The following is a 72,089-nucleotide window of genomic DNA, read 5'->3' on the forward strand; positions in this document are numbered from 1 at the left end:
TCATTCAAATTGAAGAAAATTCACCCAAAGTAATTAAAGAAAATGAGTTTGAGGGTGATATTTATAGGTGTCGCAAGGGATTTTGCGGTCGCCTGGACGATCACTCACCGAAGTGGGAAAGAATGAGGAGTCGCCACCTTAGTTTTGAGGGTAACTAAAGAAAACCCTTTGTGAAGATGAATTGAAATAAAACCACTTTCAAAACAGAGATTCTAGGTTCGGGGTCCGTAAACGGGTGGGGAAGGTGTTAGGCACCCCACCTCGTCCCTTAATAAGGGTAAGTAGATTTAACTTTGCATTAGTTAGAAGGGCTTGAATGGACATGTTGATCCTTTTGACTAAAGGAGCATTTGATTTTTCACTAAATTTGGATCACCCAGATACATAAGTAAATGAGACAACCTTAGTGAGTTACTGTTGCAGGTTAATCTTATCTAAAAGAACTATTTTATTAAAATTTAATTTAAGAGTTGTATAAGAACTCTTCTCCGAACTCTTTAATATTTATTAAAATTTTGAGTTGAGATCGAATAAGAACTCTCCTCCGATCTCTATTAAATCATTAAAAATTTTGAGTTGAGACCGGATAAGAACTCTCCTCCGATCTCTATTTAATGCTTATTAAAATTTTGAGTTGAGACCGGATAAGGACTCTCTTCCGATCTCTATTAAATATTTATTAAAATTTTGATTTGAGACCGGATAAGAACTCTCCTCCGATCTCTATTAAGTATTTATTTAAAATTTTGATTTGAGACCGGATAAGAACTCTCCTCCGATCTCTATTAAGTATTTATTTAAAATTTTGATTTGAGACCGGATAAGAACTCTCCTCCGATCTCTATTAAGTTAACAGGAACCTGAATGGGATCTTTCCGATTTCCCGAATTTTAATTTCAGCTACATGTCATAAGGTCCTAAAGCTAAGGATTCTGGCGTTCTAAGGTGCCGGGGATAAGGCTTCTTTTAACTAATTGATATTTTGTGACTAAATAAGAGAAGCTGGACTGAATTTTGCTGACTTCCCCTAAGGTCACTTTACCAGTACCTATTAATGTCCGATCTATTCTGTTTTGTTTACTTTGGTTTTATTCCACTTTATGGCATCTTGCCGAATTGCCGTTTACGTCAGCCCAATATTGTGGCTATTTTCCTGACGTGTTATTCAGGCTCTCTCTCTTAAAAGAGACCCTTAAGTTGCAGCTACCTACGTTTTACCCAACCACTTACACGTTACTAGGAGATAGAAAACTTGCATTCAGAAATGACGAAGGTTAATGAAATGATGGACTGATCGCTAAAGAAATAAACTCGAGAGTAACATTCTTTAAGGTTCTTTGGCACTAAATAAACTTGGAGAAAATCACATGCATAAAAAAAAGCAAAGAAAATGCGAAAAGTAAACGTAAACACTTGACAAAACGGCAATATGAGCTCTTACCTGTAAGGAGCCAAATCTATTGAAATAACTATGGGGTGACAAATAGTAATAAGACAGCGGACTGATTAGCTTGAGGGCTGATGTTCGTTGTGAAATGAAGGGTACTTAGCTAAAATGCAATCAAATTAAGATAAAAACCGAGTGAAATGAAGTTGAGCTTGGATAATGGGAATGAAGACAGAGATGATAAAGGGCTGAAAGTGAGAGTGTGACCAGATAATGAACAAACTGAAAATGTAGAGTTCCAGTATTCAGAATCCTTTTCAAGAAAACACTTCAGAAAACTAGTTTCAAAAGTCTTTTTAATCAAAACTTCAAAGTAGCAGAGTAACAAACTGAATCAAGTTTCAGAGTTCTTCCGCTATAATAACTACCTCTCTTTTTGCCCGTCCCTTGAATAGTTTTTCATGCAGGTATTTATAGGAATCGGGCGCTCCCCATGAAGGGTCAGGATTTATTTTGAGGGAGATGGAGGGTCAAGATTTCGAAGGACATGATCGGATGTTCAGGAATTAAAGAGAATCAAAATGAATGGCTGAGATCACTCTTCAGAATATTTGTCCTTTTCTTCTTTCAATCTGACGGTCCCAAATCTTCTCGTCCGGAACGATCTGAGGGCTAAGAGCGAAAGACGCTGGTATTGTCATCTTCTCTCTTGATCCAAGGGTTCCGGGTTTGTCCTTACCAGTGAGATCAACGGTGGGGATTGGGATGTACAGGACTGTCATGACATACCCTGGCACCTGTCAGCATTGCGGGCGATTCTTAGGCGTGCGGTGGAGATCTCGTCTGCAACGCTTTAACTACCTCGGCTCTGATTCTGATGACGGTTATAGGGATTTGTCTTATTCTTTTTGCCTTCCGATCTTCCCTCTTTCTGATCTCTTTTACATGCTCTTTTCCGATCTTTCATGCTGGTCTCCCATCTTCCGATCTATTATTCCGATCTTTCCCTTTCTCAGGTCCGATCTGGTCAAAGCATTAATTTTCCCTCGATTCCTGAAGCGTTCGCTTCATTTTCTGCTCAGCAATAAATGCCCGTTTTCCCCTATATATACCCCTGACGATAGAGACATTTCCTTCATTTGATTATTCTCTCTTCCTTCTTTCTTTTCCAGTTCTAGCTGCTTCGGCGGTCGTTCCGGCCATGATTGTGGTTTTTAATCCCTCTCCGATGGACTTCCTTATTCCTCGACTGAAAATTTATGACCCCGGTGATCGCATAACCTTGTCTGATGATGGTGAGAGGACTGGGTTTAATTGACCGATCTGGATTGCGGATCTCGACCGTGCCGATCCCGAGTTGTTCAACTGGCATGATTGACAAACTGATTTTGGCCGAGCAAATTGCTGATGCTCCGCTGACCCTTGGTGGTTGCTTCCTCAAGTTCATTCGGCTTCTCACCACATTGAGTGTTCCGACAGCGGTTTCCTTCCACAATGGGTGTTCCGACAGCGGATTAAGCTCCGGTCGGCGACACCCTTGGGATCAGTTATAAACCTGGGACTCTTTAGATAGGATGTTCCACCGGTCTCTAGAGATCGCCCAAATGATGTAATCCTTCAATGTAATCAGATCTCTAGAGATCGCCCAAATGATGTAGTTAGACCTTCATTGTAATCCGATCCCTAGAGATCGCCCAAATGATGTAATCCGATCTTTTGGAAATAAAAATCTTGTTTCTCCAATTATTATCTTATTGATTATTTTCTGATCTGATATATTTGTCCGATCTGGTTCCTAACAAAACGACTCTTAACTAATCCTTCATTCAAAATATTCAACTTATTATGCCGACCTCCATTTAACCGATCTCCTTGGAATGTTCGAGAGACGTGTCGAGCAGTGGCGAATCTCGTTAACCGATGCCTTTGCACGGAACCTCGTGAGCAATAAATGCACGGACTAGTATAAATAGGGGTGGGGAGTTAGCGATTGTTCTCTCATTCCATTTTGATCTCCTGCTCACAACTTCAAGTTCTCTCGTTTTCTCAAGTTCTTCCGCCCGATCAGACTCCGGTAAGGGCTTTGATCTTCTTTTTAGTTTAAGTTCTTTATTTCTTTTGAAAATGAGCGGTGCCGAAGGTCAAAGAGCGGCGAGTCCTCCTTCCATTCAGTTCTCGTGGTCGTCTGACGAAGAAGAGGTGGTCGGGCCAAGCGCGCAAACAGAACCTCCTAGGGCCTCTGTTCCAGGTCGGGGGCGGGTCGGACCATCAAGGCACGTACCTTCTTCAGGGAGGGAGAATCTCCCTATGGATGAGCTGCCATCGATCTTGCAAGAGTCCGATCTGCAGTCGTTCAGCCAGGAGTACAATATTCGTCCTGATTCGTACGAACTTATCCGGTGTCACAGCGATCACCGAGCCGATCACTTCTTTGAAGAGAATGACCTGGTTATGGTATACGAGGAACAGTTAAAGGCCGGTCTTCGGTTCCCTCTCGATGACTTCTTCAAGGAGGTCCTAAAACTTCATCGGGTGTGCATTGCTCAAGTTCACCCTAACTCGTGGAAGATCTTAGTAGCCTTCTGAGGTCTATGCCGAGCTAAGGGAATCAGACCTACGGCTAAGGTGTTCGCCGAACTGCACAGGCTAACTCGCCGAAAGGACGACGAGCACTGGTTCTTTCAGGCGAAGCCTCATTGCGGGCTCTTCACCGATCTGCCCTCCTCCCTTAAAAATTGGAAGAACTGCTTCTTCATTCTGAGGAGCAAAAATCCGACCTGCTTTGAGGACTTCCCCCGCAGCTGGTGGCACCAGGGGCCCTCGTCAAGCGCATTAACTGAACGGGAGGAAAGCTTAATAGTGATGGATCTGAGGAATCAGGCTGCCACTCAAAAGTATTCCTGTTTAGATGCAGTGACCGCCGAGCTACACCATTGGACCATACAGCTGCTCACCGGCCAAGATCCCGAACTTCCGCTCTCTGACCTCGGCACTGGTATTTTCTACATCTCAGATCTCAGGACCTTAGCGATCTCACTGACCTCTTCTTTGTGCAGGTATGGCGGGTGATGGGGGTTCTAGGAAGCGGAAGAAAGAAAGAGAGATCTCCCGGAAAGTAAAGGAGATGAAGCGTTCGGAAATGCTTCGAACTCCCGGCCATGAACCAGGGGAGACACAAGGAGGCCCATCCCGACCTTCGGGGCCACCGATCACTGAAGCTGTCCGATCTCCTCCTCAACAGGAAGAGCCGGCTCCACCCCCTCCAGTTGCTCCAAGCACAGAAAGGGGTCCTTCTCGATCTTCTGTGAGATCCTCTTCTCGTAGCGCTCAAACGTTGATCGAGTCCCTGAAGAATAACCGGACTATTCGGGAGAACCCCGGTTTTGCCAAAGTCTTAGGGTCTTCCATCTGCCTTCGGGAGGATCAGGACAGGCTATCCCCGGACAGCCTTGACGATATCTTGACTCGCTCCATGAGCCTGAACGTGGAGTGCACAGTGAACCGGACCATAGTTCGGAAAAGGCTCATCACCAGGCAAGGAGGTCGAGAAGAAGAATCAGAAATGGCTTCCTCCGATCCCAACTCGCATCCGCTCGAGGATTACATATCTCAAGTTGAGGCGGCGAAGTTCTATGAAGATAGAGTGGCGAACAGAATCATGTTACGGCCGAAAGGATTGTGCTCTCGGGAAGTCCAGCGCTCAGGCCATGAAGCTTCTCGGTCGCTCAACTTATCGAGGAGCTTAAGGCGAAGACGAAGAAATGGTGACAGGATAGCTGGTGCCTATGTGAATGCTCACAAGGACCTCTTGGCGAACTCGAGCGTTATCCGTAAGAGGACTTCTCTTGGATGGCGACTGCTCCGAGGCGAGGTGAGGATAGTGAAGAGGAAGGAGAGGATGAGCAAAATGTAGACCCCCAGCCGAATAACTTGTACAAATTTTGCAATGAAATGAAATATAATGCCTTTTTGTTTGATGAATGGTTGTGATCGAAAAATTTCTAAACACTTGATTGTCTGAGTATATTGAAACAACAAAAAACTATTATTATCCTAAGTGTGAGAGATCGGAAAATACAACATGCATGAGATTGCTAAACGGAACTTAATTGAAAATTTTGGCTTGAACAGCTAAGATCGGGACCTTCATTAAACCGGATTAGAACCTTGGCTTGGTTATTTCTAAACTTTTAAAAGAGAGGTCGATTATAAATATTGGCAGCAAGGTTCTGGTGTTAATTCAATCTTGTCTGACAAGAGAGATCGGGAATACAGTTAACTGGTCAGGATATTTGACAATTGGCTTGAGAGATCGGTGAATGATTTGAGAGACCGGTAAGGCTTTAACGGATACGAGAGCTTAGCATTGACTCAACTCTCTGTGAAGAGAGATCGGAACTGTGATTAGATGGCAAGAAGAGACTTAGTGCTAGGGATCGGTTTCGAAGTTTATTGATTCTGGGGATCGGCCAAAATATGGTGTCGACAGCTGCCCCTTTTTACATAATTTTTATCAAAGGGAAAAGAATTTCCCGTGTAAGAATTATGTAAAGATTCAGACCCATATTTTGGACGATTAAGTACTCGAAGTTAGGGAACTAAAGCATACCTAAACCAGTGACCTTAGAGATAGGCAACAGAAGTTAAAAAGACTAGAAAATTAAAATCAAATTGGATCAAGGAACCAGAAGTTAATAACAGGAAATTTAAATGCAGGAAATTAAAATCAACTTAGATCAAGGAACCAGAGGTTGATAACGGAAAATTTGAATTGCAGGAAAATTAAAATCAACTTAGATCAAGGAACCAGAGGTTGATAACGGAAAATTTAAATTGCAGGAAATTAAAATCAAGGAACCAGAGGTTGATAGCAGGAAATTTAAATTGCTGGAAATTAAAATCAACTTAGATCAAGAAACCAGAGGTTGATAGCAGGAAATTTAAATTGCTGGAAATTAAAATCAACTTAGATCAAGGAACCAGAGGTTGATAGCAGGAAATTTAAATTGCAGGAAATTAAAATCAACTTAGATCAAGGAACCAGAGGTTGATAGCAGGAAATTTAAATTGCAGGAAATTAAAATCAAATTAGATCAAGGAACCAGAGGTTGATAGCAAGAAATGTAAATTAGCAAGAAATGTAAATTGCAGGAAATTAAAATCAACTTAGATCAAGGAACCAGAGGTTGATAGCAAGAAATGTAAATTGCTGGAAATTAAAATCAACTTAGATCAAGGAACCAGAGGTTGATAGCAGGAAATGTAAATTGCTGGAAATTAAAATCAACTTAGATCAAGGAACCAGAGGTTGATAGCAGGAAATTTAAATTGCAGGAAATTAAAATCAACTTAGATCAAGGAACCAAAGGTTGATAGCAGGAAATTTAAATTGCAGGAAATTAAACTCAACTTAGATCAAGGAACCAGAGGTTGATAACAGGAAATTTAAATTGCAGGAAATTAAAATCAACTTAGATCAAGGAACCAGAGGTTGATAGCAGGAAATTTAAATTGCAGGAAATTAAAATCAGGAGGAAATTTAAATTGCACTCACAAAGCAAGCCTGATCCGGACACAAGAAGTTCTTTCCCAATGAAGTGTACTTAACAGAATCCCAAAGACCAATGACGAATGGAGGATGAGTTGCAAGACTTGACCTATGGCCTTGTTTCTTCAAATGCCCCATTTCTGTTTTTCAGATTTTCTCCCCAAAAAGCACCCTCGCGGGTTTTTACTTCCCCTTCGTCTATATGACCAGAAGCGCCTTTCCAGGTTTTCACCTCTAGTTTTTTTTTTTTTTTTTTTTTTTTACATTCCCTGCAAATCTCATAGTAAAGTACGTGAGGTTATCAATTGTCAAATCTTAATCTTATGGCAAAAATTTTAACTGATTTAAATAGCGCATTAAATAACGAGATTGCAGAAAGATAAATATAAGGGAAAGATAGAAACATGGGGAATGAAGTGTGATTTTATTACGGTTTAATATAAACAAGGAAGAAGTTTCAAAGAAGAAGGGTATAAGGATAGATCTCACGTATTCCCTGTGGCTGATTCTGAAATCCCTTAACTGCCATTATTTCAAGTTCTCTGAAGTCTCATGTCACGACGGTTTATTTCCTTTCTCGATCTTATGCTTCTTTCCTTATTTCTCCCTTCTGGTTCTTGGGATGCCCTTTCAGGTTTTCACCCCTAGATTTTTTTCTTTTTTTTTTTAACTCACTTTTTCAGGATGCCCTTCCGGGTTTTCATCCTTCACTCATTTTGCAGAAGGCGCCCTCTCGGGTTTTCACCCTCTTTCCCACATTTTGCTAGGAGCGCCCTTTCGGGTTTTCACTCCTACTTTTTCTCTTTTTTTTTTTTTTTTTTTTTTTTAGGCATAGTATCTCTTGACGGTGTCAGCGTTCACAGGCCTTGGAAACTCTTCACCGTCCATGTGGGTCAAGATCAAGGCTCCTCCAGAAAATGTCTTCTTAACCACATAGGGTCCCTCGTAGGTTGGTGACCATTTGCCCCGGGGATCATTTTGATTCGGCAGTATTTTCTTCAGAACTAGGTCCCCGGGTTAGAATTCGCGGGGGCGAACGCTTTTGTCAAATGCCTTAGCCATTCTCCTCTGGTATAACTGCCCATGACATGCCGCTGTTAATCTTTTCTCATCCAGCAAGTTTAACTGATCCAACCTCGATCGGATCCATTCTGACTCATCAATCCCTAATTCCTTCAGGATCCTTAGGGAAGGAATTTCAACTTCTACAAGTAATACTGCTTCCATCCCGTAAACCAGTGAGTATGGAGTTGCCCCGGTTGAGGTTCTTACAGAGGTCCGGTATGCGTGGAGAGCGTAAGGAAGCATATCATGCCAATCCCTATACGTGACCGTCATTTTCCGGATTATCCTCTTGAGGTTTTTGTTTGCAGCTTCCACCGCTCCATTCATCTGGGGACGATATGGGGAGGAATTGAGGTGTCGGATTTTGTATTGATCACACAATTTCTGAATCCTTGGACCGTTCAGATTCTTAGCGTTATCGGTGACGATTTCATTAGGGAGGCCATGCCGGCAGATAATATTGCTTTTGAAAAATCTGAGAAACGTATTCTGTGTGATATGCGCATAGGATGTCGCCTCGACCCACTTGGAGAAATAGTCGATGGCCACAAGGATGAACTTGTGCCCATTGGATGCCTTGGGATTTACGGGACCAATCACATCGATGCCCCACATTGCGAAAGGCCATGGTGAGACGAGGTTGAACAACTTGTGAGGTGGCACATTTATCGGATCGGCATAGATTTGACACTTATGGCATTTTCGGAAATACTCGATGCAATCTTTTTCCATTGTGATCCAAAAATACCCCTGTCGCATGATTTGCTTAGCCATCATGTGCCCATTGGCATGGGTTGCACAATTTCCCTCATGAGTCTCAAAAAGGATTTTCTTCGCCTCTTTTGCATCCACACATCTCAACAGTTCACCGTTGGACCCTCTCTTGTATAGGGTTTCACCACTGGGGAAGTATCCCAATGCTAATCTTCGAATCATTTTCTTTTCATTCTTGCTTGCCCCCAAAGGGAATTCTGCAGTTCTCTGATGAGCCGTGATGTCATGATACCAAGGCTTTCTATCGGGCTCTTCTTCAATCATGAAGCAATATGCTGGCTCACTTCTTGCTTTAATCTTCAATGTCTGAGCCATCTGACCCTCTTCGATTTGAGCCATAACAGCTAGAGTAGCTAAGGCATCAGCAAATTGATTCTTGTCCCTACTAAGGTGAGTGAAAGAGATTTCTTCAAATTTCTTGATCAGCTCCAATAGGTACTTCTGATACGGGATTAGCTTGGGATCCTTGGTTTGCCATTCTCCCTTGACTTGATAAATAATCAGGGCTGAGTCTCCGTATACCTCCAGCTTCCTGATTTTCATTTCGATGGCGGCCTGTAGACCCATCACACAAGCTTCATATTCCGCGATGTTGTTGGTGCAGTCAAATCTCAACTTAACGGCTATCGGGAAGTGCTTTCCATCTGGGGATATCAATACAGCTCCAATTCCATTCCCGGACAAATTGACAGCTCCGTCGAAGTACATTTCCCATACATCGGCTGGCCCCTCTTCTTCGCAGTCCACTTCATTAATATGCTCATCAGGGAACTCAAAATCCAGAGCTTCATAATCCTGGATAGGATTTTCCGCTAGGAGATCAGCAATCACGCTACCTTTCACCACTTTCCGGGTCATATAGGCTATGTCATATTGGGAGAGTATAACTTGCCACTTGGCTATCCTACCTGGCACGAATGGGCTTTCGAATACATATTTGATAGGATCCATCCTGGAGATGAGCCATGTCTGGTGATTCAACATGTAGTGCTTGAGGCGATTTGTTGTTCAGGCTAACGCGCAGCACGTCTTTTCTAAGAAAGAGTACCTTGACTCAAAATCATTGAACTTCTTACTTAGGTAATAAATAGCCCTCTCCTTTCGCCCGGTATCATCATATTGTCCCAAAACACATCCTATCGAGTTCTGCTGGATTGCCATATACAAGATAAGAGGCCTCCCTGCCACGGGTGGGACCAATACTGGTGGTCTTGACAAGTATTGCTTGATCTTCTCAAAAGCCTCTTGGCAAACTGAATCCCATTGGGTAGAGTTGTTCTTCCGGAGTAGCCTGAAAATTGGCTCAGCTTTGGCAGTGAGATTGGAAATAAATCTCGAAATGTAGTTCAACTTTCCCAGAAAACTGCGCACCTCCTTTACATTCTTGGGGATGGCATCTCTTGAATAGCTCGAACCTTGTCTGGATCAACCTCTATTCCCCTCTCACTTACTATGAATCCCAACAACTTTCCCGATCTAGCTCCGAATATGCATTTGGCAGGGTTCAGTTTCAACTGGTACTTCCTGAGTCTCTCGAATACTTTCCTCAGTACCTGCACATGACTTTCTTCTCCCCGGGATTTGATGATCATATCATCCACATACACTTCCACCTCTTTATCATATCGTGGAATATTGTGACCATTGCACGCTGGTAGGTAGCACCAGCATTCTTCAACCCAAAAGGCATGACCCGATAGCAAAATACTCCCCATTGAGTGATGAAAGCAGTTTTATCCTTATCTTCCTCGTCCATCGGGATCTGATTATACCCTGATGCCCCATCAATACACGAACAATTGCCCAATCCCGCAGCATTGTCAACTAACACATCAATGTGAGGGAGAGGGAAATCGTCTTTCAAGCTCGCTTTATTGAGATCCCTGTAATCGACGCACACCCGAACTCTCCCGTCCTTCTTTATTACCGGGACCACATTAGCTATCCATTGGGGATATTTGACCACTTCCAGGAACCCAGCGTCATACTGTTTCTTGACTTCATCTTGAACTTTGAGCAGTGTGTCGGGATTCATTCTCCTTAACTTCTGCTTTACCGGGACTGTCCCTGGAATTAGGGGAATTTTGTGTGTCACTATCTGAGGGTCCAAACCCACCATATCATCATAGCTCCAGGAAAATACGTCGAGGAATTCTTTAAGCAGTCTGATCATATCTCCCAATTCTTCACTCTCCACTACCTTGAGTTCCCTTTTTACTTCTTCTGTGCCTAAATTTATGGTGCGCGTTTCGTCTCCACAAGGCACGAGGGAGGGCTCATCCTTTTCACTATCTTCTTGTGTAGGGTCTTCCTCAGAATCATTTGAAGTAATGGCAGTTATGGGGATTTCAAAATTAACTAGAGGAATCTCTGAGTCTATTGGATTATTAGGTGTTAATTGATGAATGGTCCTGAATGAATAAAAAAAAAAAAGTATTATAAGGATGGAATTCAAAAGAAAGAGAGAATTGGATTTAAAATGCGCTATTAATTCATTAACGTTTGTGCCATAAGAAAAGGTCCATTTACAGTATTACACTTGTCACTATGGACAAAATGATCAAGTGTAGATAACCAAAGGTACTTTACTCGAAATTGAGTACAGGGACGTCCTCGGTTGTCCAGTTGTTCAGCTCTTGCCCCTCAGTCATTGGCGAGACTAGGGCCTCATACAAGGAATCCAGTTGGATGACATCTATGGATGGTTCATTGGGTGATTCTTCTGTGTTTGCCGGATGCTGAATGACCGGTTTAGTGAAGATCTCCGTAATTCTCGGGACTACTTTCATCTTTCCCATTTTCCGATCGAACCTTTGATCCCGGAGCATTTTCCTCATCCAGAAATGCCCATCCATAAGGGCATCTTCCTCATAACCCAAACCGCAGCGACCTACCTTCTGGATAGTTGGTATGGGTTCAACGATTCCCTGTAATGTGGCGCCTAGGCCTTTGCCTTCTTCGTACCCACTCCTTGTCATTATTTTGGCTACCATAGCCATAGCCCCTCCATTTTCTGAGATGGTTTCTTGTAACTCGAGGGCTTGGAAGGAGCTTTCTAATGACTCCTCAGCTGCCTCCACATAGGGCAGTGATTGCGGCTTGGTGACTAGCAAGGCCTCCTCTCCTTTTACTGTGACGATTTTGCCGTCCCTGATGTATTTTATTTTCTGGTGCAGAGTTGAGGGAACGGCGTTCGCAGAATGGATCCAAGGCCTCCCCAGTAGCATAGTATAGGCAGGCTCAATGTTCATCACTTGGAATGTGATGTTGAAAGTGCATGCGCCAATCTGAAGCGGCAAGTCAATATCTCCCAACACTTCTCTTCTGGTACCGTCAAAGGCTCTTACCACCATAGCACTTTGACATATGTCTGATTGGTCAACTGGCAACCTAGCTAAGGTAGCACTAGGGAGTACATTGAGAGCTGACCCGTTATCAATAAGTACCTTGGCTACTATACAACCCTTACACTTCACTGTTACATGTAGAGCCTTAGTGTGCCTTAAACCCGCAGGGTCTATCTCGTCCTCCGAGAAAGTAACAAAGCTGGATGCCTGAATTTGTCCCACTATCTTCTCAAACTGCCCCGGAGTAATGTCGGGGTTTACAAAGGCCTGATCCAGAATTTTCTGCAGGGCTTGACGGTGCACCTCTGAGCTCAAGATCAGTGATAGCAGTGAAATCCGTGCAGGCGTCTTCCTCAACTGTTCCACCACATCATACTGACTTTGTTTCATTATTTAGAGCAATAACTCCTCCTCTTCTTTATGCTCAGCAGGCTCTGCTTCCTCTGTCTTCTCTACATCCTCGTCTGCATTCTTCCATGACTCTCCCACCTTTACTTTCCCTTTTCTCTTTTCTTTTTCTTCGTTACTGTAACACCTCCCACTTCGAGTTATGAACTCGACCTCTTGCTCAAGGGAGGAGGGCTTTGTGGCAGTGACGGGTTGGGGATCGATCTGGGGAGTAGCACTGGTGGTAGGTCCAGCATAAGTCATCTGAAAGTGTGCATGAGGAGTGAAACATGGCTTAGGAGGTGCCGGGGGTGAAGCCAGGCTAGGAGCCGATGTACTACTTGATGCTCCTTGAGTGAAGACTTGGAAATTATAGTTCCAAGGTATGGCGTGGGTGTTGGTAACAGGGAGCTGAGATGGGGCTCGGATAACCGTTACTGGCAGTGAGGCTACTGGAGGTGAGAAAGTGATTCTGGGTTTAGAGGTAGAAGCATTCTGGCCGTATCTAGTGGTGTTCACTCCCTCTTCCATCTTCGACCTTGTCTGGCATCTCAGAACCTTGAGAGACAATAGGTTCCGAACCTCTTGCCTGAATCCCTCACAGCCCTGCAGCTCGTGATCAGCTGCCCCTCCATGATAAGGACATCCCGTACTTTCTTCCAATCCTGCTACCTGAGGGCAGAGGTAGCCTTCCCTCATTGCCACAGCAAAAATTTCGTTGAAGTAAGGAGCCAGCTTGTCTACTTCCAGTGTTGATCCTTCTTCATCAGGCTCTATCATATTTACACCACTGCCTGCATTATGGTTAGGCAGTGGGTTTGAGGTAACATTGGGGAGGGAACCGTTTCCCTCAATCTTCAACCACCCGTTTCTGATTAAAGCGTGCACTCTCCCCCTGATTGCCCCGCAGTTATCGATTGAGTGCCCTTGTGCCCCTCCATGATACTCACAACGGGCAGTAGCATCATACCACCTGGGGTATGGAGGCTGAATTGGATCTAGGGGAACTGGTACGATTTGGTTTATACCGACAAGGTATCGGTATATTTCACTGAATGGGAGGGGAAGAGGTGGATCAGGGTTTCGTGGGGGTCTTGGGTTGTTTTGTGGTGGTCTTGGTTGAGCAGGAGGAGGAGGCGGTCTCGGTTGGTAATTTGTAGGTGGGGGATATTGTGGGCGCGGGTGTGGATAATTAGGGAAAGGAGGTGGAATATTGACGACTGTTTGGCCATGAGGGGGAGGATATGGCCGATAATTGTTTTGAGGGAATGGGGAGTAATTATTCTCAGGGTGGTGAATGGACATCACCCTCCTTTTTCTTGCCAAAGTTGGCAGTTTTCTTTGCAGGGTTCTCAGCCAACTCCTGCAATCGCCCCATTCTTAGGTTGGCCTCTATCCTTTCGCCAGCCTGTATGATGTCAGAGAAGCTGTTGGAGGTGTTCCCAATCATCAAGTTGAAGTAAGGAGCCTTCAAAGTTTCGATGAACAGAGAGCATAGCTCATTGTCGGTCAGGGGATGCCATACGCGCCTTTTCCCTCCATCTCTGGGCATATTCCTTGAAGCTTTCTCTGTCTTTACATGCAGGTTACGAGGTCCCTTCTCGTGGGGACCACATCACAATTAAATTTGTCTTTGCTTTAAGAAGGCATCGGCTAAATCCTTCCAGAGCGCAGGTTGCTCTGTCCAGCCCAATGCACCACCTCAAGGCGCCTGAGAGGCTCTCATGAAAGAAGTGGACTAGCGATCTATCGTCCTCTGTCGGAAGCGGACATCTTGGCGATATAGGTGGCCAAGTGAATGCGAGGATCTGAATTCCTGTGTACTTATCGAAGTCGGGGACCTTGAACTTGGGTGGCACCACCACATGGGCACTAATCTTAGTGATGCCACGTCGGCCAAACCATACATATTCAGCCCTTCAATTGTTCTCAATCTCTCCTCTAGAGCAGATAGTTTCTCACTTTCTTTTGTCTTATTTTCCCCTCCCATCGCATGATATGCTCCCCGTGGGAGCCGAGGGTGGAGTAAAGCTGGAGGATTAGGATTGAAGGGTGAGGCTCGGCATTTGAGACAGCCGGGTAATAGGAGAAAGGCAGGTCATTAGTCATGACGACCGGATTGACAGTGACTGTCGGGTCCGGGATAGGTGATTGAAAGGTGAAAGAAGTTGAAGCTTGGTGAGGATCATTTGTTGGAGGTGGTGGAGGAGGTAGCGGCAGGCTAGGCTCTGCTGTGGGTTTATTCTGGGACATCTCCCTCATTAGTCTCATAAGTTACGAGACACGATCTTTCAATTCGGAGACTTGCCCCTGTAGGTTCTGTACTTGTTCCTGATCATCCATTATCTTCTTCGTCCGAGATCTTGTTAAGTACACTCGCTTGGGCTGAACCGTATGCTTGGTCAGACTTGCCTTGTTTGAAGCAATATTGATTTCCTGTAAGGAGTAAAAAAAGAAAATTTTAAATGAACTTTGAATTTTGCAAAGGAATTAAAAGTCTGATGCAGACGAAGGATCTGATGGCATTTGAGAGCCAGGTTGAAATCTGTAAAAGGATAATCGCACCAATTTTATCATGGCATCGTTCGATAGTCTGACTGTGAATGACTGGATTGAATGCGCATTTATGATACCTGTCCATATAGCGCGTTCAATTTTTCACATAACCCTAGCGAGGGAGTTCCTACGGGAGTCATATTATTCATTCACAAATTTGCTAAACAATGGTCCAGAAATCATTTCATTAACTGAATAATTTGTACATCGTATCCTCTACATTGGCTTAGGCTCTGGAAGGCTCTTTATAATAAGATGACATCTTCTGAGATACTCGTATAACCTTTCTTCTTGTTTGGCAGGGTCGAATGCTTTGAGAGCATATTCGGATTCAGGTAATAGTTCTTGTTTTCCCTGTGCTATCGTTCTTTCCAGCTGGTCAACATTCTCTTTCAGTCCTTGATAGAGAAGCGACTTGTTTTCTTTCTCTTTCCTTTCCTTAGCACACTCTTTCAAGATATCGTTGATGAGTAGTGCCTGTTCTTTTAATTCGAGCTTCTTCTTTTTGTTTTCCTGTTTATACTCTTCAACGAGCACCTCTTGGTATTTCATCTTTTCCTGAAGCTTACTATTCTGTACTTTCACTTCTTTTACCTCAGCTTGGAGAGAGTCTTTTTCCTTTTCCCACTGTTCCTCTTGCTCTTCGAACCCCATCCTTTCGGCCCTTGCCTCTTCTTTGAGCCTTCTCACTTTTCTTTTAAGTTTCTGCTGTTGGTCCTCCAACTATTTTATTTGTTCTTGCAGTTGTGAGTTCTCGGTGTTTGCTTTTTGTAGTGAGTCAAGCAGACGATTATCAGCTTCTTCTAATAGGATGTTTTGGCGAGGGTCACTGTCTTCGAATTCTAAAGTTGAGTGTTCTCGGTCCCTGCCAGCCCTCCATTCAAGATAGTCACGTGTGGCACTTGGACCTTTAGGCGACCTTTCCATCAGAGAGATGTTTTCCCAAGATCTGCCAGCCAGTTTCAATCCTTCCTCTTCCTTGAGCTCATGGTAGAGGTGACCTTGGTGGTATTCTTCAATGTTGATCATGGACTGCGTTGAGCCAAACTGCATCATTACCAAGGCCGGAGTGTAACTTGTATATCCGGTTACTCCGATTAGGGATACCAACTGATTACCTCCCGTACCGATCAAAACGGGTTGGCCTGACGTCCACAGCTTCCTCCAACAGTAATTATGGCTATTGAAACTCAAAATCCGTTCCCACCACTGCTGTTCATTCTTCGGACTGATTACTAACCGAGTCATCTTCTCGATGGGAGGCTGGTCAAGGTACCAAGTTAATCCCTTTATCTCCACAGGACACATGTGGTGATAATCAGTATATATGGCGAGAACAACACTTAATGGACCCTTTCCCTGTTATGCGGTAGGTTAGGGTTAACAAGGTTTCCGCAAGAATTGCCGGTATCGGATTAACCTCCTGCCTTTCTACCATCCAGAATGCTTCCACCGCGCTGCAAGTTACGATTCCCAATGGTCCCGGGAACAAAATCAGACCATAGATCCCCAAGGCGAGTGCCACTGAAGCTTGATTCCACTTTTTCTCTTGGAGGTACTGATCTAACCACTTCTGGAGATATGTCCAATACCAACCATGTGTGTTTCCTTTGGCAGTTTCTTTTGACTTTGCCTCCTCCGAAGGGATGCCCAACAAATGTGTTAATCGTTTCCAGGTCTGCCTATGCTCAAGGTGTAGGTAGATCCGATTCTGTGTTGAATAAGGGATCCCTAGTAATGCCTGATATTCTTCCAGAGTGGGAACTGTATCAATATCATTGAAAGAGAATACCCCGTACTTAGGGTTCCAAACCGACAACATGGCCTTTAATGCCGGGATTTGGACCTTGACTCGCATTAAGGTTGCAATCCTCCCATACTTCTCTTCAAATCGTGCCTTGACCTGATCGGGAAGCAACCTCCATCCATTAGACAGGCTCTCGAGGCTGTTCATTCTGACTTCAATTCCATTCAGATCTAATGAAGGTAGTAAGCTAGCATGTGCCTTGGAAACATCATTTTGTGAAGTCTTGGAGTATGAATCGATTTGGACCAAAGTTTAGCATTCTGAACTTCTTCTGCTGACTGACTCGAGGATGCCATGATAAATATGATGCCTATCCTTTTACAGACTCTTGGTTTGGTAATGCCTGCGGGAAAATTTGTTAGCAAGATAAATTAGGGTAATTTTGAATCATACTGTTGACAGGATGACACGTACACATTTATCAAAGTAGGAAAATGTGTAGGTGTTTTAGTAGAATTCAAGATTACCCTAAAAAAAAAATGAACAAAAGGAAATTAAAGCAGAACAGGGTAAGAGTAAGTATGCCCCTTTTGTCCTAGCATAGGGAGACTCCTGATACCGGGTGAGTGCTACCTAATTGGATAGTTCTATCTTATAAGGTAGCTTACTATGGCTTTCAGCTATCATGATAGTTTAGCTCAGGATCTAATTTTCTAAAAGCCACAGGTTCCCAAATTGCCCCTACTGTAAACAGTAGAGCCCCATTCTATAACCATGATATTATCGGGAAAATTCCACGAGTATCACAGTGGATAGAACAAGTTTCAATTTGAGCAGAAGCCTTCACGGATACTAATGGGGTAAAACCCACGGGTACCGCTACATGACCCCCTCCTATTTTCCTAAAAGGGTAAGAAAGCCCGGGTATAGGACCGAAGTGTGTGAGGACATCGTGTGAGTGTTCAGTGTGTGAAGGGACACCTTTACCTCTTCCCAATTTAGGGAGATTTTATTCTTTCCATTTTTCCATTTTCCCCTTTTTTTGAAACGAAGAGCACTGTAAGGAGATAAAACAGGCAAAACAAGCAAAATAGTTAGCCGCAATAACAATAACTAACGTATAAAACATCGCCGAATGAGCCCATCTAACTATAATTTGATCGGACAAAATTAAATATGCTTTTGGACCACTAGACCAGGGTTAAGTCAGTCTTTGCTAATCCCCAGTGGAGTCGCCAAGCTGTCGCAAGGGATTTTGCGGTCGCCTGGACGATCACTCATCGAAGTGGGAAAGAATGAGGAGTCGCCACCTTAGTTTTGAGGGTAACTAAAGAAAACCCTTTGTGAAGATGAATTGAAATAAAACCACTTTCAAAACAGAGATTCTAGGTTCGGGGTCCGTAAACGGGTGGGGAAGGTGTTAGGCACCCCACCTCGTCCCTTAATAAGGGTAAGTAGATTTAACTTTGCATTAGTTAGAAGGGCTTGAATGGACATGTTGATCCTTTTGACTAAAGGAGCATTTGATTTTTCACTAAATTTGGATCTCCTAGATACATAAGTAAATGAGACAACCTTAGTAAGTTACTGTTGCAGGTTAATCTTATCTAAAAGAACTATTTTATTAAAATTTAATTTAAGAGTTGTATAAGAACTCTTCTCCGAACTCTTTAATATTTATTAAAATTTTGAGTTGAGATCGGATAAGAACTCTCCTCCGATCTCTATTAAATCATTAAAAATTTTGAGTTGAGACCGGATAAGAACTCTCCTCCGATCTCTATTTAATACTTATTAAAATTTTGAGTTGAGACCGGATAAGGACTCTCTTCCGATCTCTATTAAATATTTATTAAAATTTTGATTTGAGACCGGATAAGAACTCTCCTCCGATCTCTATTAAGTATTTATTTAAAATTTTGATTTGAGACCGGATAAGAACTCTCCTCCGATCTCTATTAAGTATTTATTTAAAATTTTGATTTGAGACCGGATAAGAACTCTCCTCCGATCTCTACTAAGTATTTATTTAAAATTTTGATTTGAGACCAGATAAGAACTCTCCTCCGATCTCTATTAAGTTAACAGGAACCTGAATGGGATCTTTCCGATTTCCCGAATTTTAATTTCAGCTACATGTCATAAGGTCCTAAAGCTAAGGATTCTGGCGTTCTAAGGTGCCGGGGATAAGGCTTCTTTTAACTAATTGATATTTTGTGACTAAATAAGAGAAGTCGGGTGAATTTTCTTGACTTCCCCTAAGGTCACTTTACCAGTACCTATTAATGTCCGATCTATTCGGTTTTGTTTACTTTGGTTTTATTCCACTTTATGGCATCTTGCCGAATTGCCATTTACGTCAGCCCAATATTGTGGCTATTTTCCTGACGTGTTATTCAGGCTCTCTCTCTCTTAAAAGAGACCCTTAAGTTGCAGCTACCTACGTTTTTACCCAACCACTTACACGTTACTAGGAGATAGAAAACTTGCATTCAGAAATGACGAAGGTTAATGAAATGATGGACTGATCGCTAAAGAAATAAACTCGAGGGTAACATTCTTTAAGGTTCTTTGGCACTAAATAAACTTGGAGAAAATCACATGCATAAAAAAAAGCAAAGAAAATGCGAAAAGTAAACGTAAACACTTGACAAAACGGCAATATGAGCTCTTACCTGTAAGGAGCCAAATCTATTGAAATGATTATGGGGAGACAAATAGTAATAAGACAGCGGACTGATTAGCTTGAGGGCTGATGTTCGTTGTGAAATGAAGGGTACTTAGCTAAAATGCAATCAAATTAAGATAAAAACCGAGTGAAATGAAGTTGAGCTTGGATAATGGGAATGAAGACAGAGATGATAAAGGGCTGAAAGTGAGAGTGTGACCAGATAATGAACAAACTGAAAATGTAGAGTTCCAGTATTCAGAATCCTTTTCAAGAAAACACTTCAGAAAACTAGTTTCAAAAGTCTTTCTAATCAAAACTTCAAAGTAGCAGAGTAACAAACTGAATCAAGTTTCAGAGTTCTTCCGTTATAATAACTACCTCTCTTTTTGCCCGTCCCTTGAACAGTTTTTCATACAGGTATTTATAGGAATCGGGCGCTCCCCATGAAGGGTCAGGATTTATTTTGAGGGAGATGGAGGGTCAAGATTTCGAAGGACATGATCGGATGTTCAGGAATTAAAGAGAATCAAAATGAATGGCTGAGATCACTCTTCAGAATATTTGTCCTTTTCTTTTTTCAATCTGACGGTCCCAAATCTTCTCGTCCGGAACGATCTGAGGGCTAAGAGCGAAAGACGCTAGTATTGTCGTCTTCTCTCTTGATCCAAGGGTTCCGGGTTTGTCCTTACCAGTGAGATCAACGGTGGGGATTGGGATGTACAGGACTATCATGACATACCCTGGCACCTGTCAGCATTGCGGGCGATTCATAGGCGTGCGGTGGAGATCTCGTCTGCAACGCTTTAACTACCTCGGCTCTGATTCTGACGACGGTTATAGGGATTTGTCTTATTCTTTTTGCCTTCCGATCTTCCCTCTTTCTGATCTCTTTTACATGCTCTTGTCCGATCTTTCATGCTGGTCTCCCATCTTCCGATCTATTATTCCGATCTTTCCCTTTCTCAGGTCCGATCTGGTCAAAGCATTAATTTCCCCTCGATTCCCGAAGCGTTCGCTTTGTTTTTTGCTCAGCAATAAATGCCCGTTTTCCCCTATATATACCCCTGACGACAGAGACATTTCCTTCATCTGATTTTTCTCTCTTCCTTCTTTCTTTTCGATTCTAGCTGCTCGTGATCGTTAAAGCCATGATTGTGATTTTGATCCCTCTCCGATGGACTTCCTTATTCCTCGACTGAAAATTTACGACCCCGGTGATCGCATAACCTTGTCTGATGATGGTGAGAGGACTGGGTTAATTGACCGATCTGGATTACGGACCTCGACCGTGCCGATCCCGAGTTGTTCAACTGGCATGATCGACAAACTGATTTTGGCCGAGCAAATTGCTGATGCTCCGCTGACCCTTGGCGGTTGCTTCCTCAAGTTCATTCGGCTTCTCACCACATTGAGTGTTCTGACAGCGGTTTCCTTCCACATTGGGTGTTCCGACAGCGGATTAAGCTCCGGTCGACGACACCCTTGGGATCAGTTATAAACCTGGGACTCTTTAGATAGGATGTTCCACCGGTCTCTAGAGATCGCCCAAATGATGTAATCCTTCAATGTAATCAGATCTCTAGAGATCGCCCAAATGATGTAGTTAGACCTTCATTATAATCCGATCCCTAGAGATTGCCCAAATGATGTAATCCGATCTTTTGGAAATAAAAATCTTGTTTCTCCAATTATTATCTTATTGATTATTTTCTGATCTGATATATTTGTCCGATCTGGTTCCTAACAAAACAACTCTTAACTAATCCTTCATTCAAAATATTCAACTTATTATGCCGACCTCCATTTAACCGATCTCCTTGGAATGTTCGCGAGACGTGTCAGAACAGCTGGCGAATCTCGTTAACCGATGCACTGCCTGGAACCTCGTGAGCATTAAATGCTCGGACTAGTATAAATAGGGGTGGGGGGGGGGGTTAGCCAGTTGTTCTTTCATTCCATTTTCAGTCTCCTGCTCACAACTTCGAAGTTCTCTCGTTTTCTCAAGTTCTTCTGACGTCGATCAGACTCCGGTAAGGGCTTTGATCTTCTTTTTAGTTTAAGTTCTTTATTTCTTTTGAAAATGAGCGGTGCCGAAGGTCAAAGAGCGGCGAGTCCTCCTTCCATTCAGTTCTCGTGGTCGTCTGACGAAGAAGAGGTGGTCGGGCCAAGCGCGCAAACAGAACCTCCTAGGGCCTCTGTTCCAGCTCGGGGGCGGGTCGGACCATCAAGGCACTTACCTTCTTCAGGGAGGGAGAATCTCCCTATGGACGAGCTGCCATCGATCTTGCAAGAGTCCGATCTACAGTCGTTCAGCCAGGAGTACAATATTCGTGCTGATTCGTACGAACTTATCCGGTGTCATGGCGATCACCGAGCCGATCACTTCTTTGAAGAGAATGACCTGGTTATGGTATACGAGGAGATTAAAAGGCGGTCTTCGGTTCCCTCTGGATGACTTCTTCAAGGAGGTCCTAAAACTTCACCGGGTGTGCATTGCTCAAGTTCACCCTAACTCGTGGCGGATCTTAGTAGCCTTCCGAGGTCTATGCCGAGCTAAGGGAATCAGACCTACGGCTAAGGTGTTCGCCGAACTGCACAGGCTAACTCGCCGAAAGGACGACGAGCACTGGTTCTTTCAGGCGAAGCCTCATTGCGGGCTCTTCACCGATCTGCCCTCCTCCCTTAAAAATTGGAAGAACCGCTTCTTCATTCTGAGGAGCAAAAATCCGACCCGCTTTGAGGACTTCCCATGGTGGTGGCACGGGGCCCTACTTCGGCGTATTAACTGAACCGGGAGGAAAGCTTAATAGTGATGGATCTGAAGAATCAGCCGCCACTCAAAAGTATTCTGTTTAGATGCACGATGGCCGAGTGCACCATTGGACCATACTGGTGCTCACCGCCAAGATCGCAAACTTCCGCTCTCGACCTCGGCCTTTGGTATTTTCTACATCTCAGATCTCAGGACCTTAGCGATCTCACTGACCTCTTCTTTGTGCAGGTATGGCGGGTGATGAGGGTTCTAGGAAGCGGAAGAAAGAAAGAGAGATCTCCCGGAAAGTAAAGGAGATGAAGCGTTCGGAAATGCTTCGAACTCCCGGCCATGAACCAGGGGAGGCACAAGGAGGCCCATCCCGACCTTCGGGGCCACCGATCACTGAAGCTGTCCGATCTCCTCCTCAACAGGAAGAGCCGGCTCCACCCCCTCCAGTTGCTCCAAGCACAGAAAGGGGTCCTTCTCGATCTTCTGTGAGATCCTCTTCTCGTGGCGCTCAAACGTTGATTGAGTCCCTGAAGAATAACCGGACTGTTTGGGAGAACCCGGTTTTGCCAAAGTCTTGGGGTCTTCCATCTGCCTTCGGGAGGATCGGGACAGGCTATCCCCGGACAGCCTTGACGATATCTTGACTCGCTCCATGAGCCTGAACGTGGAGTGCCTGGTGAACCAGACCATAGTTCGGGAAAAGGCTCATCACCTGGGCAAGGAGGTCGAGAAGAAGAATCAGGAAATGGCTTCCCTCCGATCCCAACTTGCATCCGCTCAGGATTACATATCTCAAGTTGAGGGGCGGGCGAAGTTCTATGAAGACAGAGTGGCCGAACAGAATCATGTTCTGGCTGAAAGGGATCGTGCTCTCGGGGAAGTCCAGGCGCTCCAGGCCAACGAAGCTTCTCAGGTAGCTCAACTTATCGAGTAGCTTAAGGTGAAAGACGAAGAAATGGTGACAGGGATAGCTGGTGCCTATGTGAATGCTCACAAGGACCTCTTGGCCGAACTACAGAAGCGTTATCCAAAAGAGGACTTCTCTTGGATGGCCGACCTGGCTCCCGGGGGCGAGGGTGAGGATATTGAAGAGGAAGGAGAGGATGAGCAAAATGTAGATCACCCCCAGCCGAATAACTTGTACAAATTTTGCAATGAAATGAAATAGAATGCCTTTTTGTTTGATGAATGGTTGTGATCGGAAAATTTCTAAACACTTGATTATCTGAGTATATTGAAACAACTGAAAACTATTATTATCCTAAGTGTGAGAGATCGGAAAATACAACATGCATGAGATTGCTAAACGGAACTTAATTGAAAATTTTGGCTTGAACAGCTAAGATCGGGACCTTCATTAAACCGGATTAGAATCTTGGCTTGGTTATTTCTAAACTTTTAAAAGAGAGGTCGATTATAAATATTGGCAGCAAGGTTCTAGTGTTAATTCAATCTTGTCTGACAAGAGAGATCGGGAATACAGTTAACTGGTCAGGATATTTGACAATTGGCTTGAGAGATCGGTGAATGATTTGAGAGACCGGTAAGGCTTTAACGGATACGAGAGCTTAGCATTGACTCAACTCTCTGTGAAGAGAGATCGGAACTGTGATTAGATGGCAAGAAGAGACTTAGTGCTAGGGATTGATTTCGAAGTTTATTGATTCTGGGGATCGGCCAAAATATGGTGTCGACAATAGGAACAATCATCAAGAGAAGATACAAGATACAAACTTAAAGTATCAAAGTGTCCCTTCATTCTATGCATTTTATAAAATATGTTAGCACTTAAAATATTTCATTGTATATTTCTCTCCTTTTTAAAAAGTTAAAAATAAAAAAAGAAAAAAAGAGTTAAAAAATAAAAAAAAGGAGAAAAAGAAAAAAAATAATAAATAAGAAATGTACCTTATGTTTCAAGATTGAAAATATTCTCATGCTTTGAATCCTTTTTACTCCTTTTCTTGTTAGCCTCATTCTAAACTCCATAGTCTCATTACATCCCTTAAAAGACCTTTGATCTCTTGATAATACTTGCTATATTAATGAAGATAGGGGTAGAAATTTTGCCTATGGGATTGAAAATATATTCATTCATTCATCAATTTCCACCATTCTTTACAGAGACACTTTGGTTATTGATTGTTCTAGAGTTTTTTTTTAGCATGACTTTCTTCTATGATTGGTTGGTTTGGGCACTTTTGAATGATTAATTGACTTGAGGCTAAGTGGTAAAAACTTGGGTAAGCATTTAATTCTTTGCATCTTGAAGGATGGGTATACGGATTATTGGTATAACTAAAAGTGAGATAGATTGCTTTAGTAGGTGATTTTCATAACTAAGGCACCCCAAAATTTGCATTAAATTTTAAAGTTTGCTTGAGGACAAGCAAAGATTTGAGTTTGGGGGTATTTGATATATATATTTCGTATAGTCATTTAGGCTAAGTTTAATAGTCATTTTATCCATTTATTAGTTATTTTTAGTCAATTTTATTAGTTATTTACTTAATTTTACATAATTGTCAATTTTTGAATTAATTTATAATTTTGTTTTTGTTTTATAGATAAAATAGTGTTTGGAGGGACTAAAAAGTAATTTTACAAGTAAGGAGTGAAGTTTAAGTGTAAAAGTATGAAAATTGAAGCCTAGAATTGAAGATTTTTGAAGGCTGCTAAAAGTTACACAAGGAACTATATAGCTTATGCTGCTTGTTCTCAAAAAATCAAAGAAATTCTTAAGTTGCTAAAAGTTGCATAGCCTAGTGCATAGGCTATGCACCATCTTATGCAAGATATCGGAGAGGTATTGCAAGTTTGCCGAAATGTGCATAACTTCCTGCATAGCTTATACACCTTTACGGAGAATGAATTTAAGCTTGCCGAAACTTGCATAACCTCATGCATAGGTTATGCAATAGCTTATGCAACTGACCGGAAAATTTTCTAATCTTGCCAACATATGTATGACCTTCTGCATAGCTTATGCACCTTCACGGAAACTCTCCGAAGCTTACTAAAACATGCATAAGGACGTGCATGGCCATGCAAACCTATTTTTACTTATTCTTTCCAATTCTGACTCTACATAAGATACTGCATAAACATAGATTCAGCTATGCAATCCCTCATTAATTGGCTGAAGAGGTAAGATTTTGTCACACGTCTATGACCTCACCATACACAATTTTTAGTCCATTTTAAGGTTTATGTTAGAGGATATAAAGGGCATTATTACCTTATTTTTACAAAGAGGAGAAAGAGGGAGAGAGAGAGGAGCGAGAGGAGCCACTATCTCGTTATTTTCCATTTGAAGCTCTAATCATTCTTGATGTTTGCCATTTTCTATACTAATTTCATCAGGTTTCTTCAATTTTAATTTTCTTTGCATCTTTTATTTTATTTTTTTGCTAGAATTTCTTGTATTAAACATGAGTAGTGAGTAGTTTTTTTAAAGATTCTAGAGTGGGGTATGTAATATTTAAGATATTTTATGGATTTGAACTAGTTAATTCAAATTATATGGTTAATACGAGGTTTTATCAATTTCTTGTGTGCCTAATGACATGCTTAGTGAATGATCCCATTAAGTATTAATTAAAGAGAAAATCCAGTGATAGATAATCAAGAAATTACACTTAATTAACCTAGATCTAGAAATAGACAAGGATTAATAGATTGATGAAAGAATCTAGTGGATTTTGGTTAATTTTAAATTTACGAAAATAGGATTAAGTTAATTAAGATACTCTTTATCTCACTCGAAAAAGTATTCAAAGGATTTAACAATTAATATCCTTAAAACCCATAATTTTCATGTGTTTGGATAACCAATTTAAAATCCCAAAATAGCTTGAATATGAACCCCTAAACTCTGAAATCACTGTCTTATTATTATTGATTGTTAGTTGATTTTGATTAATTAATACTTTAATTCTTACTTTATTTCATTTTGTTGAATCTATTTCCTACAATTTTAGTTAAATTTTCAATATAGATAGTTTCTTTATTAAATTTACAAATATACCCTTCAATTCTTAATTTCTTCATTTAATTACTTTTTAGTTTAGATTTAGTTAAAACTAGTTTATTTCTATATGAAAAATTCAATCATCAATATAGCTCTTTGAGGGAACGATATCTTATCTATACTACTTATATGATCCGTGCACCTGCGGTCAGGTCACATCAGAATGCGAAAGACTTAATCGAAGGACAAGTCCCACATTTACAAGGGAATGATTTCTTGACAATCCCTCCTTAAATTGGCCCAAAAGTGTAAATAAATTTTTCACCTTCTATGCATTAAGTGAGAAGTCTTTGATAATTTTAGAAGTTTTCAAGAAAAAAAAAAATTTGATTATTGATATAAAATTATAAATTGAAATTAATAATATAAAAAATATTTTAAAAATTTAGTGAGATTATGAACAGACGGCTTAAATCCAGATTCCGGATTCTGGACGTTCACAAGTTCCCATCAGATAGCATGAAAATGCCCATCTTTAAAGGCTTTGCTCATTGAAAATTTGATATGAACACAGACTTTGTTAGGGTATATAGGATAATATAGGATATCTTTATCCTATGTTCGTGTATTGACTTGTTCAATTCTGTTTTGAAGAGTTTTACACTTGTACACTTTCATTTTGTATCTACCATATAAGCTACTGTTTGTAACATTTTATATTCATTCAATAAAAACAATTCATTTCAAACACTTACATGGCATCAGAGCCTTTCTCTGCAACCTCCTCTGCTACTCAATCTTCTCTTCCCTTTTCCATTTTTTCAATTCCAACTTCTGCTCATCATACTTTTTCAATTAAGCTAAACACCAAAAATTTCTTAGCATGGAAAATGCAATTTATTCCTTTATTGAATTATCAAAAACTCCATGGCTTTATCGATGACACCTCTCCTTGTCCTCCTCCTAAAACCATTCCTGGCACCTCAACTGATGCACCTGTTCCTAATCCTGAGTATGAAACCTGGTTCTCCAAAGATCAAATGTTATTATCATGGCCACTCTCTTCACTAACTGAAGAAATCTTTCCCTATGTAATTGGTCTTACTTCTTCATATGATGAGTGGCAAGCGTTGGCTAAAGCCTTTGGCTCAGTTTCTCAAAATAGGCAATTGCAGATTCACATTGAACTGCAGGAGCTCAAGAAAAATGACCTATCTGTTGCTGATTATCTCCATCGTGCAAAAACACTAGCTGATGAATTAGAAGCAGCTGGTCGTCCTTTATCTGCAGCAGAATTTAATGCAATTATATATCGCAACATTGGGGCTGAATATCACCCAATTATCACATCTTTGAATCTACGCAGTGAGCCAGTATCCTTCTATGAACTTTACGGACAACTGGTGGCACATGAGATTTTGATCTAGAGCTCTCAAGAACCTCCTATTGCTAACATGGTCATTCGTCCGTCTGGTAATTCACCATTGCTTTCTGCTCCACGCCTTTCCTCTCAAAATAGTGCACCTCGCCGTCCTTCCAATCTCAACAATGGTGCCTTTTGTCCGCGAGGTCCTTGCCAAATATGTGGCCTCAAAAATCATACAGCTGATCGATGTCGACGTCGATATACACCATCATCTTATGGTCCACGTTCTTCAAATTATCCACAAGCCAATTCTCACAATTTTCATGGACCAGCTCCTGTTTCTACAATTCCTCCAATGGCCACTAATGATATACCAACTCCATGGTTTCCGGATACTGCTGCGAATTTTCACATCACCCCAGACCTCTCTAGTTTGAGTATTGCCAATGAATATAAGGGGACAGACCAACTTCACGTAGGTAATGGACAAGGTATTCCGATAACACATACTGGTGTAGCATCACTCCATTATCCTTCTGCTTCTTTTAAATTGCATAATGTTTTATGTGTTCCTAACATTATGAAAAACCTTCTTTCTGTTCAAAAATTTACTTCTGAAAATAACTGTTTCTTTGAATTTTGGCCCAAATATTTTCTTATTAAGGACCCGGTTACCAAGAAGGTTCTTCTTCGGGGTCCAAGTGAGAATGGTGTGTACTCTTTCAATCCACCAGTAAAGCAAGCCTCTGCAGTGGAACGACTAAGCATGGATGAATGGCATTCTCGTCTTGGTCATCCACAGTCTAGAACAGTGTCTCATGTCGTCAATAAATTCCAATTGCCTGTTTCAAGTTCATCAATGACTCCATGTTCTTCGTGTCTATTAGGAAAATTAGCCAAATTACCTTTAGCTTCTGTTCAACATAAAAGCATGGCTCCATTTGAAATAATACATTCGGATGTATGGGGTCCTGCTCCTATGATGTCTTCTTTGGGTCAATGTTATTTTCTTTTATTTGTAGATGATTTTACCCATTATACGCGGGTTTATTTCATGCGTAAGAAAAATGAAGTTTATGACATTTTTATAAATTTTCAGAATCTGATCGAACGTCAATTCCATTCCAAAATAAAATCCTTTCATTCAGATTGGGGTGGTGAATTTCAAAAATTAAATAAATATTTCCAATCTTGTGGGATTATACACCGAATTTCTTGTCCTCATACTCATGAACAAAATGGTACTATTGAATGAAAAATTCATCTTGTTATGGATACTGGTCTAACATTGTTGTCTCATGCTTCCATGCCATTAAAATACTGGAGTTATGCATTTCAAGTCAGTATCCAGTTGATAAATATATTGCCATCCAGTGTTCTACAAAAACAGTCCCCGCATTTTCTTTTGTTTAACACACCACCAAATTATTTGGAATTACAACCATTTGGTTGTACTGTTTATCCATTGCTTCGTCCTGGTTTCATCGGCTATCTTCATTTCTCTTTAGCATTGGCTTTATCGCTTCTAAAGCGGATACCTCATTGTTCATTTATCGCCAAGGTGCTGTCTCTCTATTTGTACTGATTTATGTCGATGATATATTGCTTACAGGTTCCACATCTGCTATATTCGAGTGGTTTTTAACACAACTTAAAACCGCTTTTCCTGTCCGTGACCTTGGTGCCTTGCATTATTTTCTTGGTATCGAAGTGAAACAACTTCCTACAGGACTTCTTTTATCTCAGAAGAAATATATAGAAGATATATTATGTCAGGTTGGCATGGATACTAGCAAACCGTGTGCTACACCAATGGCAACCTCTCCACCTCTAACAAAGTACTCTGGTTCCTCCTTTACCAATCCTCCTCTTTATCGCCAAATTATTGGGATGTTGCAATATGTTAACACTGACCAGACCTGACATTGCATTCACAGTCAACCGCCTCTGTCAATTTATGCATAATCCAATGGAATCTCATTGGCAGGCTGTGAAACGCTTGTTGCATTATCTATGCCATACTACTAATCATGCTCTTCTCCTCTCTTTGGATTCATCTCTTGCTTTGCATTGTTATTCCGACAGTGACTGGGGAGGTGATCTGGATGATCGACGCTCCACTAGCGGTTATGCAATCTACATGGGCAAAAATTTGATCTCCTGGCTGGCCAAGAAACAGCCCACTATTGCCCGTAGCTCAACTGAAAGTGAGTACAAGGCCCCTGCAAATGCCATGGCTGAAATATTATGGCTTAACAATTTATTGGGCGAACTTGGTTTTTTACCGAAGACCCCAGCTGTGCTTTGGTGTGATAATGTTGGGGCTATTTATCTCAGTGCCAATCCAGTGTTTCAAGCATAGACAAAGCATATTGAGCTTGATTTTCATTTTGTGCGTGAACAGGTTCAACATGGTACTCTCCAAATTCGGTTCATTTCCTCGGCTGACCAAGTTGCTGACATCATGACCAAACCATTAGCATAGAAATTATTTGAGACACAGAGAGACAAGCTGCGGCTTCTGTCCCTTCCGCCATCAGCTTGAAGGGGGGTGTTGGAGTATATAGGATAATATAGGATATCTTTATCCTATGTTTGTGTATTGACTTGTTCAATTCTGTTTTGAAGAGTTTTACACTTGTACACTTTCATTTTGTATCTACTAGGGGAGTGCAAACGGTTGATTTGGTTTTAAATCGAACCGAACCGAACCGATAAAATAGAAAATTAAAAATTAAAAATTTTAAAAACCGAACCAAACTGATTAATAAAAGAAAATCAAATCGAATCGAACAGATAAATATCGGTTTCGTTTGGTTTTAAACCGATCAAACCAAAATTTATAAAATTTCATATTTTTAACATTAAATCTAAATAATAAAACATAAAAACAAAAAAGAATTAGAAATCAAACTCAAAAATCTTAAGATTTGGTTCGGTTTTCTTTGATTTTGGTTCGATTCGATTTGGTTTGATTCAATTTTCTTTGATTTTCTATATATATTAATAATTTCGGTTATTTTTTATGAAAATAACCGAACCGAACTGAACCAATTAACTGAAATTATCAAAATTATAAATCAAATCAAATCGATTGAATTTTAAATCAAACCGATTAAACTAAATTGAATCGATTCGATTCGATTTTTCGATTTAAACCGAAAACTGCTCTCCCTAGCATCTACTATATAAGCTACTGTTTGTAACATTTTATATTCATTCAATAAAAACAATTCATTTTAAACACTTACAGACTTACCCCGATTTTCAATCATAAATTCTCAACCTGGCAATGAATTTTCAACTGAATGGATTGAACAATGTAGATTGCAAATATCAGAAAGTCTCAGTCCACGAGAAGGAAAAGTGGAGTCGCTAGCCCAATACAAGTCAAATTAGATCGCAATGAAGGTAAGGGAAATCCAAGACGAGGTCTTCGAGTGACAATGCACCGCATGCCTATGAATTCCATGTCATGCTGCCACCACCATGAAAACATACTCTAAGCTCTACTTATTTTGTTAATTTCTCTCACCATTTCTTTTCTTTGTTCATTTTCTCCTGTTTTCTATTGTAAGGACTATTAAGGGTTCAATTTGTTTTGCATATGTTTTATTTTTTGCCAAAAATTTGCACTTTTTCTTATGGGTAGCTCAAGATTTACAGGATGCTTACTGTCAACAAGATCGCTGAGGTTCTATTTGGAAATATATAAGAGATGTGGGGTTTAGCAAACCGTGAATGATCAAAAGGGTATTGACCAGGAGTTGTTACTGATTGGGGAGTTGACCATGCATCCTGGTAAATTCATTTTCTTCTTCCAAACTAGATATCAATTGCATATTCTAAACGAAGAAAAATGGAGACCCAACTTCTGTGCCCCAAGCTGCATGTCAATGGTCTATTCCAATGCTATTGAAGTTATTCTCCTTTTTTTAAAAAAAAATTATTATTATAATTTTTTTATTCCGTTTCTTATTTGCTTTTTTTTTAATTAATTTATAGATTAAAATTATCATGCTGATACAGAATTGTTCCTGTTTGTCTCTCTTATTAATTTTTTCTCCTGTGAGTTATTCAATTCTATTTGACTAATTCAGTCTTCGATGAAGTAATGTTTCGTTGCTGTTCTTTGACTAATAATTACATTTACCTGCAAGTGATGGGTATAAAGGCTATTGTATTCTATCATGACTGCAACAAAAGAACTCTCACTTGAAAAGCATTAGCTGTCAATATAGTGAGAGCAAAATAAAAACTTGGAGAGAAGATCCACTCACATCTCATTTTATAACATTTTACATTCATCTCTGAAGATGGATTGTCGTTATGTATTGGGAGGAATATTTATAGCTTCTCTTTTGGCAGTGTTTTTTTGGTTTAGCTTCAGAGGAAAGAAGAAGAGTTCTTCAGTAAAGAACTTCAAAGATGGGATTTTGAAGAGCTCCAGAAAGGAAATAAGTCTCTCTGATAGAGATAATCATTTTTTGGTGCTGGTGTTGCTGGTTCACCTTTTGCTTACACTCATGGCAAGGCACAACTCTCTCTATCGCTTTAGAAGTATCAGGTTGCATCCTTTTTCTCCATGTTTTATACTGCCAAAGGGTGTCCAGGTTATCACTAACAAAAAAAGAAAAATTTGGAAATGACTAAATTCCTTTTTTTTTTTAAGTATGGTCTGCAACCTTCTTTTGCTACTTACTGCAGAGGATGCCAAGTGCATATAATTGAAACGGAATTGACTGAGCGTGATAGAATTGCTGGTGAACTCCTACAGCCTGGGGGCTATCTAAAATTAATTGAGTTGGGTCTTGAGTATGAGAAACTCAGCAACACTACAAATTTTAAGAACGAGCTTATATATTTGAAGATTTTATATGTTACACCTTTGGCTTTTGGCATAATATGTGAAATCTCTAATTACCTATCTTTCTGGCATTGGAGGATATATTTGTGGATGTAGATTGTGTTGAACAGATTGATGATCAATGAGTATTTGGATATACTATTTACAAGGATGGCAAAAAGCACTAAGCTCTCCTAATCTTTGCAAAGTTTTGTGTTGGATGAAGTTTTTACAGCAGACGTTTCATACAAAGAATATGTGAGAAGGCTGCAACTCTTCCCAAGTAATATTTCTTTCTTCTTATGTATATTCTGCTTTCTAGTCCAAGAAAATGATATTGCAGTGAAAAATAGATATGAATTCAACAATGAAGGGTGCAGCGAATTTGCTAGCATTCATTCATGGATGTATCTCTTTCTTTTTTATTTTTCTTTTTTCTTTTTTGGGAAAATTATTTTTCATTCTCTTTCTTGAACTTTTATATAGTATAACATTGGAATAAGAACAGTATTATCTCTTCTCGAATAAAAGGCACTATTAAAGGGATGCTACACAAAGCTAAAACTGGCCAAGAACTGGGAACGTATGCTTTCCTTACACTAGTATGCTATGGTTGTTTTTTGAACTTACGGCACTCGCTTTGCAACGCTTAGGTGAATTTGTTAGTTTAATTTAACCAAGTTATTTTATTAAAGGAACTTGATCTTCCTGCATAAAATTCCGTCGGAAGAAAAAACTCAACTTCTCACTTTTCACACATGCTGTATGGTTTCCAATTGAGATTAACAAAAATTGAAAACAATTTGCAAGTTTATATCCCTTCTCGTTTCATTGATTTGGTTTTCCATATAAAAATCGTGGACATGTTCTTGCTGGCCGTTCTCCCATCTTGTTTTATATGATCAGTAGCACTGAGGTCCCCCGTTTAGTTGATGTGCCTGGACAAAAATTATCTTCCATTTTCAATGGTCAAATGGTCCAATACTGAAAACACTGATGGCTCAACAGGAATTTAATTTGGAATCCACTTGACATGATTCTAAGCATTTTTATGTTGTAGCATTAATATATTCCAAGACAATATATATGAAATGGAAAGCTGATATAAAAAATTTCTGATTTCTTGATTTAAATTTTAGGAAATCCAGGAATACTTTGTATTTACTTTTTAAGGAAAAGTTTGGCTTGATTATCAAATCATGTTAAGAATTCCAAGTTGTTCACAGGAAAAAGAATGCATAAAATGTTTAATTGTGTTGTAGATCCCTAAGCACATTTACAAAGTTTGTTTAAAACACAAGCAACGGAGCTGCAGATATCTGTAGAAAAATAAGATGTAAAAATGCAGGAAACAGAGATGTAAAACTATTGTCTCACATTGATTTGAGATAAAGTGTTTGTACTATATATAAAACTTAAGCAAACCTTTTCTTTGTAAGTTAGTTTATGGTGTGAAGTTAGGCTTGATTCATTTTCTCTTAAAAAACTTTCTTTTTTCATTATACACCTTTTTTTTCATTGATGACTTGATATAATGTTCTTTGGTATAGAGAAGAATTTTATTTTATTAGGATACTAAATTGTACCTCTTTGAGCTCAAATACAGTAGAAAAACAAAGAGAATTTGTTGTTCCATGATTATCTAACATATTAGACACCATAGTTCAACCCAAGAAACTTCCTAATTTAATTAGGATAAAATTAATTATTCCAGACAAGTATTATTGCCCAAAAAGCGATCAGATGGAATTCTCCTGACTTTCACTTCCTACGAAGAAAGTAAGCTTTTGATTGCCATTTCAATGGTGGGATTGGTAAGACTATAACCTCCATCAACCAACAGATTCAGCCCACTCACATACTTGGACTCATCACTTACCAAATACAAAGCTGCCTCTGCTATATCTTCTGCTTGCAACACAGCCTGCTTCAAGTTCCCTGCAGCAGAAACTGCTTCCTGAATCTTCTCATGCTCCATCCCCATTGCCCCAATACCTTCCTTTAGCAGTGGGGTTACAACTGCATATGGCGAGACACAATTGACCCTAATCCCATATTGGCCCAACTCCACACTAAGATTCTTGGCCAAACCAACCACAGCATGCTTTGATGTAACATACGCATGCATACCCTGAAAGCAAGTCACTGAAAGATTGCTTGCAGTGAAGAGAATAGAGCCTTTCTTCGCAGGAATCATGACCCTGGCAGCGTGTTTGGCTGCCAAGAAACCACCAAACACATTGACATCGAAAACCCTTTTGAATTCTTCATTGTCTGTGCCTAAAATGCCAACTGTATTGCCTGGATGTCCAGCATTGCTATACATGATATCAAGCTTTCCATACTTTGAGGCGGCCAAATCCACAGCATTTTGAACATCAGAATCACATGTTACATCGCAATGAACATAAGTGATAATTTCCTCTGAGCCCAGGTCTTGGCAAAGAGATTGACCAAGATCATCTTGAACATCTGCAACAATGACCTTGGCTCCATGTTTAAGAAACAACCTTGCAGTTGCCGCACCAATTCCGCTAGCTCCACCGGTTATCAAAGCCACCTTTCCTTCTAGCCTGCAAGACCAAAACTCAATTCAACCGATCTAACTTAATGAAAATTGTTTTACTTAATTATTACCTCTTGGTGCTCATCTTGATTCCCTGAAAATGAATTAAAGACAATAGCTGTTGAATTTTCCTTCACTAGAGTGCAAGGAATATATAGATAGCTTTAGATAAGGAAATGAAGTTGGCGAGAGCTCCTGACCACAAATTCAAGGGACGAGCTTCCAAGAAAAGTATTTATATTGTTTTTTTAATAAAGATTATTAGCATCACAGGCGAGGTAATTTTCCAAGTATTATATATTATGTTACACTCTCTAATTGGATGAAGGGCAAAACAAATCATATTCTAAAATTAAACCACCAATAGTATTGGAAAGGCAGCTGTTAGCTGCCACTTATTTTGCATTTATTTAAGGCATTTGTTTAGAAATTTTTGTGTGCATATCTGTTCTTACCTTTGGTTGTATGATTCTAATACAATTTTGGTAGTTTAGCTTGATTAGGAACCTATTTGTTAGCTGTAATTTTTTATATATATCTTTGATTTCTAGGGCAATAAACATCAGAATTCTTATTCCAAAATTTCTTAGTTCTTTTACATGGTATCAGAGCCATGGCTGATGAAAAGAAAAATGAGAGTTCTGGATCAGGGAAGAAAACTTCTAGTTCTTACACACTAAATTCGAATGACAACCCCGGTAACTTGATTACCCAAGTTCAGTTGAAGGGCGAGAATTACGAAGAATGGCGCGAGCTATGCGGACTGCATTGCGAGCCAAAAAGAAATATGGTTTTATTGATGGATCTGTTAAGCAACCAGCAGATGACTCACTGGAACTCGAAGATTGGTGGACGGTTAACTCTATGCTGGTTTCTTGGGTGTTTAACACCATTGAACCGACTCTTCGCTCGACCATCTCTCACATGGAGAACGTAAAGGATCTGTGGGAGGATATTAAATGGAGGTTCTAGATTGGGAATGGTCCATGAATGCAGCAACTGAGATCGGATTTGGCGAATTGTAGGCAAGAAGGTCAATCGATCGTGTCTTATTTCGGAAGACTCAAAACGTTATGGGATGAAATAAACAACTATGATCAGATACCAGTGTGTATCTGTGCAGGCTGCAGATGCAATCTTACCATTGAATTGGAAAGAAAGCGTGAAGAAGAGAGACTTCATCAGTTTTTGATGGGCTTGGATGAAAAAGGATACGGAACAGTACGCTCTAATATTTTGAGTACTGAACCCTTGCCCAATTTGAATCGTGCCTATGCTATGGTTGTTCAGCAAGAGCGGGTGCGAACTATGACATGAACCAAGGAAGAAAGAGGCAATCCTATGAGTTTTGCAATTCGAGCAGGAAGTCGAAATTCAGGAGGGGATAAAGACAAATCCTCAATTTGTTCTACTTGCAACCGAGAGGGACATGATGCTGAAAGTTGTTTCCAGCTAATAGGTTATCCAGAATGGTGGGGTAATATACCACGTGGAACTTCTGCTGGACTAGGAGGTGGTCAAAAGCGTGGTAATGGAGGAGGACGTAGCAAGGGAGGAGTTGCTAGTGCCAACGCCACACAAGCAACTGGAGTTGATGGTGGGCGTGGAATTGTGACAAATTCAGATCGAAAGGGTCTTAGTGGATTAAATGAAGAGCAGTGGGCTGCTTTGCTGGGCATGTTGAATTCTTGTCAGAATGGTGGCAATGAGAGGCTGACAGGTACACGGAGGATATTTCCTTGGATTATTGACAAAGGAGCTTCCCATCATATGACAGGAACGTTGGCATTTTTGAGTGAATTGCGTGACATTGTGCCATGCTCAGTCGGGTTACCTAATGGAGAAAAGACCTTGGCGGTGAAAGAAGGAACTATGTTGCTTGGAGGAGACTTGAAATTGCAACAAGTCCTTTATGTGCCAAATTTGAATTGCAATCTGATCTCTGTATCACAACTACTGAAGGTGCAGCCAATTTAATTAAATAAAATTTGGACAGCTGCTGCACTCATTACAAAAGAAACAATGGAATGGAATCCATTAAATCAATTAAACTCAAAAAGTGGAAATAGGGAAGTGAAGCTCAAAAATATAACCATCAAGTGAAATTCTGAAGTAGCATGTGAAAGCAAATGAGCAAAGTACTAAATATTCAAAAGAAAATTGGACTTATGAGGAGCTAAAAAAAAATACTGAATAAGCAATGTTTCAAGTAAAAGAAAAACAACACAAGCAAAATATTAATTAAACAAGTTAAAAACACTAATTAAGTAAGCAACTGAAATAAAGACAAGGAATGTAAACTGAAAATAAAAGCTGGTCAGTCATGTATGAGAACTCCTTTGCCCTTGCCATCTTGTGGAGGTGGTGGTGCTTTTGGTGGTTGCTGTGGAGAAATGATGCTCAAAATGAGTGCCTGGTTAGTTTCGATCTGCTCTAGCTTAGCTCGCATGACTTTCAACTCGTCTTGCATTTCAGCACTTCTATCCAAATATATATCAGCTAAATCCCTTAATGTTTGAAAAGAGACATCCGTCATTTGCCGAAAAGAGTAGATCTCATCACTGAGATTCTCCATGAATGTCAGAAGGGTTGCTATGGAGGGTCCAGAAGCTGTTGATGAAGCAGGTTGTGCAGCTGGTGGAGCCTGGCGTGGAGGTTGTGTAAAAGGCTGCTCAGATGGTTTCTCAGATGCTGAGAAGGAGCTAATTGCAGTAGGAGAGCCAGGTGGTGTTGCCATTGGTGCAGGAATCTCATAAAGCTGTGTAGCCTCATTTTTTGTACAAAATTTTTGGTTGGCCAAATGAGGTCCATCCAAATATAGCAAACTAGTTGGAACAGCAGCTCACTTGTGAACTTGAGGATTAAAACCAAAATAATGTGCAATGGGTGTGACCAAACCTCCAAACACAATGTTACCAGTACCCCTAGTAGTTTGGCGGATCACATGATGGCAAAAGTAATAACCAGGTGAAGCCTTTTTACCAGTTTTTACACACCACAAAAAGAATAAGTCATACTGAGACATTGTGCCAACACTAGTTTCTTTTCCTAAAATTGTATTTGCAATTAATCTTTGAAGCAATCTCAAGGAATGACTCTCAATTTTAGAGGCCTTACTGTGCCCCGGTTTGAAAACACCTGCTGAGGGTGCTATTTGCTGCCAAAATTCATACCCATTATAATCCCTTTGGCTAGTAGGCATTTTGAGCAAACCATCAGTGGGAAATCCGAATATATGATGAAAATCATCCATAGACAGCACCCTATCTTGACCAAGACATCTAAAATTGATTGTCAAGTCATTATCCAAGTCATTTTTATGCTTACTAGTGGACAGGAAGGCCATAAATTCCTGCACTAGAGTGGGGTAAACCAGTTCCTGCTTATGGGCAAATCGCACCCAACCTAAAGCATCCAACAAAGTCTGCATTTCATCATATATTTTCAAAGATTTAAGTGTAAACACATCCAAATACCGATTTTGAACCATTTTTCGAGCTTCGATTCTTGTCTTATTTCTTTTCATTTCGGCAGTAGGCAACACCCATTGTCTAGCAGTAGGCAAAGATGAAGGAATGGCGAAGTTACCTTTAGATGTCCCTGGGCACTTGACCACTGATTTTGGGATTCCAAGGCGGACATCAGGTACAGCAGAAGTTGGCGGCGGGACTGGGTGAGGCTGCGTGGGCTGTTCGGGTTTCTTCCTCTTGGCGCCGCTTGTTGTTTTGTGTGGTTTAATGCTCTTCGTTTTTTTCTTCTTGTATGTAGCAATGGGGGCGTCACCAGAATGGGCTGTCGATGAGTCAGCATTCATGGGTGGAGTGGTTTAGGGTTACGGCGTAGGGTGTGAGGAATGGGGAGGGGAGTTTTCGAAGGAGAGTGGGGAATCGGGCATGGCGAAATGGAAGGGAAGTACCAAAAAAGAAGAAGAATGGGAAGAAGCAAAAGAGGAATGGTGGGTGGTGGAGGTGACGGCGAAGAGGAGGGTTGTGTCGGGACCTATGCCGAGAGGAAGAAGGAGGGAACGGGGTTATCGGGTTATGGGCTATGGGTTTGGGTTTTAGGCTTGGGCTATGGGTTATGGGCTTTGGGTTTGGGTTTTAATTAGTTTTTTTATTTTATTTTATTATTATTATTTATTATTTTTATTTTTTATTATTATTTTTTTTATCAAAATGGGTTAGTGGGCTTTTGGGCTTGGGGTGGTTGCGGGCCCATTCTGGTGAAGTGTGTTCTCAACCTGCAAAACAAACAAATGACACAAGTTAGAACACAAGGATGGGGGGTTGTGTCGGAAGTTATGAAATAATTTGCCCAAATTTTGCCCAGTGAACATAAGCGACGACACAACCAAAATCGGTTATGTCGCAGGTTGTGAAATAATCTGTCCAAAATGCGCCCAGTGAACACAAGCGACGACACAACGAAAATCGGTTATGTCGCAGGTTGTGAAATAATCTGCCCAAAATGCGCCCAGTGAACACAAGCGACGACACAACCAAAATCGGTTATGCCGCAGGTTGTGAAATCTGCTGCCTAAATTTGATAAAATTTCATAGTACCTGAAAAATTAAAACAAATTAGATTTCAAATGATTAGACCTTCATAACATGAATTCTAATTGTTCAACTTGTTATGTTCATCAAATACTCATAAAAAATAATTTTTTTTTTCAAAGCACCAATTCACACATCCACATTCAAATAATTTTCCTTTTAAACCAAGATGACAAGGTTTGGAAAAATTTTCTCTTAAAATTAACAAAAAGGGCAATGAGTCCAGCAATATCCACCAACAAATACTCAACAATAGAAAGATGAAAAATATAAGTGAGCAAATTTAAAACTAAAATTTAAAGCTAAAATTTAAAGCTAGAACTAAAACAAAAAATTTTTTTATGCTCATTTGCTTGCAATGAATTGTATCCCATCTGCACAAGGAAATTAGAACAATGTCAAACTCTGAATAAGAAGTATAGAAAAACTTAAAACAAATATATATATGAAAGAAATAAAGAATCAATGAAAAATTGTGAGTTATGCACAAAAATGCTGAGTTTAGGTCTTTAGTTTGACCATACTCACTCAAGATTTTATGGAGAATGAGAGAGATAGCAAGTTGTTATCTTCTCAATTGGTTCACCAACTGAATAATGCCTCAACCTTTGCCCATTTACCTTGAAGTTACCAGATTTTTCACCAAAATTTCCACAGCACCATGAGGGAAAACTTTTACAACTTTAAATGGACCTGACCACCTTGATTTTAATTTTCCTGGAAAAAATTTCAACCTTGAATTAAATAAGAGAACCAAATCTCCTTCTTTAAAGTCCTTTTTCTTAATATGCTTATCATGCCATTTTTTTGTTCTTTCTTTATAGATCCTAGCATTTTCATAAGCATCAAGTCTCAATTCTTCTAACTCATCAAGTTGCAAAAGTCTTTTGTGTCCAGCAGCTTGTAAATCAAAATTGATTGCTCTTATGGCCTAATAAGCTTTATGTTCTAACTCTACGGGCAAATGGCATGATTTCCCAAAAACTAACCTATAAGGTGTAGTTCCTATGGGGGTTTTAAAGGCCGTTCTATATGCCCAAAGAGTGTCATCTAATTTAAGGGACCAATCTTTTCTGGACTTGTTGACTGTTTTCTCCAAGATTTGCTTAAGCTCTCTATTTGTGATTTCTACTTGGCCATTTGTTTGAGGGTGATATGGTGTGGCAATCCTATGCTTTACCCCATACTTTCTCATCAATTTTTCAAATTGGTGGTTGCAAAAATGGCTACCACCATCACTGATTATGGCACGTGGGGCACCAAATCTAGTCAAAACAAATTTTTTGAGAAATTTCACCACAACTTTTGCATCATTGGTAGGTGTAGCAATAGCTTCTACCTATTTAGATACATAGTCCACCCCTACCAAGATATATTTATTTTCATAAGAAGATGGAAATGGCCCCATGAAATCAATTCCCCACACATCAAATAATTCAACTTCTAATATGGACTGTTGGGGCATCTCATCTCTCTTGGAAATGTTGCCTACCCTTTGGCACCTATCACACTTGCTTACAAAGTCTCTCACATGTTTAAACATATTAGGCCAATAGAAACCTGATGTCACGATTTTTTCAACAGTTTTTGAGACACTAAAATGACCACCATATTCAGAAGAATGACAATGGTAAATAACATCATTTATTTCTTCCTCTAGTATACATCTCCTAATTATTCCATCATTACATCTCCTAAAAAAAAGAGGCTCTTCCCAAGAATAAAATTTAACATCATGCAAGAATCTTTTCTTTTGCTGCCAAGAAATCAGGTGGCAAGACACCACAAGACAAGAAATGCACAATATTAACAAACCATGGAAGTGCAGATTTCAACACATAAAACTGCTCATTCATAAAAAACTCATCAATTGGCACAATTTCATCATCTTTATTTTCAGTTTTTATCCTAGAAAGGTGATCAGCCACCACATTCTCAACACCTTTTTTGTCTCTTATTTCTAAATCAAATTCTTGAAGTAACAAAATCCATCTAATCAACCTAGATTTAGCTTTTTTCTTGCTCATTAAATACCTTATTGCTGCATGATCAGTGAAAACTATTACCTTTGAGTTGACCAAATAAGAACGGAATTTATTGAGTGCAAATACTACCGCAATGAACTCCTTTTTAGTTGTAGCATAATTAACTTGAGCTTCATCAAGGGTTCGGCTTGCATAGTAAATGGCATAAGGTTTTCTATCTTTTTATTTGGCCAAGGCGGCTCAACAAGAAACTCGCTTGCATCACACGTGATTTCGAATGGCAAAGTCCAATCCGGGGGTTGCATGATAGGAGCTGTTGTTAATGCCGTCTTTAACCTGCAAAAAAACAACCATACAATCTTGATTAAAATCAAATTTAACATCATGATTCAAAAGATTTGTTAAGGGTTTAGCAAGTTTAGAAAAATCCTGAATAAATCGCCAGTAAAACCCGGCATGTCCAAGAAAACTCCACTCCTTTTGACGGTGGTTGGAGGGCATTTTTTCAATAATTTCTATTTTAGCTCTATCCACTTCAATTCCCCTATTTGAGATCAAATGCCCTAAAACGATCCCCTCTTGGACCATAAAGTGGCATTTTTTCCAATTCAACACCAGATCATTATCAGCACACCTCTGCAAGATTTTAGACAAATTAGCCAAGCATGAATCAAAATTAGTTCCATATACTGAAAAGTTATCCATGAAGACCTCCATAATTTCTTCAATAAAATCAGAAAAAATGGCCATCATGCACCTTTGAAAGGTGCCAGGTGCATTACACAATCTGAATGGCATCCTTCGATATGCAAAGGTGCCATAGGGATAGGTAAAGGTAGTTTTTTCTTGGTCATCAGGATGGATTGGAATTTGAAAGAAACCAGAATATCCATCTAAGTAACAAAAGAATGAATGCTTGGCTAATCTCTCTAACATTTGATCCATAAAAGGAAGGGGAAAATGGTCTTTTCTTGTAGCATTGTTCAACTTCCTATAGTCTATGCACATTCTCCAACTCGTAATTGATTCTAGTGGGTATCAATTCATTATTCTCATTTTTAACAACTGTCACCCCACCTTTTTTGGTACAACATGCACAGGACTCACCCACTCCTTTATCGGAAATGGGGTAAATAATTTCAGCAGCTAGTAATTTTAGGATTTCCTTTTTCACAACATCCTTCATTGTAGGATTCAATCTTCTTTGGTGTTCAATGGAAGGTTTACTATTTGGCTCTAGGAAAATCCTATGCATACAGATTGTTGGGCTAATTCCCTTTATATCATCAATTGCATAACCCAAAACTCTTCTATATTCTCTCAAAACTCTCAACAATTTGTCAATCTCAATATCAGTCAAACATGCATTAATTATAACAGGATATGTTCCATTTGGTCCAAGAAAAGCATACCTGAGGTTGGAAGGAAGAGGTTTAAGATCTACCTTTGGGGCATCCTCTACCTTTAATGATGGTGGTTTAATCTCCAAAGTTTGCACTTCTTCAAGTTGAAAAATTGTGGCTTCAGGATGTGGTGGAGAGCTCTCCAAGTGTTGTGCAAAAGCAGCTATGTTATGATTGTCATCATCAATGCTCCCACCATGGACTAAGCAATTTTCAAGAGGGTCTTGTGGATAGCTTTTTCTGAAATGCTCTTGAACAATCTCATCAATAATGTCTACCCGCAAACAAGACTCAACTTCTTCATGTTTCCTTTTCATGGCTGGATTGATGTTGAATATCATTTGATCATCTCCCACTCTAAGTGTCAATTTCTCACCCTTCACATCAATTAATGCACCAGCTGTTGCTAAAAAGGGTCTTCCCAATAAGATAGGAACTTTTGTGCCTTCTTCCATATCTAGAATGACAAAGTCCACCGGAATGTAGAATTTCCCAACCTTGATAGGCACATTTTCTAGAATGCTTTCTGGATACTTAATTGAACGGTCAGCCAATGAAAGATACATGTTTGTGGGCTTCAACTCTCCCATATTCAACTTCTCATATATTGAAAGTGGCATTAGGCTGACACTAGCTCCAAGGTCACATAAGGCATTTGCCACACAATTATCACCTATATGACAAGGAATGGAAAACACACCCGGATCTTTGAGTTTGGGAGGTAACTTCTTCTGAATTATAGCACTGCATTGCTCTCCCAAGTTGATGGTGTCATAATCTTCTAGCCTTCTCTTATTGGTAAGAATTTCCTTCAAAAACTTGGCATAACTTGGCATTTGGGATAGTGCCTCAGTGAATGGCACATTGATATACAACTTCTTTAGCACTTCAAGGAATTTGCCAAATTGTTTGTCTAGCTTATGCTTGATGAATCTTTGAGGGTAGGGAAGGGTGGGCTTGTAAGGTTCAGGTGGAATGTATGGTTTCTCTCCCTCATCTTGCTCACTTTTGCTTTTTTCGTCTTTTTCATTTTTCTTGCTCTCAACTGAATTTTTTTCTTTTGTGCTCTCTTTTTCTTCTCTCTTGTTTTCACTCTCTTGACCAACTTTCTTACCACTTCTCAAGGTTATAACCTTACATTGTTCATGAGGGTTTTGTGGTTGGCTAGGTAGTTTGCCATAGGATTTGCTTCCCGATGAGCTTGCTTGTTGAGCCAATTGAGTCTCCAACATGCGGTTGTAAACTTGTAATTGATCCATGGTTTGTCTCATATGTTGCATTTCTTCCTCCAATTTGCTATTCATCTTGCTTTGTTCAGCAAAAAATTTCTCCATTATGCTTTCCAAGGTTGGCTTCGGTTCATGAGGTGGAAGGGATTGTTGTGCTCTTGCTTGATATTCAGGTTGTGGCTGCCTTGTGGGCTGAAATTGAGGTTGAAATTGAGGCCTATTTTGCTGCATATACTGCTGGTTATGAGCATAGTTTGAGCTTTGACCTTGTTGAGCAAAAGTTGCTTGTGGTCTCCATGTTGAGTTGTTCACATTAGAGTAAGAATTTCCCATTGGTTTCTGTTGATAACCTTCTGCATAAGCAGCTTGTTCTTGCAAATAATCATCACCGTAAGAAGAGTAATCAACTCCACAACTTTGGCTTCCATCTATACAGGCAACTTGTTGCATAGTTGTAGGAGTTGAGGTTGTTGCCTTTGTGCAAAAATCACTAAGAAGTTGAGTCAACTGGTCAAATCTTGCATTCATGTAGCTAACTGAGTCAAGTTCATAAATCCCAGCTTTCTTTGGCTCAAGTGCTCTAGGATTTCCCCATAAATGGGTATTATGAGCAATCTTCTCTAGTAGATCATAGCATTCTTCACTTGTAATTCTCATGAAATCTCCTCCTGCTTGTGAATCAATTGTGTTTCTTATGGCTGGAGTAACTCTGGTGTAGAAATTCTGAACAATCATCCATTTGGGTATTTCATGATGAGGACATTGCCTTTCAAGCTCCTTGAATCTCATCCAAGATTCATACAAAGTTTCATCATCCCTTGGCTTAAAAGCTACCATCAAATTCCTCAAATGAGTGGTCTTCCCAGGTGGGAAAAACTGAGATAGAAAAGCTTGAGATAGCTGCTCCCAAGTAGCTATAGTAGCTTGTGGAAGTGAGTCATACCACTCCAATGCTGAATCCCGAAGAGAGAATGGAAATAAGGTGAGCTGAATCACTTCATCTGAAACTCCAGGCTGCTTTTGTGTACCACATATCATCAAGAATTTCTTCAAATGAGAATGCGGATTTTCAAGTGGACTACCTCCAAATTGTGAATTTTGAACCATTTGAATGAGACCAGTCTTTAACTCAAATTGATTAGCTCCAATAATAGGTCTGTTATCTCTCACATCAACATATCTAGGAAAAGCATAATCTAACATGGATCTTCTCTGAGGATCATTTTGATTAATAACTGCATTTTGCCTATTTTGCTCATTTCCTCCATTATCTCCACCAATAGCTCTATTTTGATTCTCCATATTTTCAATTGTCTCCTCTTGCTCAAATCTTTGTTGTTCTTCTTTTTCTGCTTCCTTTCTTCTCTTATATTCCTTTTTGTTGGCTCAACAGAATTTTTCAATTTCAGGGTTGAACAACAATTCAGTGTCGCTTGTGCTTTTCGATCGTCTCATAAACAAGAAAAGTACCTGAAAAACACAAGGAACAATAGTGAAAATAAAAGAAAATAAAAATTCTAATTAGCTTAAAACAATTAAAATCCAACTTAAAAACAAACAATTCCCCGGCAACGGCGCCAAAAACTTGATGGTGTGTCCGCAAGTGCACGGGTCACAGTAGTATAGTTTTAAAAAAATGATATCGATCCCACAGGGAATTGTGCTTAAATTGGAAATAAAAGGATAAGCTAATTAGAATGGCAAAATTTAAAGATATAAAAAATAAAATTTAAAAAATAAAAATGGCATTTGAAGAATTTAAGCTAAATCAAACAATTAACTAAAATTAATTAAACTAGATTACCAAAATTTAGTTTAAAATTTCTATTTATGAAATTGAGAGGAATTAAATCTAAATTCAATAAAAATTAAAGTGATTCTAGAGATTGGATTTTCCATATTGTTTCCATGTGGTTTATCCCTAATTTAGCCAAACATATGAGAATTGCAATTTTGAGGGAAATCAATTCTTAAATTTTTGAAACCTTTTTCAAGCATTTCAAAGTTGGTTTTCATTAAATCAAACCCTGTTTTCACGATATTTCAAACCTAACAAAAACCCAATTAAAGCTCTAATTGATTTTAGAAAGTCCCCTTAATCCTCTTAGCTTATCTCTAACACCAAGAAAACTAAGTTTATTGCAAGATTATCTATCCCAAATATTCACTTTTTAGTCCATCTATTAAGGATTAAAACTTAACTTAATGAGGGCCCATTCATCAAGCAAGGCAACAAGCTCACAAGCAATAAATCAAAATGTAACAAACCTCATTTAAATGACTAAATCAGCTCAAAACCACAATACAAAGCAATATTTACAAACCCATCTCTAGAATCTCAAATAACTACTCACAAATTATAGTTTCAAGACAAATCCAAGTATAGAAATGAAGAAATAATGAAAATCTAAGTTAAGGAATAGAAAAACCCAGAAGAATGCTGATCAATCTGCTGTTGGAGAGTGCAGAAACGTCCTCTGCAGCTGCCGGAAAACTGGTTGCCGTGCTCCTCTTTTTCTCTCCTTCTTCCTTGCCAAAAATGCCTCTCTTCCTCCTTATCGAAAGAAAATAGATAAAGGAGGTTTTATATGGGTTAGGGGTCTCCCCTAGAATGGGTAAAAAGGTGGAAGATTCCAGAGAAAGTGAGGTATAAAATCAGAGTAATGAAAATGCCACGTCAGCCATTTCCAGTAAAAACGACATAAGCTGAATCGGTTGTGTCGCGGGTTGTGTAACTCTCGGCCTGAATATCTGGCGATCGACACAACCTGCGACATAAGCTAAATCGGTTGTGCTGCAGGTTGTGAAGCTCTCGGCCATTTTTTACTCAACTTCAAAAATTTTTGCAATTCAACTCTAATCTTCTCCAAATGGCAACTCTGATCAAAATACACCAAATTTCTCCAAATTTAACCTACAAAACAAATAAATTCCAAAAATTAAACTAAGAAGTGTGAAAATTATAAAATTGACTAAATATATGTTAATATCTATGATAATAGCTATGAACAAGGGTAAATTATGTACAAAAATTACAACTAAATGATGATATAAAATGCATGCATCAGTGATGTAATGTTGTAATAGTAAATATATTAGGTTATGTCTAGATGAGACTGAGAGGGACTAACTAATATATTTACAATGAGCAGTTTGATGTTGTATGGGTTCTCTTGGATTGGTTTGATGGGTAGTATAGTTTGAACTTGTAATTGATGATTTATTTATTGATGATAGTGAAAGATGATATATCCGTGAATGTAGCCCTATGTTGAGAGGGTGAATCACGTAAATATTAGTATTTTGTATGTATATTTTATTTTTTTACAGTTTACACGCTTTCGCGATGCACAATATAACATTTATTACACTTGTAACTTCAAATTTATCTATAAATAACGGTATATTGCATGACAAACCTTTTAAAACCTGTAAATAATGACTGTTATATTACATAATAACTGATATTTAAAACCATATAATCTTCTTTTATATATGTAATTAAATTTTTTTATATATATATGCTTTAATAATTTATCCAGACACTACTGCAAATAAGAAACTTAATTGACCACAAATCCACATATCGATTAGTCAAGTTAATATTTGGGATTAATTCACTTATCAATTATCCTATTAATTTCTCAAATTTTAAATTTTATTTCTTTTTACATGAAAATGAAATCCACTCTTCATAACATATGAAAACAATAATTGAAAATTTATGAAAATAAAGTGTATTATTTTTTACTGTACTTAATATTTTTTATAGATTTCTAATTTAAATTGTCCCTTCTGAAAATAAAATCATAAAATAAATTTTTTTATCATTATGTTTAATTTTGTTTTAAATAATATGTTTGTTTTACTTTAAATAATCGTTGCATGTAAGGACACGAATGATTAATTCATTGGTGCATGCACTAATGATTGCATATTTTTCCGTATGAGTTGAATGTGCACTTGACCCGCACGCCACGGTTATGAATAAGGAGAGATTATTGACTACATTCAATGTATATATATATATATATTTTTAAATTTATTAATTATTATAAAATAAGTTTTTATTTTTTTAATTTGAAACAATTATATTGTTTACTTCTTATTCTGTCAATAACATAATAATTTTCTTAAAATTAAAAATTAAGATTATTATAATTATTTAATTTCTCATCAATGAAAATGTGTTAATTTGATGAATGAATTATTACGTTAAAGGAATGAGATATAAAGAATGTAATTATTTCAAATTAGAAATAAAGAAATTCCTTTTTAATTTTTGACAAATTTAGAAACAAATTACAATTTTCCCTAAAATAAATAGTGGATGCATGCGCATGAATGATTGCACTAACAAGCAATTTTTATGATACTTCAGAGTCGCAAACAAACAAACATTAATTGAGAAGAAGATGCCAAAAGAAAATTCATCACCAAAGTACACTTCTGGTGTGTGGGCTTTCTCAAGAAAGTTAGCTTTCCATCCTCCCAGAGGTTGAATTTGCAATAATGCAATGTTATTAAACACAGGTCGGATAATGATTCAACGAAAGAATTAGATGAATGGGTTAATAGATTAATTAATAATTTAATTATTAAATTATTAATAATTAATTAAATATAATATTTATTAATTAAAAATATAATAATTGACATATTTATTTTTCTCTTTTAAAGATAAAAGGTAAAAACCCTTTATAAATCTTCACTCTAAAACTTTATAAAGTAGCTTTAAAATTCTTATAAGTGTTATCCCAAATACTTACATCATCAAGGTTTAATAAGAGCTTGAAAGGCCTCTCATAAATGCTAATAAGATGTTTAAAACTTATTCTCACTCATTATAACAGAATCTAACAAGAAAATATGAGTAGATATGTCAATGATGAGCAATGAAAACAAGTGGAGCACTTTGAATGAAAGCTTTAAACGACTTCAAAGAGTTAGAAATACTATAGCAACTTTTATTAAGTGCAAAATGGCCAAGAGTAAGTATATGTATAGTTTCAAACTGTTTCCTACTATTTGAAAAATCATTTGAATGTTATAAATTCAAATTTCAAGAAAATAATCGTTATTTTATTATTTTCTGCGATGTTGTGCAGAGTTGAGTCAGTCAACAAACTAGTTAGCATATAAGAAATAATAGCAAACGTGTACAACTTTTCTGCTCAACTTTGAAAAATTAAAACTTTGCACCAAATCATAATAAAATACTTTTAGGGCCATTCAAAACTTAAAAACAAGTTCTATAAACTTAGGATAAAAATTTGAGGGATTAAAAGTTAATATCATCAGCTCTACTCCTCAATTCTTTTCACAAATAGTTCTTAAGAGGCTTAAACTATACTCTAAACTATGTATCTTCATTCTGATCTTCAATGTAACTTGGAAGGTATTCTTTTTTTTTTTCTTGTCTTCCTTGTCTTTGATTCATCTTGAATTGTCTTAGGATATCATCTTTCTTTAAGGCACAATTTCACTAACTCATAAATCTTTCTTTAAATCCTTAGGAAGATAAATTACAATACTTAGAGAAAAGTTAGTTTGATTCTAGTTGAGTTTTACTATCATCAAAATTCATGCTCCTTTGAACTTATGGGGTCAACACAAATCATATTCTAAAATTAAACCACCAATAGTGGTAGGTATATAATGATAGCTGTATACATATTGAATTTAAGAGACTCAAGTTTGACTCTCTTTCAAAGTTTCAAATTGCAGTCGCGATCATGGTTGGAGGTAAGAAAAATAGACTTATAACTGCCGTAACGCAACATGACTATATATTGGTAGATACAAATAAAATAAGATACACAGCTATATAATAAGCACAAATACATCAAATAAAACATTAAATCTATCATGTTTAGACATCATTAGTATTAAACAAGTTATAGTTAGAATATAAATATTTGATGACGATCTTAGCCTAGCAAACAATAAGGGAGCGAATATATAGAAGAAAGGAAAAATTTAGATGAAAATTTGAGAGAATATGAAAGATATAGTAACTGTGGAAGAAAGAATAGGCAGACAAAAATAAGAGAAGCAAAATAACATTGTTTCCATGTGATTGTAGTAAAGGAAATAATGTCCATTACAGTTACATAATGATAAAAAACAGTCATTACCGTTATGTAACGGTTGTAATGGCCGTTACACTTGCAACTTCAAATTTATCTGTAAATAACGGTATATCACATAATAGGCCCTTCCAAAATCTATAAATAACGACCGTTACATTATATAATGACTATTATTTGAAGCCATACATTCCTCTTTTACATATGCAATAAAAACTACATAAGATGTAATTTTTTTATATATGCTTTAAATAATTTATCCAGACACTACTGCAAATAAAAAAATTAATTGACCACAAACCCACCTATCGATTAGTCAAGTTAATATTTGGGATTAATTCACTTATCAATTATCCTATTAATTTCTCAATATTTCTTTCTTTTTAATTTTCTTTTGCATAAAAATGAAATCCACTCTTCAGAATATATGAGAATAAATAATTGAAAATTTATGAAAATAAAGTGTATTATTTTCTACTGTACTAAATATATTTTACAAAAATATTTTACAGATTTTCAATTTAAATTGCCCCTTTTGAAAATAAAATCAGAAAATAATTTTTTTATCATTATGTTTAATTTTGTTTTAAATAATAGGTGTACATGTACGCACGTGAAAGCAATTGAATATTTAAATTTGATTGGCTTTTGAAAATTATAATTAAATTTATTATTTGTCTAATTTAAAATATTTCATCCTTTAATTTTATTTTGTCAACAATAAATTAAAGTTAATAAAAGTAAATTATAATTTATTTCTTAAAATTTATTAAATATTACAATATAATCTCTCCATTTTTTAATTTGAAATAATTATATTCTTTATTTTTATTCTGTTAATAAAATAATAATCTCTTTTGAGTTAAAATTGAGATTATTATAATTATTTAATTTCTCATTAATGAAAATGTGTTAATTTGATGAATGAATTATTATGGTAATGCAATGAAATATAAAGAATGTAATTATTTCAAATTAGAAATAAAGAAATTCCTTTTTAATTTTTGACAAATTGAGAAAGCAGATTTCAATTTACCCTAAAATAAATAGTGGATGCCTGCACATGAATGATTGCACTAACACGCAATTGGTATGATTCTTTAAAAAAAAAAAAAAAAAAAAAAAAGGGCAATTTGTATGATACTTCAGAGTCGCAAACAAACAAACATTAATTGAGAAGAAGATGCCAAAAGAAAATTCATTACCACAGAGGTTGAAATTGCAACAATGCAATGTTATTAAACCGTGATCAGATATTGATTCAACGAAAGAATTGGATGAATAAGTTAATAGTTTAATTAATGAATTAATGATTTAGTTAGTAAATTATTAAAAATTAATTATATATATATATAAATTAATTAAAAATTAATTATATATAATACTTATTAATATAAATAAATAAAATTAATTAAAATTTAATTATTCAAAATAAAATTTTAATATTTATTAAGCTATATTTAATAAATTTTAATAGTATTTTTAAATTTTATATAAAAGTGCTCCAATAATATAATGCATAAAAATTACTATAAATGTATAATTTTCTTCTTAATATTTATGAAATATTAAGTATATATTGAAAAAATAAATATCAATTAGTTCAATCTAATTAACCTACATTCACTCTCTCAAACATGTCACTTTGAGTCTGCACTCTACTATTCTTCTTTTTTTAAGATAAGAGACAAAAGTCATTTACAAATATTTACTTCAAAACTTTACAAAGTAGCTTCAAACTTCTTATAAGTATTATCCTAAACACTTTACATTATCAAACTTCAATAAGTGCTTGAAAGACCTCTTATAAATGCTAATAAGATGTTTAAAACTCACTCCCACTCATTACAAAAGAATCTAAAAAAAAAGAGATGAGTAGATATGCCAATGATGAGCAATGAAAACAAGTGGAGCATTTTGAATGAAAGCTTTAAATGACTTCAAAGAGTTAGGAACAGTATGACAATTTTCATTAAGTGCAAAATGACCAAGAGTAAGTATATTTATAGTCTCAAATTATTTCTAATCATTTGAGAACTCATTTAAACGTTATAAATTCAAATTTCAAGAAAATAGATGTTATTTTATTGTTTTCTGTGATGCTGTGCGGAATTGAGTCAGTTGGCAAATTAGTTAGCATATCAGGAATAGTAGCAAACTAGTTAGCAAACCCGTAAAACTTTTCTGCTCAACTTTGAAAAATTAAAACTTTGCGCCAAATTATAATAAAATATTTTTAGGCCATTCAAAACTTAAAAACAAATTCTAAAAACTTAGGATAAAAATTTGAGGGATTAAAAGTTAATATCATTGGCTTTACTCCTCAATTCTTTTCACAAATAGTTCTTAAGAGACTTAAACTATACTCTAAACTATGTACTTTTATTTTGATCTTCAATGTAGCTTGAAAGGTATTCTTTTCTTTCTTGTCTTTCTCGTCTTTGATTCATCTTGAGTTGCCGTAGGATGTCATCTTTCTTTAAGTTCACCAACTCATGAATCTTTCTTTAAATCTTTAGGAACATACATCAAAATACTTAGAGAAAAGTTAGTTTGATTCTAATTGAGTTTTGCTATCATCAAAATTCATGCTCCTTTGAGGTCATGGGGTCAACACAAATCATATTCTAAAATTAAACCACCAATAGCGGTAGGTATATAATGATAGCTGTATACATATTGAATTTAAGAGAATTAGGTTTGACTCTCCTTCAAAGTTTCAAATTGCGATCTCGATCACAATTGGAGGTAAGAAAAATAGACTTATAACCTCTGTAACATAAAATGACTATATATTGGTAGATACAAATAAAATTAAGATAGTTATATAATGAGCACAAATACATCAAATAAAAATATTAAATATATCATGTTTAGACATCATTAGTATTAAACAAGTTATAGTTAATATAGAAATATTTGATGATCTTAACTTAGCAAACAATGAGGGAGAGAATTTGTAGAAGAAAAGAAAATTTAGATGGAAATTTGAGAGAATATGAAAGATATAATAACCGTAGAAGAGAGAATACGTGGACAAAAATAAGAGAATGAAAATAACACTGTTTCCGTGTTATTATAGTAAAGGAAATAACGTCCGTTATCATTACATAATGATAAATAATGGTTGTTACCGTTATGTAACAGATATGAAGGCCGTTGTAACGCCCTCACCGTAGGTAGTCTGTACGTTCAACTGTTCCCATGACTAATGTCTGTTCGGACAGCTAGAATGTTTGAAACTACATTTAAACTATAGTGAGAAGACATAAATTGATGAAATAAATGATTAAAAAATATAAGAAAAATTAAAAGAAAACAAAAGTAATAAAATGCAACTGGGTTAAAGGAGCCGGAGCCACGACGATGGGTGACCGTACTGGGAAGTAACAGCGAAGGCAGTTGCCGACCCTAGACCCACGAAGAACCCTAGGAAATAATTTTTTGGGACTTAATTAAAGGTTTACTGAGGTATAAATGACATTAAAAATATCAAAAAAAATTCAAAAAAAATTATTTATCGGTACAAACAAAAATAATCCGTTAAGCTTAATGAATGACATTTTGGTCATTTCAACCTTAGAGTTGAATTTTGACCTAAATATCAATTAAAATGAGAGAGATTAAAACACATAAAATAAATTAAATCATAAATTATGGTATGGAAAATGGGAAAAGAGAAGAAAAGAAAAAAAAAAAAGAAATACGTTATTACACAAGCATTATGTCATAATGACATCATTAAAAACTTGGCCAATTGACATTTAACAAATAGTTATAAGGGATAAGGAAAAGCTTAAATAGAGACAAATTTCATTAAAAATCAATTTTCTTCTTCTTCTTCAAAAGTGGCCGAACCATTCTTCTGATCTCTTCCATTGATGCTCTTCCTTCTAAGCTTCAAATTGCACCAATTCTCACCATAAAATTTCCTAGTCCCTTCATTAAAACTTAATTTTATACCTTGGAGAGTCTACTAGTAGCAAAAAGAAGTAGAAAATTTGAAGTTTTGAGAGCTTGGAATTGGACATAAGCAAGGTGTTACACTCACTTCATATAGGCATTTTAGGGAAGTTTTGCATCCATTTTGCCCTTATATTTTAGTATATTTTATGTTTTTAGCTTTATTTTAGCTTATTTGTTAATTTTAGATACTTTATATTTTATTTTTATAATTTTGTTGTTTTTTATAGGATTTTGTGGCAAATCGAGGATCAATGAGTGCATTAGGAAGTGATTTGAAGAAATTTGGAATTCTTTAAGCATGGAGAAAAGTTGAAGAAATCAAGCTTTGAAAGAGCAAGTTAGCCGAAATTTGCTTGACACTTTGCTTAAGATTCTGCTTAGGGTAAAGCAGCAGTGCTTAAGGTGCAGCACAAGTCAAGCATGAGCAGAAAAGTCTATTTTACTCTAAGTTTACCGAGATTTCTTTGAAGGTCCGCAACCTTAAGCGACGGTCGACCAAGCTGAAATTTGCTAAGAAGTTGCTTAGGGTTAAGCTGAACCCTAAGCAGACTGCCCAGAACGTGAATAGTGCTGCTGACTTAGATAATTTTACACCTCATTTCCTATCCACCCGTAGCCTCTTATTTACTTTTAGGACAACTTTTTGTGACCATATAAACTCATCATTTCCTAATTTTTGCCACAAGAGGAAAGGAAGGAAAAACAAAAAGGAAAGAAAATTTAATAGAGAGAGAGGAGGAGACGCCATTCCTTTTGGGGAGGAGCTGCTGCACCCAGCTTTGGAGCTCCAGAAACCAGAGTTTTGGGTTCTCCTAACTGGGTTTTTCTATTTTAGTCCTCTTATCATGTTTTTCTTTACTTTTCCATCAATCGTTCTTGTAAATACCATTATGAGTGAGTAAACTCTTTAGATTTCAGAGTTGGGAAATATGTTTTAGATTAATTTGTGGATTTGGACTGGGTATTTCCTTATTTTACATAAATATAAGTTTCGATTCCTTCCTTGTGTGCTTGATTTACTTGCCTAATGTTGGTACCCATTGGGTATTGTGTTAATCTTTGATTGAAGGACCGAAAGGTGAAATTCATTGATAGATAATCAAGGATTGGAACTTAAAATTCCCTAGATTTAGAAATAAACTTGGGATTTAAGAGGAATTAATGATTGGTTACAAGACTTAATGGGATTTAAATTAATCAAATAACATACGAAAGTAGGTTTGGTTATTTTAGAACACACTTTGGTTTGCTTGAAAAAGATAACAAAGGAATTTAGAATCAATTTCCTTCAAACTCTATTTTTCCCTAAAAATTGGAATGCCCAAGAAAAATCCAAATTAATTTATGCATAAAACCCCAACTCTGGAATCACTTTTACCATAATTAGACTTTGATTTGAATTACCCATTGTTAATTTAGTTTAATTGCAGACTAGATCTAGAATTTATTTGTTTGCTCTTTACCCATTCCAATTAGATTAATCAATTTACCTTGCTCATTTACATTTACCATTTATTCATTAATCATTAGCCCAAATAATCGCTTCATTCATAGTTTGGTAATCATACAGCAAATCCTCGTGGGAACGATACTTGATTCATCACTTTATTACTTGAGACGACCCGTATACTTGCGGATTCAGTTCAAAATTATTAGCTTCTACTCTTGGTCTTGTGATACTTGGCATGAAATCCCCAATGTTAGGATAGGCATGATCCTTCACAGAGCGGTTGTTATTGTTGTTGGCCATTTCTTCTTGTAATTGCTCTTGCTCTTGTGCTCTTTCTTGTTTTTGTTGAGCTTTAATTTCAGCTTTTCTCCTTTTAGATTCTGCTCTTAAAGCTTTTGCTGTCTTTTCTATTTCTGGATCAAAGAATAAATTGATTTCTTCACTTTTTGTCCTTCTCATAAAATAAAGCACCTGAAAAACAAAATAGACAAATTCTCAAAGTAAAATGGTAAAAAGAAAATAAAATAAAATGCCCAAATTAACCAAACAAACAATTGTTCAATATCAAACAAAAATCAAATCCCCGGCAACAGCGCCAAAAACTTGATGGTTGCAAATCCGCAAGTATATGGGTCATCTCAAGTAATAAAGTAATGAATCAAGTATCGTTCCCACGAGGATTTGCTGTTTGATTACCAAACTATGAATGAAGCGATTATTTGGGCTAATGATTAATGAATAAATGGTAAATGTAAATGAGCAAGGTAAATTGATTAATCTAATTGGAATGGGTAAAGACCAAACAAATAAATTCTAGATCTAGTTTGCAATTAAACTAAATTAATAATGGGTAATTCAAATCAAAGTCTAATTATGGTAAAAGTGATTCCAGAGTTGGGGTTTTATGCATAAATTAATTTGGATTTTTCTTGGGCATTCCAATTTTTAGGGAAAAATAGAGTTTGAAGGAAATTGATTCTAAATTCCTTTGATATCTTTTTCAAGCAAACCAAAGTGTGTTCTAAAATAACTAAACCTACTTTCGTATGTTATTTGATTAATTTAAAACCCATTAAGTTTTGTAACCAATCATTAATTTCTCTTAAATCCCAAGTTTATTTCTAAATCTAGGGAATTTTAAGTTTCAATCCTTGATTATCTATCAATGACTTTCACCTTTCGGTCCTTCAATCAAAGATTAACACAATACCCAATGGGTACCAACATTAGGCAAGTAAATCAAGCACACAAGGAAGGAATCGAAACTCATATTTATGTAAAATAAGGAAATACCCAGTCCAAATCCACAAATTAATCTAAAACATATTTCCCAACTCTGAAATCTAAAGAGTTTACTCACTCATAAAATTATTTACAAGAACGATTGATGGAAAAGTAAAGAAAAACATGATAAGAGGACTAAAATAGAAAAACCCAGGTAAGAGAACCCAAAACTCTGGTTTCTGGAGCTCCAAAGCTGGGTGCAGCAGCTCCTCCCCAAAAGGAATGGCATCTCCTCCTATCTCTCTATTAAATTTTCTTTCCTTTTTGTTTTTCCTTTCTTTCCTCTTGTGGCAAAAATTAGGAAATGATGAATTTATATGGTCACAAAAAGTTTCCCTAAAAGTAAATAAGAGCCAAGGAGTAAATAGAAAATGAGGTGTAAAATTATCCAAGTCAGCAGCACTATTCACGTTCTGGGCAGTCTGCTTAGGATTCGGCTTAACCCTAAGCAGCTTCTTAGCAAATTTCAGCTTCTGGTCGCACTGTCTGCTTAAGGTTAAGCAGACCTTCAGCAAATCTCGGCAGACTTAGAGTAAAATAGACTTTTCTACTCATGCTTAACTTGTGCTGCACCTTAAGCACTACCGCTTTACCCTAAGCAGGATCTTAAGCAAAGTGTCAAGCAAATTTCGGCTAACTTGCTCTTTCAAAGCTTGATTTCTTCAACTTTTCTCCATGATTAAAGAATTCCAAATTTCTTCAAATCACTTCCTAATGCACTCATTGATCCTCGATTTGCCACAAAATCCTATCAAAAACAACAAAATTACAAAAATCAAATATAAAGTATCTAAAATTAACAAATAAGCTAAAATAAAGCTAAAAACATAAAATATACTAAAATATAAGGGCAAAATGGATGCAAAACTACCCTAAAATGCCTATATGAAGTGAATGTAACAAATTCCCCCAAACTCAAACATTTGCTTGTCCTCAAGCAAATTAAAAACAATTAATGCAATTTGAGGTACCTTACCTTAAATTTATGAAAATTACTTATCCAAACTCTCAAACTTACTTTTAGCCACTAATAAACCATATACCCACTTTCAAGATACAAAGAGTTTAATCCTCACCAAAGTTATCACCGCTTAGCCTTAGGTCAATTATCCATATCATCAAGCCCAAACCAATCAATCACAAAGAATAATCATACCTAAATAGACTATAGGGTAATCCACAAACTAAAGTGTCTCAAATAATAATGGAAGTAAATGAATGGATTAATGATATCACAATCCCATAGGCAATTCTCCTATTCCAATCTCCACTAATGTAGCAAAACACCATCAAAAGATCAAAAGGACTTTCAAGGGTTGCAATGGGGCTAAGGGGGTGATAATGTGGCTAACAAGAAAAGGATAGAGGTAACAAAATATGAGAATAATCAAATTATTAAAAGATCAAGACACAAAATTTTTTTTTTTTTTGAATCAATTGGGAGAAGGAACTTTACAACTTTTTACCAATACTAGCTTATAATTTTGAAGCTTTTAGAGGGATTACATAAATAACATTGACTTTAAATTATAATTGTCCCTTTCAATTCACTCCCAAACTCATTTCTTTGTGTACTTGGGTGGTGAATTACTTTACATACCATAATTGAATTTGCTAGCCTTTTTATTTTAGTCACTTCTCCCAACTAATTGTTATATATATATTTTTTTTCTTTTTTTTTTTTTATGTGTATCTATCACTCAGAGAATTATTCTCATGGAGGGTAGGTAAGTGTTTGGGTTTATGGCTAGGCATTGATGTGGGTTCCAAAGAAGTAAGAGAGATAAATGTAGGCTCAAATTGGTTCCAAAGGGAAATTTTAAAGTGAGGTTGGCTAAGGCTAAAATAATGGTTTAAAATTCAAAGAATGCCTAGATCATTTCTTTTTCAAGTGTATGCTATGATTTCACCTTGAAAGGTTTAGAAAGATTGTTCTAAGATTGGTGAGACATCAATTAGCTACTTCTCACCCTAGAGTTTTCTCTAAGCACTCAAAGTCAATGCAATTGATTGGGTGGCCCTTGGCTAAGAAGATATAAACTAAAGCAAGACTCTAATAACTTTGCACCTATCTAGAACAAACCCTTCTAAAAGTAAGCTCAATTGCTCTTCAAAGCAATTCTCAATCCTCTAAGGACAAGGTAAAAAATTATTTTTATGATAGGCATGATCCTAAAATGAATGCATAAATCAAATTAAAACTAAGTGTAATTTATATGAAAACTATATGCAAATGTATGTATATAAGTATAGACATGTGTGTGGTATATGGATAAGTGTATAGATTATCTATATATGGATGAATGAAATGCAATAAATGAATGAAATAAATTTTTTTTTTAAAAAATTTTGCCCTCACCCCCAAACTCAAATGAAACATTGTCCTCAATGTCTAAAATGAATGCAAAGATGGGCAAAATTGTGTAAACTAATCAATTAATGAAATTTATACAATTGGGGATTAAATCAATATAAGGTCAAGAATTCCAAAATTAGCTCAAAGTGATATTAACAATGAAGCTTTAGAGAGAAAAAATGTGGAAAAGTATCCCAAATGTATGAATTTACACTGCTTAAGATGTTGCTTAACCTGCTGCGTAGGGTAAAGCGAAAGCATAAGCATTGGCAATATACCATAAGCATAAATAGTAAAAGGGTAAGTTGTTACCTCCAAATGATGTGAAACAGATGCGGCTCAAAGAAAATTGTGCAACTCATTAATGTCAACAAAATTAGGATTGAAGAAAAGATAAAGTGCAAAAATAATGTGCAAGAAGATGAAAAAGTGTAAAGAAATAAGATCTAACAGTTAAATCAAGAATTAAACTAAAAAGCATTCACAGAATAACTATGTCCATAGCAGAAGATAAAATAAAATAAAGTAAACTAAAGGAAAGAAGTGCAAGTATAATCATAAAAGCTAATTACCAAAGTATTACAACTATTACTAAAGTTTGAAGATTAAAATAAACAGATTACAAAATAAACCTAAAACAGAAACTGAATTGAAAAACTAGTACTGTTACTGTTACTACTACTACTACTATACTAAAACTAATACTAAATTGCTACTACTGTTTAAGCTCTGCTGTCAAGGCTTTGTTGCTGCATCGTGGTCCGCCTGAGTTCTGCATGAGGTTCATTGTGATCCAAGCTTGAGGCTTTCCAAATTTTCTGTGAGGTCTTTCATTTCTTGAAGCATATCTTGGCCCCAATGATATAAATTGTTGTAAGATTGGGCCAATTTGTTGTAGAGCTCCAGCATTTGAATTTGTTGCTGCTTCTGTTTCTTTTTAAGAGATGAAAATCTCTTTTTAAGTTTCTTTTCTAGCTTCTTCTTTTGGTTGACCTGCTGCTGACCCATGGTATCAATTTTGACTTCTAAGTTATTCAAGGTAGCAAGGATATATGTGGTGTCAGGTGAGGGAACAGATGGTTGGACAGTGAAACTTGCTATTTTGGATTCCAAGGATCTTAAGAGGGACAAAATGTTCACTAAAATCATGCAAAGTGGTTGGTTGGGGTTCAGCTGGTGCAAAGGTAGTGGGGTTTGCAGTACCACTGGCTTCAGGATGCTGCTGTAACAAAGCATAGGTATGTCCTACTTTCTCATAAACATCCATGTGTAGCAGCATTGTGCTGTCTATATATGATTCACCAGAAACTGGCAGCAGCTTATATAGACTAGCATCAAAGCTAAAAGAGTTTGCTATAGCAGTTATATATCCTCCAAAAACTATACTACTTTTGGTATGCTTTGTGACAATTTGATGCCAATGAGTAGCTAGGAAGTGGGCTGTGCTTACTTGTTTTCTCTTCTTCATGCACCACAGGAAAAATAAATCTCCAGCACCCACAATGCTGTTACTGTGTCCCCTTCCTAAAATAGTGTAAGAAATGAACCTATGGAGGTATTTTAACACATGATCAACTATCCTAGAGGCTTTTGCAGTCCTCTGTCTATAATAACCCCCAAAAGTTGCAATGTCTTTCCAGAATTGAACAGGGTCATAAATAGTTTGTTGCCACTCAATATTTTTATAGCCCGAACCCTGAAAACCAAAAATTGCATTCATAGCATCCATGTCTAACTCCCTATCAATTCCAGCACATCAAAAATATATCACATCCTTATGCTCAGGTACTGCTGGTTTGAAATTCAGCCTTAAGGAACTCAAAAATTCCAAGGTCAAATCCTTGTACACTGGTTCCCTAATCCTAGCAAATTTAGTCCAGTTGACAACATCTAAGTAGGCAAATACAGAGTCATAAATGCCTAATTCTTTTAAAATCTGCTCATCCATATATTTGTTTGCCAAAATAGGTTTAGAAACTAAACTGTCATAAGCATTTTTCATATCCATGTCTCTAAAAGCCCAAGGTAATGGAGAAAGTACCTCCTCTATATCATTGGCAGATGACGCAGGTGCTGCTGGAGAGTTTAAGGGTGACTGAGACACAGGGATTTGGACCGCTGGTGGTGGAATTTGCAAGGAGGCTCTAGTTCTTTTGCTGACTGGTTCAGAGGAAGGTTGAGGTGGAAAGTTTAGGTCGAAAGGAACAGAGGGCACTCTTTTTCATTTTCCGACAGGGGCTTTCTTGGGTCTACCTGCAGCCTTTTTAGTTTTACCTTTAGATTTCATTTGAGTAGGCACAGGTTCAGGTATTGGTTATGGGAACTGAGTTTCGAAAACGGGTGTCTCATTTTGCAGCTCAGTTTGTGGCGAGAGGGGGGTCGGCGGAATGAGAGTTAGTGTTTGGCCTGGGGGTAGTGGTGGTGATTGAGTTAGCGGCGGCGTTTGCGGTGGTGGTGATTGAGGAAGCGACGGACTGGGACTGGGGTTAGGGTTTGTGGGTAGAGATGATGAATACCCATTTTCGATTTGACAGAGTGTCGAAATCTTCTGGGTTTGGGTTTGTGGGTGGACCACATTTTGGTTCTTACCATTTAATGAAGAGAAAGAGACTTTTCAGCTTCCCTTAAAATTTGTCAGAAAAAATGGTGCGGGAAGGGAGTCGGCAGAATGAAAGTTGTGGTTTATCGGGAGTTTGGGTGAGGGTTTCATAAAAATGGTGAAAGTTTTGGGCTTTTTAAAATGTGGGACAGACAACTGATAATTTGGACTGTGCTTGGGGTTAAGCATAGGGTTCAGCAGAATTTGCATAGGATACTGCTTAATAAGCAACATCATCAGCAAGTTTTGGCAGGTTTTGGGAAAAATTGTGATTTTACTTACCAAAAATAGTCCAAATGCTATGGAATGCTATGGAATGCTATCATGACCCTCAGCAATTACTAAATTCACATTAATACCACCAAATTGAAAAATTTAAACTCATCATCTCTCATAAACTTAGTAAGCATTGTACATGTTCATTTAGCTTTTTGCAATCATGGTTCAATTTAGGCACCAATTGTGACTACCTTTTTACACACTTAATGAAATGGTCTCCTTTCTAAACTTATACCAAAAGCACATTTTCAGCAGCATTTGAGACAAGCTTCAGACATTCAAAAATTGCAGAAAAGACATAGAAATTGACCTTTAAGCAGCATGAACAGTAGCATGAACAGTAACAAAAATCTGCAGACTGTAAAAACTAGCAGCAATTCAAACAAAAACATGTAAATTCCTAACAGATTACAGAACTATATATACACTAAAAGGTAAAACTTAACAAACACTATCTTTGCACCTCAATAAAGCTCACATCAGTCCTAAATATCAAAATTGATCCTCATTCAAGTTGCATTTCACAGAATTTACACAAGACACAAAATCAAACATGTGCTATCAAGTAGATTGCAATATCAGTAATTTAACACAAGTTTAAAGGTGTTACTGTTCACAGGCACTGGATAAGGCGCAGAATTTTGCTTATGCTTGCTTCCTTTCAATTCTTTCTTTTTGCTACATGTGTTAATTTTCCCAAACTTCATGAATGACCTACAAAAGATAAACAAATGTCACTTTTGAGTTTAATGAGGGTAAAAATTGAAAATGAAATGAAATAGAAGATTAATAAACTATAAAAGGATACGCTTGGGTTGCCTCCCAAGAAGCGCTTGTTTAAGGTCTTAAGCTTGACCTTCCACTCCAAATCACCTAAATATCCCTGATTGGAGAACCAAGCCATGAGACCTCTACAACCCTTTGTGTGGGTTCTCCAACAATATAATGCTTTAATCTCTGCCCATTAACTTTGAAAGTCCCTGAGGTTTCATTGCCTATCTCAACAGCTCCATAGGGGTATACCTTTATAACAGTGTAGGGCCCTGACCATCTTGACTTTAATTTTCCGAAAAAAAACCTTAACCTAGAGTTATATAAGAGAACAACATCCCCTTCCTGAAATTCTTTCCTCCTAATATGCTTATCATGCCATCTCTTAGTTCTTTTCTTGTAAAGCTTGGCATGTTCATAAGCATCCAATCTAAGTTCCTCAAGTTCATTTAGTTGCAGCATTCTTTTCTCTCCTGCAGTTTTTAAGTCAAAATTCAGTGTCCTTATGGCCCAATATGCTCTATGTTCCAACTCTAAAGGTAAATGACAAGCTTTCCCATAAACCAATCTAAATGGGGTGGTGCCAATAGGAGTTTTAAAAGCTGTTCTATAGGCCCAAAGAGCATCATCTAACTTTAGTGACCAATCTTTCCTTGAACTATTCACTGTTTTCTAAAGAATTCTTTTTAACTCTCTATTTGAGATCTCCACTTGACCACTAGTTTGTGGATGGAAGGGTGTTGCAACCTTATGCTTTACTCCGTATTTTTGTAATAATATTTCAAATTGATGATTGCAAAAATGAGAACCTCCATCACTTATAATGGCACGTGGCGTTCCAAATGTTGTAAAAATGAACTTTTTAAGGAATTTAATCACAACTCTTACATCATTAGTTAGAGATGGTATAGCTTCAACCCATTTGCTCACATAATCTACTCCAACTAAAATGTATTTGTGTCTAAAGGACGATGGAAAAGGTCCCATGAAATCAATGCCCCACACATCAAATAGTTCCACTTCCAATATATTTTGGAGGGGCATTTCATCTCTCTTCGAGATATTACCCGTCCTTTGACACCTATCACATGCATTTACAAACTTTCTCACATCTTTAAACATGTGTGGCCAAAAGAACCCTGCTTGAAGAACTTTTTTCTGCAATCTTTGTCACACTCATATGACCCCCATAAAGTGAAGAATGGCAATCTTTAATAACATTCCCTATCTCCTCATCAGCTAAACATCTTCTAATCAACCCATCTCCACATCTCTTGAACAAAAATGGCTCTTCCCAATCATAATCCTTTACATCAAAAAGAAATTTCTTCTTTTGCTGCCATGTTAGGTCAGGTGGAAGGATTCCACACACTAGATAGTTCACGAAATCTGCATACCAAGGAGTTTTTGCATTCATGATTACTAACAGTTGCTCATCAGGAAAATAATCATCTATTGGGGGCTCTTTTCCCAAATTATCTCCTTGTTCTTGCCTCAATCTAGATGGATAATCTGCTACCATATTTTCTACTCCTTTCTTGTCTTTAATTTCCAAGTCAAACTCTTGAAGGAGTAGCACCCACCTTATCAATCTAGGTTTAGCCTCTTTTTCTGAAGGAGATACTTGATAGCTGCATGATCCGTGTACACTATTACCTTTGACCCCACAAGATAGGACCTGAATTTATCTACTGCAAATACCACTGCTAAAATCTCTTTCTCTGTAGTAGAGTAATTTATTTGAGCATCATCTACGGTTCTACTTGCATAGTATATTGCATACACCTTCTTGTCTCTCCTTTGTCCCAAAACAGCCCCAATGGCATAATCACTAGCATCGCACATTAACTCAAAAGGTAATGACCAATTGGGAGGCTGCATAATAGGAGCAGATATCAAAGCTTCCTTTATCCTGCAAAAAGCGTTCATACAATTAGTATCAAAATGGAATTCCACATCTTTACTCAATAAATAGGTAAGAGGCTTAGAAATCTTAGAGAAATCCTTGATGAATCTCTTATAAAATCCAGCATGCCCCAAGAAACTCCTCACTCCCTTCACGGATGTTGGGGGTGGCATTTTCTCAATAATTTTTACCTTTGCTTTATCCACCTCAATACCCCTGTTTGACACAAGATGTCCCAAAACAATTCCTTTTTGTACCATAAAATGGCACTTTTCCCAATTCAAAACTAAATTGAACTCTTCACATCTCTGCAAAACCTTAAACAAGTTAGATAAGCATTCATCGAAAGATTTACCATACACAGAAAAATCATCCATGAACACTTCCATAATACCCTCAATCATGTCAGAAAATATGGACATCATACATCTTTGAAATGTAGTAGGGGCATTACATAGTCCAAATGGCATCCTTCGATATGCAAAGGTACCATAAGGACATGTGAAGGTAGTTTTATCCTGATCATCTGGGTGAATAGGGATCTGAAAGAACCCTGAATAGCCATCCAAATAGCAAAAATAAGAATAATGAGCTAGTCTCTCAAGCATTTGATCTATAAATAGTAATGGAAAATGGTCCTTTCTAGTTGCATTATTCAATTTCCTATAGTCTATACACATTCTCCATCCAGTTACAGTCCTTGTAGGTATTAGTTCATCATTTTCATTTTTCACTACTGTGATGCCCCCTTTCTTGGGTACAACATGAACTAGACTTACCCAATTGCTGTCGGAAACAGGGTAAATGATACCTGCATCAAGCAATTTTAAGATTTCCTTTTTCACAACCTCTTTCATATTTGGATTCAATCTCCTCTGTGATTCTCGAGAGGCTTTATGATTATTTTCCAACAAAATTCTATGCATGCACACAGAAGGATGTATTCCTTTAATATCATCAATGGTATAACCAATTATCCTTCTATGCTTTCTAAGAACTCTTAATAATTTTTCAACTTCACAATCATTCAATTGAGCACTAACAATTACAGGATATGTAGAATTTTGACCTAGAAAAGCATACCTGAGATTTGTTGGAAGAGGTTTCAACTCTACCTTCGGTGCTTCACTTTTTTCAAGCTTTGATGATTAAGTTATTTCTTGCTTCAAGTCCCCAATCTTCTCAACATCAGCCATAGGCAAAGGTGGATTTCCTTCCAAAACTGTAGCATATTCTGCAGCTTCTTCAATCTCATCCCCTTTTTTGATGTTATGAACCAAACAGGCTTCTAAGGGATCTTTAGGATTTTGTTTTTTAAGCACTTCTTTGACCTCTTCATCTATCACATCAACTCTCAAGCATGAATTTGAATCATCTTTCTTTTTCATTGCTTGAAACAAATTAAATTCAACTTTCTCTTCCCTAACTTCTAATGTAAGCCTCCCATTTTTTACATCAATCACAGCTCTAGCAGTAGCAAGGAAAGGTCTACCAATAATAATAGGAATGTGTACATCCTCCTCCATCTCCAATACCACAAAATCCACTGGTATGAAAAATTTTCCAACTTTCAGAGGAACATTCTCAATTATCCCAATTGGAAATTTAATAGACCTATCTGCTAACTGTAGTGAAATGGTAGTAGGCTTCATTTCTCCAATCTTCACTTTCTCATAGATAGACAATGGCATCAGACTAACACTGGCTCCAAGATCACATAAAGCTTTATCTATACTGATATCCCCAATGTGACATGGTATAGAAAAACTTCCAGGATCTTTCAGTTTGGGTGGAAGCTTATTTTGCAAAATAGCACTGCTTTCTTCCGTGAGAGCCACGGTCTCAAATTCCTCCAATTTCTTCTTGTTAGATAAAATCTCCTTCAAAAATTTAGCATATGAAGGCATTTGTGCTAAGGCATCAATGAAAGGAATAGTCACATGCAAAGACTTCAATACTTCTAAGAACTTCCCAAATTGTTTATCCAATTTCGCTTTCTGGAACCTTTGTGGGAATGGTAAAGGTGGCATGTAGGCTTTAAGTGCAACATATTTAGGTTCTTCCTCTTTACTCTCCCTCTCCTTACTTCCTCTTTCTTCCACTGAATTTTCTTTCTCAGCTTCAATTCTAACTTCAGCTTCAGTTTGTTCATCTCCTTCTCTGTTTTTCTCTTCTTCAATTTTCTCTTTAATCTTTTTATCTCCATTCTCCAATATTTTTTCACTCCTCAATGTAATAGCCTTGCAATGGTCCCTTGAATTTTCTGGCTGTCTAGGGAGCTTCCCAAATGATTTGTTATTTGAAGAGCTAGCTTGTTGAGCTATTTGATTCTCTAACATCTTGTTGTGTGTTGCCATTTGATCCACTTTAGATGCTAATTGAGAAATCATTTCTTGTTGACTTTGATGGCTCACAAGTAGAGTCTCAATCATGGCTTCCAATCTAGTTGTCTTGTCTAATTGTGCTTGTTGTGGTAGAGGTGGAGCAGGTGCATTTTGAGGTTTAGAAATTCCAGGAGGAGGACCTCTATTCTGCTAAAAAATTTGATGTTGTTGATACCCAGAAGGTTGCTGAAAGTTCTGATTTTGTCCTTGTCTACCTCCCCAAGAGAAATTGGGGTGGTTTCTCCATGCTGGATCATAAGTTGCAGAAAATGAGTTACCACCTGGTCTTTGATTGTAGTTCCCCACATAATCCACTTGCTCACTTGAAAAATCTTGATTAAGTGCGGAAAATCACGCATGATTGATATTTGCAGCTCCAACTCTACTGAATTACTAGAACCTCCAGCTGAAAAATCTACTTTCATGCTTAGCTTGTCCATCTTCCTTGTCAAAGCATCAAACTTAGCATTAATCATATTCATGGCATCAAGCTCAAACATACCAGTTGGTTTCTTGATCTCATTCCTCTCACAACTCCATTGGTAGTTGTTATAAACAATTTTATCAAGAGCAGAAAAAGCTTCATCTTCAGATTTTTCCATAAGATCACCTCCAGAAGATGTATCAATTGTACTTCTAATAGCTGGTGAAACTCCATTGTAAAAGTGTTAAACAAGCATCCACTTAGGAATCCCATGATATGGACATCTCCTTTGCAAATCCTTGTACCTCTCCCATGCTTCATACAAGCTCTCATCATCTCTAGGTTTGAAAGAAGTCAGCTCATTTCTTAGCTTAGCTATTTTGCTTGGTGGAAAATATTGAGCTAAAAATGCTTGAGAAAGTTCATCCCATGTTGTGATAGAACCCGATGGCAAAGAATGTAACCACTCTCTAGCTCGGTCCGTCAGAGAAAAAGGAAATAATCTGAGTCGAATTGCATCATCAGAAACTCCATTTATCTTCAACATATCACTGATCTCAAGAAAGTGTGCTAGATGCACATGTGGACTTTCACTTGGATTTCCTCCAAATTGTGATTGTTGTACCATCTGACAGAGTGCAGGCTTTAGTTCAAAATTATTACAAGGTTAGTGCACTAAACACATTTCTTTCCTTCCCTAAGTATGATTAGTATGGTAAATTGAAGTAAATTTCCATGAAATCAAAATGAATACCATGAGTAGGGGAAACCCTAATTTTGGCAGCCATGAAAAGTGTGATGAATTAATGGTTTTGATGGTTTTGAATTGGTTAGTGATGTTGATTGATGAACTTATACGCATTAGAAGTTGAATTGCCTTGAGAATGCTTGAGATTGAAACTTTAAGTTAGGGTTTTGACCTAACTTTGGGGCTTTTGTGTTATTGCTTGAAATTGGCTTTGTTGAGGTGAATTGATGATATTTAAAAGTGCCATGTATGTTAAATGAAGTTTGGGAGTTGGAGGAATTGAATTAGGGAGTGTTGATTTTCATATAGGATTTCTGGACCTATGAGTCTAGCATACTTAGACAACCATAAGTTGAGTTATGTTGCTCTAATTGGTGTGAGGTCAATTGGAGATGAAACCTAGGACAATTTGCCACATTTTTCATGAAGAGATCATGCCCAAAACCTGTCCCTGGCCTAGCCTAAAATTAGTTTAAATCCGGGTAACCAAAAACTGGACCTGAAAAAAATGACCATATGAATAGTAATTGTTCAATTGGCTATAACTCCCTCTAGGATGGTCAGAATGACCTGATTTTTATACCATTGGAAAGCTTAGACATAGGACTACAACTTTCATGAAAAATACAAAACCCAGATCTGCATCTAACCAAATCAAATTGCAAGCACAAGTTAGGTCACAAAACTCTCCAGATCCAATTTGCCCAGAATTTGTTGGACATAGGCTTACCCGACCAGTTTTAGAAAAAATGCCATAACATTGTCCAAAAAATTACAAATGCAATGAAACCAGTGCCAAAATTTTTATAAGACGTAGATCTACAATATTGATGTTTTGACCAGAACCAAGAACCCAAGGGAACTAAGTCAAATTGTTAGAATAAGTTAGTATACCAAATCCTAGAATTTGCCTCAACCACCACTTGCCCTAGAATAGAGTATATACCATAACTTTCACTAGAAAACCCCAAATGGGATGAGCCAAACTGTTCTGGAAACCTAAGAGATAGGGATCCAACTTTGATTTAGAAACTTGTCTCAAATTTTGAGTGTAAGAACCCTAAAATGGGAGTCAAAACTACTGACCTGAACCTGGAATCCTGTAGACATAGGGTACCTGAGTCCAGGCCAGTTAATTTGCTATAATTAATTCTACAAAATCTAAAAAATTGTAATTCTTAACTCTGAGTGATCCTAAGACATAGCGTAACAACTTCTATGAAGAACATTAGGCCTAAAAGTGGCTGTAACATGTCCAAATAATTAGGGAAAGATTGACTACAGAATCTGCCTGGTTCTGGAACTAGAGTGAGTTAATTAGCCAATTTTGGTTATTTGACCATAACTTGAGTTCTAAAACTTCAAATTACATGATTAAAAAAGAAAAACAAAGAAAAGACCTAGATGAACAACTTCCATAAAGGAAGTATGGCCAAACAGTGGCCACATCTTGAACAATATGCTAGGTGAACTAAAGATACCAAATCTGGACCTTGAGAAAGGTTCATAAAATAACTTGGCATACGATGTGATATGAGCTAAAATAATTTGTTAAACATAAAAATAATATGAATATGCATGTGTGACTTATGTTTCCCATTACAAGTGACATGAAAATGCTATGAAATACAATTAGTACATAATATGAAATAATGAAACTATAAATACTTAAAAATATTATTTTTGCCCAAAGTATACCTAGACTTATTTATATAGCATGGATCGATTGGTATACCAATAAGGGACTACAGATTGCAGTACTGCCTACAGAAATAATCATTGATAGACAATATATATCTGATATGATTGTTCTACAGGTTTTATGCCTGCCCTTTCACCATTGTGCCTATTATGATTTCTGGCTTTATGCTTGCCCGCTGGCCTAGTGCCTGACATGACCATTGTATACTTGATAGACATACGGATGTCTAACTAGTGTACTCCTGTGTATCCAGTCTTTATATTCTGTCATAGGTTACTTGGGCACAAATATGAGTAATACACTTTAAATTTAAATAAGTATATGAAGAGATCACTATTATGGATTTAATAAACTGAATAAAAAGATCCCGATAAATTATTTGCTCCCAAAGTTTTGTAAATATGTAATTAATTAAAAATTTAGGAAATTTTATATAGAATAATTATTTCAATTATTAGTTATTTTTATTTCAAATACTGCACCACTAAGCAAAAATGCTTAGCGCGATGGATTGTTTCCTCGCGTAGGTACGAGAGATCGATCAAAGCAGAGAAGCGTGAGAGAGCCTAGACAGATTTTGATTAGATGCCTCACAGCAGTAGGTTGTCACTTCATCAGTTATTTTGGTAGGGCTCATGTATATATTAGATGTTGCATTTTGATAATTGTACATAAGTAAATGTTGTAAATCATTTTAAGATATATAATTAAATTTTTGGATTGTATATAATTTGTACATTACTGTATGTAAATTTAATATGAATGAAATGACATATTTTATTTACTTGAAATGAATATGAACAATAATGTGATGAGAATTATGTGAAGGAGCAGAAGCATGGTAATTGGTCCATTGGAGCATTGAATTTCAAAAATTTTCTTCTAGGGTTTCATGCATAATGCCACATTTCTTATGTGCCTAATTTATTTCAATGCTCAATTGCATATTAAAACACTTTTAATATGTATTAGGATCTTCATTTGCCATTCAAGATTGTGAATTAACAAATTAATTCAATTAAACCCTAGTTTGAAAGAGGAATTTGGGCACTAACCACTTTGATGCACTATGGATGCAATTGACACCTTTAGGAAGCTCCTAGGACCCCAAGTGTTGTCCCTCTAGCTTGTCCACACCAAGATCACCAATGAGTAGCCCTCAATGTTGCTTCTCCAACCAATTATAATTTAGGGTTTTGCCTTTAGAAAGGTTATATGTGTGTATAGGACATTAGAAATAATTTCTAGCAATTTTAATTCAAATTCTCTTTGAATTGTTGAAGAAAGCAAGAAGAGGAGATGGGAGAGAGGTTGCTACTACCCTTGAGAAAAGAGAGAATTTTTTTTTATTTGTCTATTCTTTCTTTTCCTTTTATAATTAGGTCAAATAATCACTTAAAACATTTGCCACATGTCACCACCACATTGCATCTTATTTTTAATTGACTTAATCTCATTAAGTCAAGTGTCAAAGCTAGACTTAATCTTGACTTTGATCATCTTGCATGATAGGAAGACATGTGGCACCATGAGATGGTGCCATGTGTCACCATCTCATAGTGCCACATGTCACAATGTGAAATGACCAAATTACCCTTATGTTCTAATTTTGAGTTCTCAACCCAAAATCATTATTTCTCCTCTTCTAATCAATTTATATAAAATATAAATTAATTAATTAATCTCCATTAATTAATTTCTCAAAATTAAATTCATATTTAAACACTTGAAATATAAATTTAACTTTTACTATACATCCAATATCCTAGATTTGGTTTCAAGCCATGCTAGGGACTTTGCAATCTCATTGCAAACCAAACGTATTTAATTAATCAATTAAACACTTTAATTAATCAATTAAATCACATTTTACTTGGTGATTAACTTGTGTATGTGTGTGATTCACTAGGCTCATCACCAATTGGCAATGAGATATGAAATTAACTCTTAATATCATCAGAACT

General features: G+C 37.3%; 1 protein-coding gene, 1 long non-coding RNA gene and 2 other non-coding genes across 5 annotated transcripts; 3 read left to right on the forward strand and 1 right to left on the reverse strand.

Annotated features, from left to right (window-relative positions):
* Positions 1-30,820: 30,820 nt before the first annotated feature.
* Positions 30,821-32,945, forward strand: LOC131182295 (uncharacterized). 2 transcript variants are annotated; one of them, XR_009150595.1, is made up of 3 exons: positions 30,821-30,993; positions 31,249-31,383; positions 31,951-32,945. It is a non-coding gene; the product is annotated as an uncharacterized LOC131182295 (long non-coding RNA). The 2 variants fall into 2 exon arrangements; XR_009150594.1 differs by having other exon boundaries at positions 30,821-31,383.
* A 1,030-nt stretch (positions 32,946-33,975) lies between these two features.
* On the reverse strand, positions 33,976-35,284 carry LOC110661915 (short chain aldehyde dehydrogenase 1-like). Its single transcript, XM_021820742.2, has 2 exons — positions 35,066-35,284; positions 33,976-35,001 (listed from the first exon to the last, which is right to left on the reverse strand). The coding sequence occupies exons 1-2, from the start codon at positions 35,077-35,079 to the stop codon at positions 34,197-34,199; spliced, it is 819 nt and encodes a 272-aa protein (XP_021676434.2). The 5' UTR covers positions 35,080-35,284; the 3' UTR covers positions 33,976-34,196.
* A 9,628-nt stretch (positions 35,285-44,912) lies between these two features.
* On the forward strand, positions 44,913-45,019 carry LOC131182678 (small nucleolar RNA R71). The gene has a single exon (XR_009150939.1). It is a non-coding gene; the product is annotated as a small nucleolar RNA R71 (small nucleolar RNA).
* Positions 45,020-67,941: 22,922 nt separating this feature from the next.
* LOC131182763 (small nucleolar RNA R71) lies at positions 67,942-68,048 on the forward strand. Its single transcript, XR_009151023.1, has one exon. It is a non-coding gene; the product is annotated as a small nucleolar RNA R71 (small nucleolar RNA).
* The last annotated feature ends 4,041 nt before the right edge of the window (positions 68,049-72,089 follow it).

Source organism: Hevea brasiliensis, chromosome 8 (genome assembly GCF_030052815.1).
Source record: "Hevea brasiliensis isolate MT/VB/25A 57/8 chromosome 8, ASM3005281v1, whole genome shotgun sequence".
Taxonomy (NCBI): Eukaryota; Viridiplantae; Streptophyta; class Magnoliopsida; order Malpighiales; family Euphorbiaceae; genus Hevea; species Hevea brasiliensis.